The sequence below is a fragment of the Rutidosis leptorrhynchoides genome, chromosome 3 (assembly GCF_046630445.1).
Source record: "Rutidosis leptorrhynchoides isolate AG116_Rl617_1_P2 chromosome 3, CSIRO_AGI_Rlap_v1, whole genome shotgun sequence".
In the NCBI taxonomy this organism is placed as follows: domain Eukaryota; kingdom Viridiplantae; phylum Streptophyta; class Magnoliopsida; order Asterales; family Asteraceae; genus Rutidosis; species Rutidosis leptorrhynchoides.
In genome coordinates this window covers 436571229-436643317 of record NC_092335.1, presented here as the reverse complement: position 1 = coordinate 436643317, position 72089 = coordinate 436571229, and the positions used below count along the sequence as shown (strand labels likewise).

Below are 72089 nucleotides of genomic sequence, written 5' to 3'. Positions count from 1 at the left end.
GCAGCTATGCCAAAGGTGTGAAAAGTATCACTCGGGGTTCTGCACCAAATTTTGCAACAAGTGAAAAAGAAATGGTCATAGCGCGGCAAAGTGTGAGGTCTACGGACCAGGAGTTAATAGAACGAAAGGAACAAATGGTGTCGGAACGAGTAATGGCGGAGCAAGTAGTGTCGGAGCAAGTTATGCCAATGTAGTTTGTTATAAGTGTGGAAAACCGGGCCACATTATTAGAAATTGCCCGAACCAGGAGAACACGAATGGACAAGGCCGCGGAAGAGTTTTCAATATTAATGCGGCAGAGGCACAAGAAGACCCGGAGCTTGTTACGGGTACATTTCTTATTGACAATAAATCTGCTTACGTTTTATTTGATTCGGGTGCGGATAGAAGCTATATGAGTAGAGATTTTTGTGCTAAATTAAATTGTCCATTGACGCCTTTGGATAGTAAATTTTTACTCGAATTAGCAAATGGTAAATTAATTTCAGCAGATAATATATGTCGGAATCGAGAAATTAAACTGGTTAGCGAAACATTTAAGATTGATTTGATACCAGTAGAGTTAGGGAGTTTTGATGTGATAATCGGTATGGACTGGTTGAAAGAAGTGAAAGCAGAGATCGTTTGTTACAAAAATGCAATTCGCATTATACGAGAAAAAGGAAAACCCTTAATGGTGTACGGAGAAAAGGGCAACACGAAGCTACATCTTATTAGTAATTTGAAGGCACAAAAACTAATAAGAAAAGGTTGCTATGCTGTTCTAGCACACGTCGAGAAAGTACAAACTGAAGAAAAGAGCATCAATGATGTTCCCATTGCAAAAGAATTTCCTGATGTATTTCCGAAAGAATTACCGGGATTACCCCCACATCGATCCGTTGAATTTCAAATAGATCTCGTACCAGGAGCTGCACCAATAGCTCGTGCTCCTTACAGACTCGCACCCAGCGAGATGAAAGAACTTCAAAGCCAATTACAAGAACTTTTAGAGCGTGGTTTCATTCGACCAAGCACATCACCGTGGGGAGCTCCTGTTTTATTTGTCAAGAAGAAAGATGGTACATTCAGGTTGTGTATCGACTACCGAGAGTTGAACAAACTTACCATCAAGAACCGCTACCCACTACCGAGAATCAACGACTTATTTGATCAACTACAAGGCTCGTCTGTTTATTCAAAGATTGACTTACGTTCCGGGTATCATCAAATGCGGGTGAAAGAAGATGATATTCCAAAGACTGCTTTCAGAACACGTTACGGTCATTACGAGTTTATGGTCATGCCGTTTGGTTTAACTAATGCACCAGCTGTGTTCATGGACCTTATGAACCGAGTGTGTGGACCATACCTTGACAAGTTTGTCATTGTTTTCATTGATGACATACTTATTTACTCAAAGAATGACCAAGAACACGGTGAATATTTGAGAAAGGTGTTAGAAGTATTGAGGAAGGAAAAACTGTATGCTACGTTTTCAAAGTGTGCATTTTGGTTAGAAGAAGTTCAATTCCTCGGTCACATAGTGAACAAAGAAGGTATTAAGGTGGATCCGGCAAAGATAGAAACTGTTGAAAAGTGGGAAACCCCGAAAACTCCGAAACACATACGCCAGTTTTTAGGACTAGCTGGTTACTACAGAAGGTTCATCCAAGACTTTTCTAGAATAGCAAAACCCTTGACTGCATTAACGCATAAAGGGAAGAAATTTGAATGGAATGATGAACAAGAGAAAGCGTTTCAGTTATTAAAGAAAAAGCTAACTACGGCACCTATATTGTCATTGCCTGAAGGGAATGATGATTTTGTGATTTATTGTGACGCATCAAAGCAAGGTCTCGGTTGTGTATTAATGCAACGAACGAAGGTGATTGCTTATGCGTCTAGACAATTGAAGATTCACGAACAAAATTATACGACGCATGATTTGGAATTAGGCGCGGTTGTTTTTGCATTAAAGACTTGGAGGCACTACTTATATGGGGTCAAAAGTATTATATATACCGACCACAAAAGTCTTCAACACATATTTAATCAGAAACAACTGAATATGAGGCAGCGTAGGTGGATTGAATTATTGAATGATTACGACTTTGAGATTCGTTACCACCCGGGGAAGGCAAATGTGGTAGCCGATGCCTTGAGCAGGAAGGACAGAGAACCCATTCGAGTAAAATCTATGAATATAATGATTCATAATAACCTTACTACTCAAATAAAGGAGGCACAACAAGGAGTTTTAAAAGAGGGAAATTTAAAGGATGAAATACCCAAAGGATCGGAGAAGCATCTTAATATTCGGGAAGACGGAACCCGGTATAGGGCTGAAAGGATTTGGGTACCAAAATTTGGAGATATGAGAGAAATGGTACTTAGAGAAGCTCATAAAACCAGATACTCAATACATCCTGGAACGGGGAAGATGTACAAGGATCTCAAGAAACATTTTTGGTGGCCGGGTATGAAAGCTGATGTTGCTAAATACGTAGGAGAATGTTTGACGTGTTCTAAGGTCAAAGCTGAGCATCAGAAACCATCAGGTCTACTTCAACAACCCGAAATCTCGGAATGGAAATGGGAAAACATTACCATGGATTTCATCACTAAATTGCCAAGGACTGCAAGTGGTTTTGATACTATTTGGGTAATAGTTGATCGTCTCACCAAATCAGCACACTTCCTGCCAATAAGAGAAGATGACAAGATGGAGAAGTTAGCACGACTGTATTTGAAGGAAGTCATCTCCAGACATGGAATACCAATCTCTATTATCTCTGATAGGGATGGCAGATTTATTTCAAGATTCTGGCAGACATTACAGCAAGCATTAGGAACTCGTCTAGACATGAGTACTGCCTATCATCCACAAACTGATGGACAGAGCGAAAGGACGATACAAACGCTTGAATACATGCTACGAGCATGTGTTATTGATTTCGGAAACAGTTGGAATCGACATCTACCGTTAGCAGAATTTTCCTACAACAACAGCTACCATTCAAGCATTGAGATGGCGTTGTTTGAAGCACTTTATGGTAGAAAGTGCAGGTCTCCGATTTGTTGGAGTGAAGTGGGGGATAGACAGATTACGGGTCCGGAGATTATACAAGAAACTACCGAGAAGATCATCCAAATTCAACAACGGTTGAAAACCGCCCAAAGTCGACAAAAGAGCTACGCTGACATTAAAAGAAAAGATATAGAATTTGAAATTGGAGAGATGGTCATGCTTAAAGTTGCACCTTGGAAAGGCGTTGTTCGATTTGGTAAACGAGGGAAATTAAATCCAAGGTATATTGGACCATTCAAGATTATTGATCGTGTCGGACCAGTAGCTTACCGACTTGAGTTACCTCAACAACTCGCGAGTGTACATAACACTTTCCACGTCTTGAATTTGAAGAAATGTTTTGCTAAAGAAGATCTCACTATTCCGTTAGATGAAATCCAAATCAACGAAAAACTTCAATTCATCGAAGAACCCGTCGAAATAATGGATCGTGAGGTTAAAAGACTTAAGCAAAACAAGATACCAATTGTTAAGGTTCAATGGAATGCTCGTAGAGGACCCGAGTTCACCTGGGAGCGTGAAGATCAGATGAAGAAGAAATACCCGCATCTATTTCCAGAAGATTCGTCAACACCTTCAACAGCTTAAAATTTCGGGACGAAATTTATTTAACGGGTAGGTACTGTAGTGACCCGAACTTTTTCATGTTTATATATATTAATTGAGATTGATATTTACATGATTAAATGTTTCCAACATGTTAAGCTATCAAACTTGTTAAGACTTGATTAATTGAAATATGTTTCATATAGACAATTGACCACCCAAGTTGACCGGTGATTCACGAACGTTAAAACTTGTAAAAACTATATGATGACATATATATGGATATATATATAGTTAACATGATACTATGATAAGTAAACATATCATTAAGTATGTTAACAATGAACTACATATGTAAAAACAAGACTACTAACTTAATGATTTTTAAACGAGACATATATGTAACGATTATCGTTGTAAAGACATTTAATGTATATATATCATATTAATAGATATTCATACATGATAATATCATGATAATATAATAATTTAAAATCTCATTTGATATTATAAACATTGGGTTAACAACATTTAACAAGATCGTTAACCTAAAGGTTTCAAAACAACACTTACATGTAACGACTAACGATGACTTAACGACTCAGTTTAAATGTATATACATGTAGTGTTTTAATATGTATTTATACACTTTTGAAAGACTTCAATACACTTATCAAAATACTTATACTTAACAAAAATGCTTACAATTACATCCTCGTTCAGTTTCATCAACAATTCTACTCGTATGCACCCGTATTCGTACTCGTACAATACACAGCTTTTAGATGTCTGTACTATTGGTATATACACTCCAATGATCAGCTCTTAGCAGCCCATGTGAGTCACCTAACACATGTGGGAACCATCATTTGGCAACTAGCATGAAATATCTCATAAAATTACAAAAATATGAGTAATCATTCATGACTTATTTACATGAAAACAAAATTACATATCCTTTATATCTAATCCATACACCAACGACCAAAAACACCTACAAACACTTTCATTCTTCAATTTTCTTCATCTAATTGATCTCTCTCAAGTTCTATCTTCAAGTTCTAAGTGTTCTTCATAAATTCCAAAAGTTCTAGTTTCATAAAATCAAGAATACTTTCAAGTTTGCTAGCTCACTTCCAATCTTGTAAGGTGATCATCCAACCTCAAGAAATATTTGTTTCTTACAGTAGGTTATCATTCTAATACAAGGTAATAATCATATTCAAACTTTGGTTCAATTTCTATAACTATAACAATCTTATTTCAAGTGATGATCTTACTTGAACTTGTTTTCGTGTCATTATTCTGCTTCAAGAACTTCGAGCCATCCAAGGATCCGTTGAAGCTAGATCCATTTTTCTCTTTTCCAGTAGGTTTATCCAAGGAACTTAAGGTAGTAATTATGTTCATAACATCATTCGATTCATACATATAAAGCTATCTTATTCGAAGGTTTAAACTTGTAATCACTAGAACATAGTTTAGTTAATTCTAAACTTGTTCGCAAACAAAAGTTAATCCTTCTAACTTGACTTTTAAAATCAACTAAACACATGTTCTATATCTATATGATATGCTAACTTAATGATTTAAAACCTGAAAACACGAAAAACACCGTAAAACCGGATTTAAGCCGTCGTAGTAACACCGCGGGCTGTTTTGGGTTAGTTAATTAAAAACTATGATAAACTTTGATTTAAAAGTTTTTATTCTGAGAAAATGATTTTTATTATGAACATGAAACTATATCCAAAAATTATGGTTAAACTCAAAGTGGAAGTATGTTTTCTAAAATGGTCATCTAGACGTCGTTCTTTCGACTGAAATGACTACCTTTACAAAAACGACTTGTAACTTATTTCTCCGACTATAAACCTATACTTTTCTGTTTAGATTCATAAAATAGAGTTCAATATGAAACCATAGCAATTTGATTCACTCAAAACGGATTTAAAATGAAGAAGTTATGGGTAAAACAAGATTGGATAATTTTTCTCATTTTAGCTACGTGAAAATTGGTAACAAATCTATTCCAACCATAACTTAATCAACTTGTATTGTATATTATGTAATCTTGAGATACCATAGACACGTATACAATGTTTCGACCTATCATGTCGACACATCTATATATATTTCGGAACAACCATAGACACTCTATATGTGAATGTTGGAGTTAGCTATACAGGGTTGAGGTTGATTCCAAAATATATATAGTTTGAGTTGTGATCAATACTGAGATACGTATACACTGGGTCGTGGATTGATTCAAGATAATATTTATCGATTTATTTCTGTACATCTAACTGTGGACAACTAGTTGTAGGTTACTAACGAGGACAGCTGACTTAATAAACTTAAAACATCAAAATATATTAAAAGTGTTGTAAATATATTTTAAACATACTTTGATATATATGTATATATTGTTATAGGTTCGTGAATCAACCGGTGGTCAAGTCTTACTTCCCGACGAAGTAAAAATCTGTGAAAGTGAGTTATAGTCCCACTTTTAAAATCTAATATTTTTGGGATGAGAATACATGCAGGTTTTATAAATGATTTACAAAGTAGACACAAGTACGTGAAACTACATTCTATGGTTGAATTATCGAAATCGAATATGCCCCTTTTTATTAAGTCTGGTAATCTAAGAATTAGGGAACAGACACCCTAATTGACGCGAATCCTAAAGATAGATCTATTGGGCCTAACAAACCCCATCCAAAGAACCGGATGCTTTAGTACTTCGAAATTTATATCATATCCGAAGGGTGTCCCGGAATGATGGGGATATTCTTATATATGCATCTTGTTAATGTCGGTTACCAGGTGTTCACCATATGAATGATTTTTATCTCTATGTATGGGATGTGTATTGAAATATGAAATCTTGTGGTCTATTATTATGATTTGATATATATAGGTTAAACCTATAAGTCACCAACATTTTTGTTGACGTTTTAAGCATGTTTATTCTCAGGTGATTATTAAGAGCTTCTGCTGTCACATACTTAAATAAGGACGAGATTTGGAGTCCATGCTTGTATGATATTGTGTAAAAACTGCATTCAAGAAACTTATTTTGTTGTAATATATTTGTATTGTAAACCATTATGTAATGGTCGTGTGTAAACAGGATATTTTAGATTATCATTATTTGATAATCTACGTAAAGTTTTTTTTTAAACCTTTATTGATGAAATAAAGGTTATGGTTTGTTTTAAAATGAATGCAGTCTTTGAAAAACGTCTCATATAGAGGTCAAAACCTCGCAACGAAATCAATTAATATGGAACGTTTTTAATCAATAAGAACGGGACATTTCACTATGTATGGGTCCCTGTATTTATATCTATGTGTGTATGGATGTATTTGTATGTGTGTACATGTCAGTATATGATAGGTATCTGTATCTGTATATGTAACTATAGATATACAATTCTCCCATTGTTTTTGCTAAAGTGTATATATCTGTATATGGTTATGGGGATGCCTTAGGTCAGAAGATCACTTGCATACTCGACCATTCAAAGGGTCGACTGCTAAAAACATACACTATAGTCGACCCCATTTTGGGTCGCCTATAGTTGAATAAAACTGTAGTCGACCAGAAAGAAGGTCGACTATAGTGTATTTGCTTTTCAATTGTATGTACCTGTATGTATGTGTTTGTATATTAACATTTATGTATAATGACATTATCATTGTCTGATTACAGGTTTGGTTCGAGGCCAATGTCACCATTCGAAGCAAGATGTCTCTTATAAGGGAGATTAAGAACAAACTCACTCCGGCTCAGACAAAGATTTTCAGAGAGACGTGTTTCGGTCATTGGTTAGATATAAAGTGTGATGACAATGATTCGGGATACATACATTGCTTATTAATGAATCAGACTGACCGTTCGAAAAAGTATGTAATCAACGGACGTGAAATATGTGAGGAGCCAGAAGAGCTATGGTTTCGAGTTACCCGAGACCATGTCATTAGGTGTGGTAGACGTGAGTTTTGCTTGGTTACCGGGATGCGGTTTGGTCCAGTTACATCTTTTATAGATTGGATAGGTCAAGAGAGGTCGGATTTTGACCACTCGGTTTCATCTCGTGTTTTTATTAAACGACATAGTGGTCAACGTCATCTTCCGGAGTTTCACGACGCCTTTTTTAAAGATGAGTTGAAAGGAACTGACAAGGATAAGGTCATAGTCGCCATTGCGTTGATAATTAACTTATGCTTCCTTGGGAAGCAGTTGCGGGATAGCGTAAACGATGACATGCTTCTTTTATTAGAGGACTTTGAGTTGATGAACAAGTAACCGTGGGGTTCTTTCTTATGAACTAAACTTTACAATAGTTTGCATCACGTGTTAGTACCTTATAAAGAGAGGGTAGCAGATAAAACCCGGAAGGGGGTAATGACATACCATTTGAGCGGCTTCACTTGGGCGTTTAAGGTAGTAATCCGTATTTATAAATTTTAAGCAATTAACATGTTTCATATTTAACCAAATTTGGTTTTTGTTTGTAGATGTGGATATGGGAGGCATACAAACACCGAATAGAAGCATATGATTTCAAGCCGGAAAGTGAAGGCATACCTCGTGGAATCCACTGGAAACGGAAGAAGAAAGTCATGGGCTGGAATGAGTACGTTGAGTTGATGCAACTTCCGGTGAGTATAATTATACCAAAATATTTATGTATGTGTTATGTTTATATGTATGTGTATATCTATATGTATATGTAACTGTATATGTATGTATATATGTAACTGTATATGTAAATGTATATGTATCTGTATTTGTATATGTAACTGTATATGTATCTGTATATGTATATGTAACTGTAACTGTAACTGTAACTGTATATGTATATGTATATGTATATGTATATGTATATGTATATGTATATGTATATGTATATGTATATGTATATGTATATGTATATGTATATGTATATGTATATGAATATGTGTATGACAGGATGATATCCCGGACGAAGAACGACCTCTCAATCGTTTGAGGCCCACCAAGACAGAGGTTAAGTGTGAGTGGTGGGTTGCTAGTGTAAACTATTTCAAGAACCCCGATGCTAAAGTACCGTTGAAGAAAGTTGATGATCCGAAGAAAGTTGATGATGAGACGAAGAAGGAGTTGACGGATATGATTAAGAATTTGACAAAGAGATTAGATGACCAAGAAAACAAACATGCCAAGGAGATTAAGGAGATGAGTGATCGGGTTGAGGCTGGCATCCGTGCTACACGTGAGACACTAAAGATAGTGCAGAGTTTATATGTTTCTAGAGGCGTCCACAAGACAATGATTTTAAAACTCCATTCTATGATACAAAACCTACAACAACATATCCGTCAACAAGAGCAAGTTTGAGGTATTGGATATGAAAAAAGGCGGTAAAGTCAATCTACAAGATAAAACTTGCACATGTAAACAATGGCAGTTTTCTGGTATACCCTGTGGACATGTAATGGCAGTAGCAAGGTATTTTGTCCTACGTAACGTTACTACACACATTCAGAAGTATTTCCACACTGAAACGTACAAGTCGGCATACATGGAAGATATTAATCCGCTAGATCATATTTCTAAATGGATAGATCCAGGACACCTACAAACCGTCCTACCGCCATTGGTTACAAAGCGACAATCGGGTAGACCGAAGAGTACTGCTCGTATACCGTCCCAAGGAGAGGACAAAGACAATTTCAAATCTAAAAGAAAATGCAGTCGTTGCTTGGAATATGGACATACTAGATCAACTTACACCGCACATTATGATCTTTCTGAAGGTAAACAAAAGTCCAAGTGTAACTCAAAAACAAAGGCAAAGGGCAAGGGTAAAGGAAAACGTGAAGACTCATGCTCAACACAATTTGGCTCCACTTACAATTTGAGTGATGATTAGCTTCTTCTTTGTGTTTAAAATGTGTTTAACAGTCATGAATGTTAGGTATGTGTGTTCATATGTTTTCTGTTTAACTGTCGTGTATGTTATATGTCTGTAAGTTGTGTTATTTGTTGTGTAATCCATAAATGTAGTATGAGATAATATATAATATTTGTTGTTCAAATTAAAGTTTATTTCACTAAATTGGATGGTAACACAACACAACACAACACATAATGGTAAATAAATCTCCAAGGTACATTGAAGGTACATTGCTAACACAGTAAACTTAAATAAAAACCTTATCTAAATTCGCAATAATCTTATCTGATATATCTTATCCACTAGTAGTATGTTTTTATGATTAGTCGACCAACTTATCGGTTGACTACAAAGCAACTATGGTCGACTATGTTAGTCGACCAAGTTTAGGCCTACAATTCGGTCGACCCTTAGGTCGACCATATAACTGAAGTAATCGACCAACAACAATGAAGAATGGAGGTCGACTACCTTGAAAACTAAAGTGGTCGACCGGGTAAAGGGGTAGTCGACCCACTGAGTGGTCGACCTAACGGGGTAAATAGACAATTTTTTTTCCCGAAAGTGTATTTTGGAATAAAAGTTTAAAAAATAGTGTATTTGGGCGAATTTCCCAAGACTATATGTATATGTATTGTAGTGACCCGAACTTTTCCATGTTTATATATATATTAAATGAAATTGTTATTTACATGATTAAGTGTTTTCAACATGTTAAGCAATCAAATTTGTTAAGACTTGATTAATTGAAATTGGTTTCATATAGACAATTGACCACCCAAGTTGACCGGTGATTCACGAACGTTAAAACTTGTAAAAACTATATGATGACATATATATGGTTATATATATAGTTAAAATGATATTATGATAAGTAAACATATCATTAAGTATATTAACAATGAACTTCATTTGTAAAAACAAGACTACTAACTTAATGATTTTGAAACGAGACATATATGTAACGATTATCGTTGTAACGACATTTAATGTATATATATCATATTAAGAGATATTCGTACATCATAATATCATGATAATATAATAATTTAAAATCTCATTTGATATTATAAACATTGGGTTAACAACATTTAACAAGATCGTTAACCTAAAGGTTTCAAAACAACACTTACATGTAACGACTAATGATGACTTAACGACTCAGTTAAAATGTATATACATGTAGTGTTTTAATATGTATTCATACACTTTTTAAAGACTTCAAGACACTTATCAAAATACTTCTACTTAACAAAAATTCTTACAATTACATCCTCGTTCAGTTTCATCAACAATTCTACTCGTATGCACCAGTATTCGTACTCGTACAATACACAGCTTTTAGATGTATGTACTATTGGTATATACACTCCAATGATCAGCTCTTAGCAGCCCATGTGAGTCACCTAACACATGTGGGAACCATCATTTGGCAACTAGCATGAAATGTCTCATAAAATTACAAAAAATTGAGTAATCATTCATGACTTATTTACATGAAAACAAAATTACATATCCTTTATATCTAATCCATACACCAACGACCAAAAACACCTACAAACACTTTCATTCTTCAATTTTCTTCATCTAATTGATCTCTCTCAAGTTCTATCTTCAAGTTCTAAGTGTTCTTCATAAATTCTACAAGTTCTAGTTTCATAAAATCAAGAATACTTCCAAGTTTGCTAGCTTACTTCCATTCTTGTAGAGTGATTGATAATGCTAAAAACGAACATATATTTCATAGCATTATTCCTCAAGAAAGATAAGCTTTTAGTTGCAATTGTTCTATTTAAAAGTGATATTCGTTTAAATAATAAAAGGTGAAGACAAAAGACAGATTCGACGAATTGAAGACGCAAACGACCAAAAAGCTCAAAAGTACAAAAGACAATCAAAGAGGTTCCAATTATTGATAAGAAACGTCTCGAAATTACAAGAGTACAAGATTCAAAATGCAAAGTACAAGATATTAAATTGTACGCAAGGACGTTCGAAAATCCGGAACCGGGACCAGAATCAACTCTCAACGCTCGACGCAACGGACTAAAAACTACAAGTTAATTATATATATAAATATAATATAATATATAATTAATTATATTAATTATATATATATTATATTTATAAAATAAATCGTCGACAAACAAAGAGCCAAACTTGTGTGAGCTGTGAAAGCAAACTCCGCGACTCGCGGAGTTTGAAGGCCAAAAGGGCCGCGAGTCGCGGAGCCCCAAACTCTGAAAATCCCTATAAAAGCAAACGAATTCTGATCGCAAAAATCATCTTTTTTCCTTCTTCTCTCAATATATACGTAATATATATTTATAATTTATATTTTAATTTTAATTTTAATTTTAAATCCTAATAATAAGGTATGTTAGCGAATATTGTAAGGGTGTAAGTCGAAATTCTGTCCGTGTAACGCTACGCTATTTTTAATCATTGTAAGTTATGTTCAACCTTTTTAATTTAATGTCTCGTAGCTAAGTTATTATTATGCTTATTTAATCCGAAGTAATCATGATGTTGGGCTAATTACTAAAATTGGGTAATTGGGCTTTGTACCATAATTGGGGTTTGGATAAAAGAACGACACTTGTGGAAATTAGACTATGGGCTATTAATGGGTTTTATATTAACTAAACAATACCTTGTTAATTTAATATACAAACTTATAATTCGACGTATTTATATTTAACCACATACGCTTGACTGGGTACGGTGGGCGGGAGATCTATAAATACCAATAATTATTCATTTTACCGGATACGGAACTGGATTAATAGTTAATAGACTTGTTGAAACAGGGGTGAATTACATTCAAGGGTAATTGGTGTAATTGTTAACAAAGTATTAAAATCTTGGTTTACACGCAGTCGATAACCTGGTGTATTCATTAAACAAAGTATTAAAACCTTGTTACAATTCGAATCCCCAATTAGTTGGAATATTTGACTTCGGGAATAAGAATAATTTGACGAAGGCTTTCGCTCTTTATATTTATGACTGATGGACTATTATGGACAAAATCCGTATGGACATATTAAATAATCCAGGACAAAGGACAATTAACCCATGGGCATAAAACTAAAATCAACATGTCAAACATCATGATTACGGAAGTTTAAATAAGCATAATTCTTTTATTTCATATTTAATTTCCTTTATTTTATATTTAATTGCACTTCTAATTATAGCATTTTTATTGTTATTGTATTTAATTGCACTTTTAATTATCGTACTTTTTAATTATCGCAAGTTTATTTTATCGCACTTTTATTATTCACAATTTCATTATCGTTATTTACTTTACGCTTTAAATTAAGTCTTGCATTTATTTATTATTTTACATTTGGTTTTAACTGCGACTAAAGTTTTAAAATCGACAAACCGGTCATTAAACGGTAAAAACCCCCCTTTTATAATAATAATATTACTTATATATATATTTGTATTTTTATAAAAGTAAACTAATATAGCGTTAAGCTTTGTTTAAAAAGATTCCCTGTGGAACGAACCGGACTTACTAAAAACTACACTACTGTACGATTAGGTACACTGCCTATAAGTGTTGTAGCAAGGTTTAAGTATATCCATTCTCTAAATAAATAAATATCTTGTGTAAAATTGTATCGTATTTAATAGTATTTTCTGTAAAAATATAAGCTATTTTATATACTACTCTGCTAAAACATCAAGTATTTTTGGCGCCGCTGCCGGGGAACTCTCTTAAACGCCGGAAGCGCAACGCTAATATATATATAAAAAAAAAGATTTTTAGTTTACTTTTATTAAAATTCGTTTTTATAAAAGTACGTTTTAAATATTCAAAAATATAAAAAGAAAAACAAAAATTTATATATTTTTAAGAGTTTGTTAAAAGTTTTATAAGTTTCTTTATTTTTATTTTAGTTTATAAAAATATAAGTTTTATTTAAATATCTTTTATTTATATAAAAACAGAAAAAAAAACGTCAAATTTAAAACTGTTCCAGAGTTGAAAACTGGAACCCCGCGACTCGCGGGGTTTGTTGCTTGGAATACCGCGACTCGCGGAGTAACTCTGACACCGACAGAAACCCTAACTGCAATTAATTACGGGTAATTAATTATTATTATTATTATTTAACCCTAATTATTATTATTATTATAATTAGTTTTATTTTAAGTTTTACTTTTTATTTAATTTGTTTTATTTAGTTAAATTAGTTTAATTAAATTGTAAAATTAATAGTTTTATAAAATAAATAATATAAAAATAATATTTTTATAAAAATTGTATTTTTTTACAACTTTTAGTGTATTTATATATTTTGTCCCTTTTCAATCGTTTTAGCGTAATATTTGTATTTTTAGCTCATATTTAGTTTTAAACTTAGTTTTTACCATAGTTATTTTTATTTCTAGATTTTTAGTCTTTGCCGTAGAATTCCTTAAGTGCTTTTTCTTTAGACTAAGATTTAAGTGCTTTAGAATTTTGCGACGCCTTTTTAAATTTTAGTTTCTTTTTAAGTTATTTCCATTTGGGATATAGTTTTTCCTGTAAGCTTTAATATTTTTAGACGACTTTTTCCTATGTATCAATTATCATTCCAATTAGTAATCTCAATTTGCGATTATAATTTTAAGTTAGTTGTAGTAATAAGGTTAGGTTAGTCAAGTATTTTTAAGTTTTATAAGTTTCTTTTATTTTTCCGTCACCTTTTATTTTTCAACCATTTTTCTTTTTCGACCTTTTTCGACACGCTCTTTTTCTTTCTTATTTCTCGCTATTCTAGTTTTAGGACATAGATTTTTATTCTACTTCTTATCTAAATTTCTTAAAATTTCGAAAATTTATTTTAAGTGGTTAAATTGATAGACATCAAAATTTTCTGGTTCGTGGTAATAGTTGGATTTGTACGTGGACCGGGTTATTGGAGCCAAACAGTCCTCAATTATATTGAGACCAAACGAATCCTGCCCCTCTGCTGCATCTTTTGGCTATTCGAAACGTGGGAAAAATCAGAAAAGTCTATTAATTGGATAACTTATTATAATTTTTCTTTCCTTTTAAAAACTAATAGGATATTCAGTGAATGCACCGAGCAAGACGTTCACCACCTTTTGTACGTTCACCACCTGTAACTAGATCAAGACATATAGCAAATATTACTTCCGTTGATTTTTCTTTAGAATCGTCATCCAGTCGACCAAGTACTCCAGTTCAAATTTTCGATAATCCATTTTTTGAACCCGACCTCACAATTGAGAATCCGGAGAATATTCAGGAACGATTCGTAGATCCTGAACTACTAAACTTTCCTCCGGAACCACCAATCATTCAAACAGAGATTGTTGAGGAACGAACCATTAAATCAGAATCCTCTAGTGATTCCGATTCAACAAATTCAATTATGGAGAATCTGGAACCTTTAAGTATGGAAGACCGAATGAGAGCTAAACGCACTGGCCAAGGTCACGCAATTACTCATCCAGACATTAATGCACCAGATTATGAAATCAAAGGACAAATTCTACACATAGTGACTAATCAATGCCAATTTAGTGGTGCACCGAAGGAAGATCCAAATGAACATCTACGTACCTTTAATAGGATCTGCACACTATTTAAAATCCGAGAAGTGGAGGATGAACAGATATATCTCATGTTATTTCCCTGGACTTTAAAGGGAGAAGCCAAAGATTGGTTGGAATCGTTACCTGAAGGGGCGATTGATACATGGGATGTTTTAGTTGACAAATTTCTTAAACAATTCTTTCCTGCATCTAAAGCCGTAAGACTTCAAGCAGAAATTGTTACGTTCACACAGAAACCAAATGAAACTCTATATGAGGCGTGGACAAGATATGGAAAGTTATTAAGAGGATGTCCGCAACATGGTTTAGACACCTGTCAAATAGTACAAATATTCTACCAAGGATGCGACATCACTACAAGGAAAGACATAGATATAGCAGCTGGTGGTTCTATTATGAAGAAAACCGAAACTGATGCTTACAAAATTATTGATAACACTGCTTCCCACTCACATGAGTGGCACCAAGAAAAAGATATCGTTAGATCATCTAAAGCAGCTAGAGCCGATTCTAGCCATGACTTAGATTCCATTTCCGCAAAGATAGATGCTGTCGAGAGACGAATGGAAAAGATGACTAAAGATATTCACTCAATACGAATTAGTTGTGAGCAGTGTGGAGGACCACATTTGACAAAAGATTGTCTCAGTATTGAATTAACAATGGAACAAAGAGAGAATATTTCATACATAAACCAAAGGCCTGGAAATAATTATCAGAATAATTATCAACCGCCAAGACCGATTTACAATCAAAACCAGAATTATAACAGAAATATTCCATACAACAACCAACAAGGTCCTAGCAATCAACAAGTATCCAATAATAATTACAATCAGCAAAGACCTAATTTTCAAAACAAACCACCACAACAAACCGATGATAAAAAGCCGAATTTAGAAGATATGATGACGAAGCTAGTTGAAACTCAAACGCAGTTTTTCACATCTCAGAAACAAACTAATGAACAAAATGCTCAAGCATTTAGAAATCAACAAGCTTCTATTCAAAATCTAGAACAAGAAGTAAGTAACCTAGCAAGGTTAATAGGTGAAAGAAAACCGGGAAGTCTACCTAGTGATACAAATGCTAACCTCCGGAATGAAACAGCTAAAGCCATTACCACAAGAAGTGGTACAACACTTAAACCACCTGAAATACCTGTAACTTCTGATGAAGCTATTCCTACTCCACACAAACCACAACCTGATCAAGATAAGGAAAAAGAACCGATAGTTGAAAAGGTTAATGAAGATAACACAGTTAAGGCTAAACCTTATGTTAAACCATACCAACCACCACTTCCTTACCCGAGTAAAATGAAGAAAGAGAAACTTGAAGCCGAGCAATCCAAATTCTTGGATATGTTTAAACAGATAAATGTAAATCTTCCTTTCATTGATGTGATTTCAGGAATGCCTAGATATGCTAAATTCTTGAAAGATCTAATCTCAAATAGAAAGAAAATGGAAGAACTCTCGGCTGTTACTATGAATGCTAATTGTTCAGCAGTGCTGTTGAATAAGATACCAAAAAAACTATCTGATCCAGGAAGTTTCATAATTCCATGTTTTCTGGGTAGTCTTAGTTCAATAGAAGCATTGGCAGACTTAGGTGTTAGTATAAATCTAATGCCGTATTCACTATACGCTAAACTAGACCTTGGAGAATTGAAACCAACCAGAATAAGCATACAACTAGCCGATAGATCAATAAAATATCCTAGAGGGATAATGGAGAACATGCTAGTTAAAGTTGGTACTTTAGTATTTCCAGTAGATTTTATTGTTCTGGACATGGAAGAAGATTCTCAAGTTCCTCTCATATTAGGAAGACCATTCTTAAACACGGCTAAAGCAATGATAGACGTGTTCGGTAAGAAACTGACCCTAAGTATAGAGGATGAGAGTGTTACCTTTTCAGTTGATAGAGCAATGCAACAACCACAATCTGCAGATGATACATGTTATTATATTCAAACTATAGATGCACATGCAGAATTATTAGAAGAATTTCCAGAATTACAAGGAACAGGAGAATGTTCTTTAGGAGAAGGTAATGAACCAATTGATGAAGCTGAAATGTTAGCTACACTTATAGCTAATGGATATGAACCAACAACAGAAGAAATTCAAATGCTAAAAGAAGAAGACAGATATAGATATAAATCATCGATAGAAGAACCTCCGAAATTAGAGTTAAAGCCACTTCCAAACCATTTGGAATACGCTTATTTACATGGTGAATCTGAATTACCTGTAATAATATCGTCTTCTCTTACTGAAAATGAGAAATCACAACTCATTTCTGTGTTGAAAGCTCATAAACCAGCCATTGCATGGAAGATTCATGATATTAAAGGAATAAGTCCTTCGTATTGCACACATAAAATCCTTATGGAAGAAGGTCATAAAACGTATGTGCAACGCCAACGAAGACTAAATCCTAATATGCAAGATGTAGTTAAGAAAGAGATTATTAAACTGCTAGATGCAGGTTTGATATATCCAATTTCTGATAGTCCATGGGTAAGCCCAGTTCAATGCGTGCCTAAGAAGGGTGGCATGACTGTCATTACAAATGAGAAAAATGAGCTTATTCCTACTAGGACTGTAACAGGATGGCGTGTATGTATTGATTATAGAAAATTAAATGACGCCACCAGAAAAGATCACTTTCCCTTACCTTTCATTGATCAAATGTTGGAAAGATTAGCCGGAAATAGTTACTATTGTTTTCTAGATGGATTTTCCGGATATTTTCAAATTCCAATAGCACCCGAAGATCAAGAGAAAACCACGTTCACGTGCCCTTATGGTACTTTTGCTTACAAACGCATGCCATTTGGACTTTGTAACGCCCCTGCAACCTTTCAAAGGTGTATGATGGCGATTTTTCACGACATGATAGAAGAATGCATGGAAGTTTTCATGGATGACTTTTCAGTCTTCGGTGATACATTTGAATCATGTCTAGTTAATCTGGAACGAATGCTTATTAGATGCGAACAATCAAATCTAGTACTTAATTGGGAGAAATGCCATTTCATGGTTAAAGAAGGCATCGTTCTTGGTCATAAAATTTCAAAAGAAGGAATTGAAGTGGATAGAGCTAAAGTAGATGTAATTGGTAAACTTCCACATCTCACCAATGTTAGAGGAGTTAGGAGTTTTCTAGGGCATGCCGGTTTTTACCGACGTTTCATAAAAGATTTTTCTAAAATTGCCACTCCTATGAATAAACTCCTAGAAAAGGATGCTCCATTCATCTTTTCAGATGAGTGTATCAAATCTTTTAATATTCTTAAAGAGAAACTCACTAATGCGCCGATCATGATAACACCAAATTGGAATCTACCATTTGAACTAATGTGCGATGCAAGTGATTTTGCAATGGGAGCCATTTTAGGACAAAGGATTGAAAAACGATTTCAACCTATATATTATGCTAGTAAGACGTTACAAGTAGCACAAACTAACTATACAACTACTGAAAAAGAACTCCTTGCTATTGTCTTTGCTTTTGACAAATTTCGATCATATCTCGTTCTAGCAAAAACGGTGGTCTATACCGACCATTCTGCTCTTAGATACCTATTTTCAAAACAAGTTGCTAAACCAAGATTAATCCGTTGGATCTTACTCTTACAAGAGTTTGATATTGAAATCCGAGATAAAAGAGGAGCAGAAAATCTCGCCGCTGATCATCTTTCTCGTCTTGAAAATTCCGAATTAGAAGTTCTAAATGAATCGGCCATACAAGACAACTTTCCTGATGAATATCTATTGAAGATAGATTATAAAGAAATTCCATGGTTTGCAGACTATGCAAACTACTTAGTTTGTGGATTCCTTGAAAAAGGATTATCGTTCCAAAGACGAAAGAAATTCTTCAGTGATATAAAACACTATTTTTGGGAAGATCCACATCTATTTAAAAGTTGTCCCGATGGAATAATACGCCGATGTGTATTTGGAGATGAAGCTAGTAAAATATTAAACCATTGTCACACAGGACCAACAGGAGGGCATTATGGGCCTCAACTAACAGCAAAAAAAGTTTATGATGCTGGATTCTATTGGCTTACAATTTACAAAGACGCACACCTTCTTTGCAAATCCTGTGATGCTTGTCAAAGGGCCAGAAAAATAAGTCAACGTGATGAAATGCCACAAAATGTCATCCAAGTATGTGAAGTATTTGACATTTGGGGTATTGACTTTATGGGTCCATTTCCAAAATCTCATAATAATCTATATATACTCGTAGCCATTGATTATGTATCTAAATGGGCGGAAGCACAAGCTCTCCCAACTAACGATGCACGAGTTGTAGTCAACTTTTTAAAACGTCTTTTTGCAAGGTTTGGAACACCGAAAGCTTTAATAAGTGATCGGGGAACTCATTTTTGTAATAATCAACTTGAGAAAGTTCTTAAAAGATATGGAGTAACTCATAAAATCTCCACCGCATATCATCCACAAACAAGTGGACAAGTTGAAAATACCAACCGAGCTTTAAAACGTATTCTAGAGAAAACCGTAGGATCAAATCCGAAGGAATGGTCCATTAAATTAGAGGATGCACTCTGGGCTTTTAGAACAGCCTACAAAACTCCAATTGGAAACACACCTTTTAGACTTGTTTATGGAAAAGCATGTCATCTTCCAGTAGAAATTGAACACAAAGCATTTTGGGCTTTGAAGACATGTAATCTTGATTTACATGAAGCCGGACGTCTACGATTAAGTCAACTAAACGAATTAGAAGAATTAAGACATGAAGCATACGAAAAATCGTTAATCTATAAAGAAAGAACGAAGAAATGGCATGATAAAAGAATCAGAACTTCAAAAGAATTTAAAGAAGGAGACAGAGTTCTTCTTTTCAATTCACGATTCAAGCTATTTCCTGGAAAATTGAAATCAAGATGGTCTGGACCATTCATAGTCAAAAGAGTTTTCCCATACGGAATAGTAGAATTGATAAATTCAAATGGAATTGAATTTAAAGTTAATGGTCACAGAGTTAAACATTACATACATGGTCCGATGGAAGTCGACAACGAAGTTAATCACAATTTCGACACCACAGCTAACTAAGTGTGGGGAGAATCAAGTCTTTAAAGGATAATATGTATTTCTGTTAGAGTTAGATTGTCTGTTTTCGTGTAGTTCTCGAAAATGGAACCCGAATGGTCTTTCCCTAGCAGACCCTAAAGAACTAGTCTTCTCCCCCCATTCTGAATTTTTATTTTTTTTAGGTTTTTACAAAATGAAGACTGCCTGTGAACTAAACCATGGTCTAATGCTACACGCTTTGATCACTAAACGTAATAATGACACACTACCGAGTGAAATAGTATCAGTAATCAGAGAAAGAATGGACAGAGTTAGAAAAGAATCCAGATGCGAAGATAATAAGTTACAATTTGGTAAAGGAAAATCAAAATCCGCAGCGAAAAGAAGAGCACGACACCTAGAAAGATGTCACAAATGCGGAAAATGGTCACATGGAGGTAAATGTTCAAATAATCAAACCTATTCAAACACCGAATTTGTTAATTTATGCAGAGACGGACCGTTCATATGTTTAGAAGAAAAGACACTGAATGCTCGAGGTTACGCCTATGTAGCTATAGAAAACCAATTAAACCGACTATCTTATGAATGGGATAGATCATATAACTAAGAAATCTATTTCACAGGTATGTCTGTACAGTTTTTATTTTATTTTTTTTATTTTTAACCTTTTGATAATAAACGCTAATTTGTTCGCTATAAAGTATTAAATTGGTATTGAATAAAATTAGATTTGGCGATCGAAATTGTTGATATCATACAAAAATTTATTACATCACTGCGAAATTTAACGTTTATTCTTAAGGTATAAATATCTTTAATCAATCAACCCAAAATATTTCAAAAATTCGTCATGAGTTAAATTAGGTCTTGGAACCGAATTTACTTTACCGAAAAGAGGGGCGCATATTTTTGATAATATTTGATTGATTAAAGTGGGATAAAAAGCCAAAAAGATTTTTAATTTTATTTTTACCATGTTTTTAAAATTAATATTTAAATCTTAAATTAATATTGTAAACTTTGTAAAATCAATATATTTAAAATTGTGAATATTTGAAAAATTAATATAAGTTTGGTGTGAATTTATAATATGAATTTTTAAATTAAGTTTGGTGTGAATTTTTAATTTTTAAATATGAATTTTTAATTTTATGCATTTCAAATTTTAAGTTTGGTGTGAATTTTTAATATTAATTTTGAATTTTATATTTAAATTGTGTGAATTTAAAAACAAAAATTTACTTTATCTCATTAAGTTAAAAATATAATTTTTAAAATTCGTCGTAAGTTGAAGACTAGGTCTTTAAACCGAAATTGCTTTACCCGAGGGAGGGACGAGAACTTTTATTATCATTATTTTTAATCTTATTGAATTAAAGTATGCCAAAAACATTAAAAAAAAAAAAAACCCAAAAATCTTAGCTTTTAAAACAATCGCTACAAAAAGACAAATTTTAAAATTTTGTCGGAGGACGGACTAGGACATCGATCCGAAACGACCTCGTCCTAAATAACAAGGGAAACAAAATTTTAAAATTAATTACTTAAATGTTTTAATTAGTATAAGATATAAAAAATATATATATATACCAAACTCCGCGAGTCGCGGAGTTTGAAGCTTTAAACACCGCGACTCGCGGAGGGATCGGATTACAGAAAAAAAAAATAGCTGGAATAGCTCAGTTGCACACCACAAACTCAAACAAACTGCGAAAATAACTGTCGAAAAAGTCGAAAAATACACCCCAAAATCACAATTTTTAACCGTTAATCATCAAATCTTTTACTAAAATCATGTTGAGAAGGATGCTATCAAGGAATTACTCAAGAAAAACGGTAAATTTCAACACCTAAACACCATTTAATCCGAAAATTGTGTTCTTGAGCAATTTTTCCCCCAATTTGATTTTGATGCTTTTCAGTGTAATTATGCTTAAATTGTTTATGTATTATGCTTGTATAACCTAGATTGATGCTATTTAACATGATTAGAAGCCTTAAACTTTAAATTTTGAGTAATCTAGGGTTTGTGTTCTTGAGCAAATTTGGGGCTTTTTGATATAAACAGGTTATGGCCGATTTTTATCATGAATTGTTGCTAAATTAAGTAGTGTAACATGTTTAGGTAGTTAAATGATCCAAACTTTGAGCCTAAACATGATTTTGAGAATTAAAGTGGACTTTTTCAAGTCTAAAATTCATGAACTTGATTTTTGAAAGATAATGCCATTTGAAACTTGTTTAATTGCTAGTAATGATTATTTTGACATGTTATTTGAGTTGAATGCTTATGAACTTGGCGAACATTTTCGTATATGCTTATTTGAAAAAGTGTAGATTTGATAAAAATGTGAAAATAAGCTTAAGTTTGATATAAATTGATCATGTCATTGTAATTATTTTGATTGATGATTTTGCTGACACTAATGCATATTTGGATGCACAAAAATTGTGTTTGATGTGTTTTGCAGACTGAAAGGGGTGAATCTTCATCCCAAGCTCGCAATGCTCCTACTGAGAATGCGGAACAACAGGAGGTAGATAACTACTACAAGCAAGATATACCTCATCCAGTCATGACATTTTCTGATATGCACTTGGAAGAGTTGCACCCAAACCTGAGATTTGACAGACTTTGGATAGATTATCCAAAATATCAAAGGGGTTTGCATACTCTTCATTCTAAAGTTGTTGAGGTACCTAGGGTCATAGAATGGGGACCCTTAGAAGCTGTAGAATTGGCCGGGCCAATTAGGGAATTACTTGCACAGAGGTATGGTAATTCTACTTTTAATGACTGGGTATGTTTATTCACCATGCGTAGACCTGTATATAAAGTATGGTGTGAAGAATTGTTATGTAGTATAGAATTAAATGATCGGGTAGCTAGTTTAACCGATCGATCTTTTATTAGATTTTTGTTAGGAGGTTCGATGCACTACATGTCTTTACTAGACATGGCTCAGGCTTTACGTATATATACGCCTGAGGAGTTAGCATCTGCCGATTGTAGAGGGTTGATACTAAATGGTAGAAAGATAGATGAAAATTTTGATACACACGGTGTATGGAGTCAAATGACAAGCCATCACCGATTTAAAGGGGGAAATTACTCTTATTTGGATATAGATAGAGCTGAATTAAGAGTGATTCATAGGTTTTTAGCTAATTCGATTACACAAAGAGGTAAGAACAAGGAAAAGGTAAATGAACAGGATTTGTTTTACCATATGTGTATTCGAGACCCACAAAGCGCTGTAAGTATACCTTATTGTGTGGGTTATTATTTATCAGCTATGGTTAGGGGGATGAGACCGCATAGCATAATAGGAGGTGGTATTTTTATTACTTTGATTGCTGAATATCTCGGTATGGATATAAGTCGGGGGGGATTATTAGTCGAAGAACCAGAACCCCGCGATATTATAGGTTTAAATGTATACCATGGTGCGAAAGTTTTGAAGAGGCGAAATAACACCGCAGTACAATACCATGGTAGACATCCACAGGTTGAGAGAAACCAACAGCAAGGTAATGTAGGAGGGGGAAATGAAATGCAAGAAATGAAAAGGTTTATAGCTTCACAGGAGTACGAAAATGCTAGACAGAGAGCATTTGAAGATTGGCAAGTTCATCAAAACCAAATCATAGCTCATTGCCAACATATAGGTAGAAACTATATTCCTACACCAAAACCCATATTCCCTCCCTGGTCTATAGAGATGCAACCACCGTATCCTACGTATAACCCTGTCGAAGCATTTTATAGCACCTATGGTTATGCTTGGAACCCCTATTGGTACCAGTATCATCCCTAGTCTAGTTAGTTTTATTTATTTTGTAATTTGTAATGTTGATACGTTTAATACTTATGTTAATATTGTAATAGTTTTTATAATTTTCTAACTTTTATTCTTAGATTTTAATAATTTTTGAATGTGGGGTAATATACCAAACTTCAAAAATATGTATATATGTTTGCAGTTTATCTTATGTACACAACAGGGTAAAACAACGCATTTTCAAAGACTGGCATTAAGTTCAGCAAAAGCAACTAATTTTGACGACAAGATGCAAAATATATGTGAAATAACAACAAGACGGAATGAACAAATGATGTGCACCATTTATCATTCAGCAAACAAACGCCAATATATTTGGAAACTTTGGTAAAAATTTAATCATTTTCACACAAATCACCCTCAATAATTTAAATTGTTACTGATTTCTTGCAAATGAGGGCATTGCAAGATCTTAAGTGTGGGAAGGGGTTAAATTCTTTCGAATTTTATAATTTCTATCTTAAACACTTGGTTACCATTAAATATACTAGTAAAGCAGTAGTTGTATTAGAATCTAGTGCTCTCTGATAATAAAGAACAGCCCTAGTCTTATATACTGACTACCCAATTCTAGTAAAATTTTTCAAAATTTTCAATTAAATGAACTCAAAATCATGTTTATACATATTTATGAACGATAAAACTAGGTTTTAACACCGAAATTATTGTAACCTCGGAAAGGACATAAATTGAGAAACAAACCAAAATGTTAAAATTCATTTAAAATGGAATAGAGGACGATAAAAAGGAAAATAAAAGCCAAGTGTGGGAAAATTTACCAAGTTATCTTAAACATATGTCACATATATCTGTAACAAATAACTGAAAATACTTTTGCTTTGGACTAAACTAAACTGTTTTACCCGATGAAAGAAAAGAAGAGATGGATCTACAAGATGAATCAATTACATCATTAAAAGGAAGTAAAGTCTTCCGAAAAAGACACGCGCTTCTTGATTTAGATCAAGAAGTTGTCGTCCAGACCAGCTGTAGGTTGACGAAAAATCTAGAAAAGTCATCACTAAAATCAGCAGGAAATCCACGGACCTCAGCATTAAACAGGGTCGCCAAGTGGTCAGATTTATCCTAACCATGAAAAGGATTTATCTCGTACAATAGGGGGGCACCATGCAAATTAGCTTGATAAGACTAATGAATCAGATCCCCAGAAAGGATAATCTCCTTAAAAGATCAAAAATCAGCTTTTAAGCCTGATATTACTCAATCCTTGAGATTGACCTTAAAGATTGAGAATTACAAACTCATGGAATTCGATGATATCTAAACTCGAGCTTGAACGAGAAAATATTTTGATCAAATTAAAACCGATTTGTTTTCTGAAAACCTATTTTCAATGCGTTCATTACCATTGAACGTAAAATCCTAGGAATTCACCTGGAATTCATTAGGTCACCTGAACCAAATCGGGTGTCAACCGTAAGAACGGTGGTTGCATAGCATGGTCGGAGACAGGACCTTGTGCCAGACCGAAAAATTATAAGGGTGAGCTTTACTATTGCTCCTACCAAGGATAGTAATTGCGACGTTACAGACCATAATTAAAAGCATGTCAGGGGACATTGCCTTAACAATTGCTTGTTCAACGCTTTCCTTTACAATCGGACGGTAGTTTACCGAAAGGTAATATACGGGACAAGTAAACTGGACGTGTTGCTTTCCAAATACAAGGTTAACAAGTGGGTGACACAAAACCGCAAGTTTTGAGCTAAAATTTTCAAATATGAAACCCACCAAACCCACAAAAATAATTTGCAAACACCGGTAAAGGGTTATTCCGGAAAACTTATCTAGGGTAAAAACTAGATTTAATTTTCAAAAGATCAAATGTTTTCATAAAGATCCAATTTCCTTAATGGATCTAAATTTTTATAGTCATGTGGGATTGTAAACCATATCGTTACTACCATTGTTTATACCGCCGTATAGAAATCACTGATGTACAAAGTGTGAAGAATAAAGAAGTGATTCTAGTATTTCAAGACGATATTGCTTGAGGACAAGCAACGCTCAAGTGTGGGAATATTTGATAATGCTAAAAACGAACATATATTTCATAGCATTATTCCTCAAGAAAGACAAGCTTTTAGTTGCAATTGTTCTATTTAAAAGTGATATTCGTTTAAATAATAAAAGGTGAAGACAAAAGACAGATTCGACGAATTGAAGACACAAACGACCAAAAAGCTCAAAAGTAAAAAAGACAATCAAAGAGGTTCCAATTATTGATAAGAAACGTCTCGAAATTACAAGAGTACAAGATTCAAAACGCAAAGTACAAGATATTAAATTGTACGCAAGGACGTTCGAAAATCCGGAACCGGGACCAGAATCAACTCTCAACGCTCGACGCAACGGACTAAAAATTACAAGTTAATTATATATATAAATATAATATAATATATAATTAATTATATTAATTATATATATTATATTTATAAAATAAATCGTCGACAAACAAAGAACCAAAAGCTGGTGAGCTGTATTTACAAACTCCGCGACTCGCGGAGTTTGAAGGCCAAAAGGGCCGCGAGTCGCGGAGCCCCAAACTCTGAAAATCCCTATAAAAGCAAACGAATTTTGATCGCAAAAATCATCTTTTTTTCCTTCTTCTCTCAATATATACGTAATATAGTTTCTAGAGGCATCCACAAGACAATGATTTTAAAACTCCATTCTATGATACAAAACCTACAACAACATATCCGTCAACAAGAGCAAGTTTGAGGTATTGGATATGAAAAAAGGCGGTAAAGTCAATCTACAAGATAAAACTTGCACATGTAAACAATGGCAGTTTTCTGGTATACCCTGTGGACATGTAATGGCAGTAGCAAGGTATTTTGTCCTACGTAACGTTACTACACACATTCAGAAGTATTTCCACACTGAAACGTACAAGTCGGCATACATGGAAGATATTAATCCGCTAGATCATATTTCTAAATGGATAGATCCAGGACACCTACAAACCGTCCTACCGCCATTAGTTACAAAGCGACAATCGGGTAGACCGAAGAGTACTGCTCGTATACCGTCCCAAGGAGAGGACAAAGACAATTTCAAATCTAAAAGAAAATGCAGTCGTTGCTTGGAATATGGACATACTAGATCAACTTGCACCGCACATTATGATCTTTCTGAAGGTAAACAAAAGTCCAAGTGTAACTCAAAAACAAAGGCAAAGGGCAAGGGTAAAGGAAAACGTGAAGACTCATGCTCAACACAATTTGGCTCCACTTACAATTTGAGTGATGATTAGCTTCTTCTTTGTGTTTAAAATGTGTTTAACAGTCATGAATGTTAGGTATGTGTGTTCGTATGTTTTCTGTTTAACTGTCTTGTATGTTATATGTCTGTAAGTTGTGTTATTTGTTGTGTAATCCATAAATGTAGTATGAGATAATATATAATATTTGTTGTTCAAATTAAAGTTTATTTCACTAAATTGGATGGTAACATAACACAACACAACACATAATGGTAAATAAATCTCCAAGGTACATTGAAGGTACATTGCTAACACAGTAAACTTAAATAAAAACCTTATCTAAATTCGCAATAATCTTATCTGATATATCTTATCCACTAGTAGTATGTTTTTATGATTAGTCGACCAACTTATCGGTTGACTACAAAGCAACTATGGTCGACTATGTTAGTCGACCGAGTTTAGGCCTACAATTCGGTCGACCCTTAGGTCGACCATATAACTGAAGTAATCGACCAACAACAATGAAGAATGGAGGTCGACTACCTTGAAAACTAAAGTGGTCGACCGGGTAAAGGGGTAGTCGACCCACTGAGTGGTCGACCTAACGGGGTAAATAGACAATTTTTTTTCCCGAAAGTGTATTTTGGAATAAAAGTTTAAAAAATAGTGTATTTGGGCGAATTTCCCAAGACTATATGTATATGTATTGTAGTGACCCGAACTTTTCCATGTTTATATATATATTAAATGAAATTGTTATTTACATGATTAAGTGTTTTCAACATGTTAAGCAATCAAATTTGTTAAGACTCGATTAATTGAAATTGGTTTCATATAGACAATTGACCACCCAAGTTGACCGGTGATTCACGAACGTTAAAACTTGTAAAAACTATATGATGACATATATATGGTTATATATATAGTTAAAATTATATTATGATAAGTAAACATATCATTAAGTATATTAACAATGAACTTCATTTGTAAAAACAAGACTACTAACTTAATGATTTTGAAACGAGACATATATGTAACGATTATCGTTGTAACGACATTTAATGTATATATATATCATATTAAGAGATATTCGTACATCATAATATCATGATAATATAATAATTTAAAATCTCATTTGATATTATAAACATTGGGTTAACAACATTTAACAAGATCGTTAACCTAAAGGTTTCAAAACAACACTTACATGTAACGACTAACGATGACTTAACGACTCAGTTAAAATGTACATACATGTAGTGTTTTAATATGTATTCATACACTTTTTAAAGACTTCAAGACACTTATCAAAATACTTCTACTTAACAAAAATTCTTACAATTACATCCTCGTTCAGTTTCATCAACAATTCTATTCGTATGCACCAGTATTCGTACTCGTACAATACACAGCTTTTAGATGTATGTACTATTGGTATATACACTCCAATGATCAGCTCTTAGCAGCCCATGTGAGTCACCTAACACATGTGGGAACCATCATTTGGCAACTAGCATGAAATATCTCATAAAATTACAAAAAATTGAGTAATCATTCATGACTTATTTACATGAAAACAAAATTACATATCCTTTATATCTAATCCATACACCAACGACCAAAAACACCTACAAACACTTTCATTCTTCAATTTTCTTCATCTAATTGATCTCTCTCAAGTTCTATCTTCAAGTTCTAAGTGTTCTTCATAAATTCTACAAGTTCTAGTTTCATAAAATCAAGAATACTTCCAAGTTTGCTAGCTTACTTCCAATCTTGTAGAGTGATTGATAATGCTAAAAACGAACATATATTTCATAGAATTATTCCTCAAGAAAGACAAGCTTTTAGTTGCAATTGTTCTATTTAAAAGTGATATTCGTTTAAATAATAAAAGGTGAAGACAAAAGACAAATTCGACGAATTGAAGACGCAAACGACCAAAAAGCTCAAAAGTACAAAAGACAATCAAAGAGGTTCCAATTATTGATAAGAAACGTCTCGAAATTACAAGAGTACAAGATTCAAAATGCAAAGTACAAGATATTAAATTGTACGCAAGGACGTTCGAAAATCCGGAACCGGGACCAGAATCAACTCTCAACGATCGACGCAACGGACTAAAAATTACAAGTTAATTATATATATAAATATAATATAATATATAATTAATTATATTAATTATATATATATTATATTTATAAAATAAATCGTCGACAAACAAAGAGCCAAACTTGTGTGAGCTGTGAAAGCAAACTCCGCGACTCGCGGAGTTTGAAGGCCAAAAGGGCCGCGAGTCGCGGAGCCCCAAACTCTGAAAATCCCTATAAAAGCAAACGAATTCTGATCGCAAAAATCATCTTTTTTTCCTTCTTCTCTCAATATATACGTAATATATATTTATAATTTATATTTTAATTTTAATTTTAATTTTAAATCCTAATAATAAGGTATGTTAGCGAATATTGTAAGGGTGTAAGTCGAAATTCTGTCCGTGTAACGCTACGCTATTTTTAATCATTGTAAGTTATGTTCAACCTTTTTAATTTAATGTCTCGTAGCTAAGTTATTATTATGCTTATTTAATCCGAAGTAATCATGATGTTGGGCTAATTACTAAAATTGGGTAATTGAGCTTTATACCATAATTGGGGCTTGGATAAAAGAACGACACTTGTGGAAATTAGACTATGAGCTATTAATGGGTTTTATATTAACTAAACAATACCTTGTTAATTTAATATACAAACTTATAATTCGACGTATTTATATTTAACCACATACGCTTGACTGGGTACGGTGGGCGGGAGATCTATAAATACCAATAATTATTCATTTTACCGGATACAGAACTGGATTAATAGTTAATAGACTTGTTGAAACAGGGGTGAATTACATTCAAGGGTAATTGGTGTAATTGTTAACAAAGTAGTAAAACCTTGGTTTACACGCAGTCGATAACCTGGTGTATTCATTAAACAAAGTATTAAAACCTTGTTACAATTCGAATCCCCAATTAGTTGGAATATTTGACTTCGGGAATAAGAATAATTTGACGAAGGCTTTCGCTCTTTATATTTATGACTGATGGACTATTATGGACAAAATCCGTATGGACATATTAAATAATCCAGGACAAAGGACAATTAACCCATGGGCATAAAACTAAAATCAACACGTCAAACATCATGATTACGGAAGTTTAAATAAGCATAATTCTTTTATTTCATATTTAATTTCCTTTATTTTATATTTAATTGCACTTCTAATTATCGCATTTTTATTGTTATTGTATTTAATTGCACTTTTAATTATCGTACTTTTTAATTATCGCAAGTTTATTTTATCGCACTTTTATTATTCACAATTTCATTATCGTTATTTACTTTACGCTTTAAATTAAGTCTTGCATTTATTTATTATTTTACATTTGGTTTTAACTGCGACTAAAGTTTTAAAATCGACAAACCGGTCATTAAACGGTAAAAACCCCCCTTTTATAATAATAATATTACTTATATATATATTTGTATTTTTATAAAAGTAAACTAATATAGCGTTAAACTTTGTTTAAAAAGATTCCCTGTGGAACGAACCGGACTTACTAAAAACTACACTACTGTACGATTAGGTATACTGCCTATAAGTGTTGTAGCAAGGTTTAAGTATATCCATTCTCTAAATAAATAAATATCTTGTGTAAAATTGTATCGTATTTAATAGTATTTCCTGTAAAAATATAAGCTATTTTATATACTACTCTGCTAAAACATCAGTGATCATCCAACCTCAAGAAATCTTTCTTATTTACAGTAAGATATCTTTCTAATATAAGGTAATACTCATATTCAAACTTTGATTCAATTTCTATAACTATAACAATCTTATTTCGAGTGGAAATCTTACTTGAACTTGTTTTCGTGTCATGATTCTACTTCAAGAACTTTCAAGTCATCCAAGATCCTTTGAAGCTAGATCCATTTGTCTCTTTTCCAGTAGGTTTATCCACAAAACTTGAGGTAGTAATGATGTTCATAACATCATTCGATTCATACATATAAAGCTATCTTATTCGAAGGTTTAAACTTGAAATCACTAGAACATAGTTTAGTTAATTCTAAACTTGTTCGCAAACAAAAGTTAATCCTTCTAACTTGACTTTTAAAATCAACTAAATACATGTACTATATATATATGATATGCTAACTTAATGATTTAAAACCTGGAAACACGAAAAACACCGTAAAACTGGACATACGCCGTCGTAGTAACACCGCGGGCTGTTTTGGGTTTGATAATTAAAAACTATGATAAACTTTGATTTAAAAGTTGTTCTTCTGGGAAAATGATTTTTCTTATGAACATGAAACTATATCCAAAAATCATGGTTAAACTCAAAGTGGAAGTATGTTTTTTAAAATGGTCATCAAGACGTCGTTCTTTCGACTGAAATGACTACCTCTTACAAAAACGACTTGTAACTTATATTTCCGACTATAAACCTATATTTTTTCTGTTTAGATTCATAAAATAGATTTCAATATGAAACCATAGCAATTTGATTCACTCAAAACGGATTTAAAATGAATAAGTTATGGGTAAAACAAGATTGGATATTTTTTATTTTTGTAGCTACGGGAAATATTAACAATTCTATACAAATCATATCCTAGCTAACTTATATTGTATTACACATGTATTCTAATATATTATGTAATCTTGGGATACCATAGACATGTATGCAAATGTTTTGACATATCATATCGACCCATGTATATATATTATTTGGAACAACCATAGACACTCTATATGCAGTAATGTTGGAGTTAGCTATACAGGGTTGAGGTTGATTCCAAAAATATATATACTTTGAGTTGTGATCTAGCCTGAGACGTGTATACACTGGGTTGTGGATTGATTCAAGATAATATATATCGATTTATTTCTGTACATCTAACTGTGGACAACTAGTTGTAGGTTACTAACGAGGACAGCTGACTTAATAAACTTAAAACATCAAAATGTATTAAAAGTGTTGTAAATATATTTTGAACATACTTTGATATATATGTACATATTTGTTATAGGTTCGTGAATCAATCAGTGGCCAAGTCTTACTTCCCGACGAAGTAAAAATCCGTGAAAGTGAGTTATAGTCCCACTTTTAAAATCTAATATTTTTGGGATGAGAATACATGCAGGTTTTATAAATGATTTACAAAATAGACACAAGTACGTGAAACTACATTCTATGGTTGAATTATCGAAATCGAATATGCCCCTTTTTATTAAGTCTGGTAATCTAAGAATTAGGGAACAGACACCCTAATTGACGCGAATCCTAAAGATAGATCTATTGGGCCTAACAAACCCCATCCAAAGTACCGGATGCTTTAGTACTTCGAAACTTATATCATATCCGAAGGGTGTCCCGGAATGATGGGGATATTCTTATATATGCATCTTGTTAATGTCGGTTACCAGGTGTTCACCATATGAATGATTTTTATCTCTATGTATGGGATGTATATTGAAATATGAAATCTTGTGGTCTATTGTTACAATTTGATATATATAGGTTAAACCTATAAGTCACCAACATTTTTGTTGACGTTTTAAGCATGTTTATTCTCAGGTGATTATTAAGAGCTTCCGCTGTCGCATACTTAAATAAGGACAAGATTTGGAGTCCATGCTTGTATGATATTGTGTAAAAACTGCATTCAAGAAACTTATTTCGTTGTAACATATTTGTATTGTAAACCATTATGTAATAGTCGTGTGTAAACAGGATATTTTAGATTATCATTATTTGATAATCTACGTAAAGCTTTTTAAACCTTTATTGATGGAATAAAGGTTATGATTTGTTTTAAAATGAATGCAGTCTTTGAAAAACGTCTCATATAGAGGTCAAAACCTCGCAACGAAATCAATTAATATGGAACGTTTTTAATCAATAAGAACGGGACATTTCAGTTGGTATCCGAACGTTGGTCTTAGAGAACCAGAATTTTCCATTAGTGTGTCTTATCGAGTTTGTTAGGATGCATTGGTGAGTCTGGACTTCGACCGTGTTTACTTGAAAAATGATTGCTTAACAAATTTTGTTGGAAACTATATATTTTTAACATGTGAATATTATGTGATATATTAATCTCTTAACGTGTTTGATATTATGTGATAGATGTCTACCTCTAGAACAAGTCCCATTGACTCACCTAATAATAATGAAGAGTCAAATGTAAATTGGAATGATTCGTGGACTGATTCACAAGTTCCCGAAGAGGAACCGGAAGAAGAGTCTGAACCGGAAGAAGAGTCGGAACCAGAAGAAGAATCGGAACCGGAAGAAGAAATAGAACCAGTGGGGGAAATAATAAAACGGTTAAGTAGAAGAAAATCCTCAACCAACCGACCAAAGTTAATTATGGTCAATGGTGTTTCCGCCAAGGAAGCAAAGTATTGGGAGGATTACCAATTCTCCGATGAATCGGATCCCGACAAGGATTCCGATGATGTTATAGAAATTACCCCAACACAATTTAATAAGGCAAAAGAGAACAATAAGGGAAAGGGCATAAAAATAGAGAAATTTGATTCCAAACCCGATGAACTTTATATGTATCGTCAACACCCGTATTTCTTAAGTTGTGACAATAACCCGGGAAACTCTAAACCACCAGGTTTTTCTAAACTAATGTGGAAAATGACTGCTCGTATTAGGGGAACATCATATATCCCTAGAAACTTGGCAAAACGAACCAAAACCGAAGAAGAAGAAACGAGCGAGTCGGAATAAGATAGTTGTATTCGTGTGGTGTAATATATGTAATATAGTGTGCTTATGCTTTATGATATATGTAAAAATTGCTTGTATTAATAAGTATTTTTTTATGAATCTAACTCTTGTCTATTTTACAGTATAAAAACACAAAATGGATAGACAACTCAATATTTTAAGAGATCTACCCGGAGACATGATTGATGAAATCTTGTCTAGAGTCGGTCAGAATTCCTCGGCACAAATATTTAAGGCGAGATCAGTTTGTAAGACATTCGAAGAACATTCCAAGAATGCCTTGGTATATAAAAGGCTTTCGTTCAAAAGATAGGGGATATCACATTGGGAAATCCATAGGTTACGATGTGTTTACTTTGACGCATATATTGCGGGGAACCCAAATGCTATTTTACGCAACGGGTTAAGAAATTATTTTGACTCAATATATCCGAATATAGGACTTCGTGATTTAGAAAAAGCGGCTAACATGCAACATAAAGAAGCATGTTATGCTTACGGGTTAGTAATGTTCGCTTCTCACCAAAGTGAGAAAAAGAACATCGGGCTACAACTATTAAACAAAACATTCCCACAAGTGACGGAGTCGGTAATTGGGGTAAGAAATGAGGTTTTTAGGTTATTACGAGACTGTTGGTCATTACGTAACCTTCATTCTTTTGACGACGTTACAACACATTGTCTTACTATCAGTCACAACGGTTATGTTCCACAAAACCAAGGATGGGAAGTGGTATTAGTAAAACCAGAATGTATGACTTGTTTCTGGACGTATGAATTACGTGTCTTTATTGCCTTTGCTGAACGCCTTATTTATTAACTAGAATTATCTTCGCAACTACTTTGTATCAAAGTTTTATGTGCTATATTTCATGCTATATGTAAAATAGCGGTATTGTAAGTTTGCAAGTTATTGTATAAAGGTTTGAATATGATAATTTTTTTTTGGTTGTGATTAGTTTTTCATATAGAATTGTAGTAGTTGAAATGGTATGTTAGCTACTAAATATGAACTTAACGGGTAGGTACTACCCGAATTAAAGAGTATAAAACACTAATATGAAGAAAGAGCTTTTATAAATAAGTTCATATTACGCTACGAAATACTATTGACTACTCTTGATATTCTATATGATTAACTCATTTCATTTGACTATTTTGAAGGAAATGGCACCGACTACTCGACACACCTTGAATATGAGCGAAGAGGAATTTCGTGCCTTTCTTGCTTCAAACATAGCCGCAGTACAGGCCGCGTTACATACCAACAATAACTCTGAATCTAGCAATACAGCCAACGGCGCAAGAAATCGTGTAGGATGCTCCTACAAAGAATTCACTACCTGCAAACCTTCAGAATTTGATGGGACCGAAGGACCAATCGGATTGAAACGGTGGACCGAGAAAGTTGAATCGGTCTTTGCCATAAGTAAGTGTGCTGAAGGAGACAAAGTGAAGTACGCTACGCATACCTTCACAGGTATTGCTTTAACATGGTGGAATATCTATCTAGAGCAAGTGGGACAAGATGCTGCTTACGCGCTACCGTGGTCAGCATTCAAGCACTTGATGAACGAGAAGTACCGTCCTAGAACCAAGGTCAATAAGCTCAAGTCAGAACTTAGAGGGTTACGAACACAGGGATTCGATATTACTTCGTACGAAAGACGATTCACAGAATTGTGCCTATTGTGTTCGAGAGCATTCGAAGATGAGGAAGAGAAGATCGACGCGTTTGTGAAAGGGTTACTGGAGAGAATCCAAGAAGATATAAGTTCACACGAGCATGCCTCCATACAAAAGGCATGTAGAATGGCTCACAAACTAGTGAACCAGATTGAGGGAAGAATTAAAGAACAGGCGGCAGAAGAGGCTAACGTGAAGCTAGTCAAAAGAAAGTGGGAGGAAAACGGTGATAAGAGTCACCAAAACAACAACAACTATCCCAACAATCGCAACATCAATCGCAACTACAACAAACGGCAAAACAACAACAACAACAACAACAACTACAACAATCATTCCAACAACAATAACAACTGCAACAACAACAACAACAATCAGAAGCAGCTATGCCAAAGGTGTGAAAAGTATCACTCGGGGTTCTGCACCAAATTTTGCAACAAGTGTAAAACAAAATGGTCATAGCGCGGCGAAGTGTGAGGTCTACGGACCAGGGGTTAACAGAACGAAAGGAACAAATAGTGTCAGAACGAGTAATGGCGGAGCAAGTAGTGTCGGAGCAAGTTATGCCAATGTAGTTTGTTATAAATGTGGAAAACCGGGCCACATTATTAGAAATTGCCCGAACCAGGAGAATACGAATGGACAAGGCCACGGAAGAGTTTTCAATATTAATGCGATAGAGGCACAGGAAGACCCGGAGCTTGTTACGGGTACGTTTCTTATTGACAATAAATCTGCTTACGTTTTATTTGATTCGGGTGCGGATATAAGCTATATGAGTAGAGATTTTTGTGCTAAATTAAGTTGTCCATTGACGCATTTGGATAGTAAATTTTTACTCGAATTAGCAAATGGTAAATTAATTTCAGCAGATAATATATGTCGGAATCGAGAAATTAAACTGGTTAGTGAAATATTTAAGATTGACTTGATACCAGTAGAGTTAGGGAGTTTTGATGTGATAATCGGTATGGACTGGTTGAAAGAAGTGAAAGCAGAGATCGTTTGTTACAAAAATGCAATTCGCATTATACGAGAAAAAGGAAAACCCTTAATGGTGTACGGAGAAAAGGGCAACACGAAGCTACATCTTATTAGTAATTTGAAGGCACAAAAACTAATAAGAAAAGGTTGCTATGCTGTTCTAGCACACGTCGAGAAAGTACAAACTGAAGAAAAGAGCATCAATGATGTTCCCGTAGCAAAAGAATTTCCCGATGTATTTCCGAAAGAATTACCGGGATTACCCCCACATCGATCCGTTGAATTTCAAATAGATCTTGTACCAGGAGCTGCACCAATAGCTCGTGCTCCTTACAGACTCGCACCCAGCGAGATGAAAGAACTGCAAAGCCAATTACAAGAATTTTTAGAGCGTGGTTTCATTCGACCAAGCACATCACCGTGGGGAGCTCCTGTTTTGTTTGTTAAGAAGAAAGATGGTACATTCAGGTTGTGTATCGACTACCGAGAGTTGAACAAACTTACCATCAAGAACCGCTACCCACTACCGAGAATTGACGACTTATTTGATCAACTACAAGGCTCGTCTGTTTATTCAAAGATTGACTTACGTTCCGGGTATCATCAAATGCGGGTGAAAGAAGATGATATTCCAAAGACTGCTTTCAGAACACGTTACGGTCATTACGAGTTTATGGTCATGCCGTTTGGTTTAACTAATGCACCAGCTGTGTTCATGGACCTTATGAACCGAGTGTGTGGACCATACCTTGACAAGTTTGTCATTGTTTTCATTGATGACATACTTATTTACTCAAAGAATGACCAAGAACACGGTGAACATTTGAGAAAGGTGTTAGAAGTATTGAGGAAGGAAGAATTGTACGCTAAGTTTTCAAAGTGTGCATTTTGGTTGGAAGAAGTTCAATTCCTCGGTCACATAGTGAACAAAGAAGGTATTAAGGTGGATCCGGCAAAGATAGAAACTGTTGAAAAGTGGGAAACCCCGAAAACTCCGAAACACATACGCTAGTTTTTAGGACTAGCTGGTTACTACAGAAGGTTCATCCAAGACTTTTCCAGAATAGCAAAACTCTTGACTGCATTAACGTATAAAGGGAAGAAATTTGAATGGAAGGATGAACAAGAGAAAGCGTTTCAGTTATTGAAGAAAAAGCTAACTACGACACCTATATTGTCATTGCCTGAAGGGAATGATGATTTTGTGATTTATTGTGATGCATCAAAGCAAGGTCTCGGTTGTGTATTAATGCAACGAACGAAGGTGATTGCTTATGCGTCTAGACAATTGAAGATTCAAGAACAAAATTATACGACGCATGATTTGAAATTAGGCGCGGTTGTTTTTGCATTAAAGACTTGGAGGCACTACTTATATGGGGTCAAAAGTATTATATATACCGATCACAAAAGTCTTCAACACATATTTAATCAGAAACAACTGAATATGAGGCAGCGTAGGTGGATTGAATTGTTGAATGATTACGACTTTGAGATTCGTTACCACCCGGGAAAGACAAATGTGGTAGCCAACGCCTTGAGCAGGAAGGACAGAGAACCCATTCGAGTAAAATCTATGAATATAATGATTCACAATAACCTTACTACTCAAATAAAGGAGGCGCAACAAGGAGTTTTAAAAGAGAGAAATTTAAAGGATGAAATACCCAAAGGATCGGAGAAGCATCTTAATATTCGGGAAGACGGAACCCGGTATAGGGCTGAAAGGATTTGGGTACCAAAATTTGGAGATATGAGAGAAATGGTACTTAGAGAAACTCATAAAACCAGATACTCAATACATCCTGGAACGGGGAAGATGTACAAGGATCTCAAGAAACATTTTTGGTGGCCGGGTATGAAAGCCGATGTTGCTAAATACGTAGGAGAATATTTGAGGTGTTCTAAGGTCAAAGCTGAGCATCAGAAACCATCAGGTCTACTTCAACAACCCGAAATCCCGGAATAGAAATGGGTAAACATTACCATGGATTTCATCACTAAATTGCCAAGGACTGCAAGTGGTTTTGATACTATTTGGGTAATAGTTGATCGTCTCACCAAATCAGCACACTTCCTGCCAACAAGAGAAGATGACAAGATGGAGAAGTTAGCACGACTGTATTTGAAGGAAGTCATCTCCAGACATGGAATACCAATCTCTATTATCTCTGATAGGGATGGCAGATTTATTTCAAGATTCTGGCAGACATTACAGCAAGCATTAGGAACTCGTCTAGACATGAGTACTGCCTATCATCCATAAACTGATGGGCAGAGCGAAAGGACGATACAAACGCTTGAAGACATGCTACGAGCATGTGTTATTAATTTCGGAAACAGTTGGGATCGACATCTACCGTTAGCAGAATTTTCCTACAACAACAGCTACCATTCAAGCATTGAGATGGAGCCGTTTGAAGCACTTTATGGTAGAAAGTGCAGGTCTCCGATTTGTTGGAGTGAAGTGGGGGATAGACAGATTAAGGGTCCGGAGATAATACAAGAAACTACCGAGAAGATCATCCAAATTCAACAACGGTTGAAAACCGCCCAAAGTCGACAAAAGAGCTACGCTGACATTAAAAGAAAAGATATAGAATTTGAAATTGGAGAGATGGTCATGCTTAAAGTTTCACCTTGGAAAGGCGTTGTTCGATTTGGTAAACGAGGGAAATTAAATCCAAGGTATATCGGACCATTCAAGATTATTGATCGTGTCGGACCAGTAGCTTACCGACTTGAGTTACCTCAACAACTCGCGGCTGTACATAACACTTTCCACGTCTCGAATTTGAAGAAATGTTTTGCTAAAGAAGATCTCACTATTCCGTTAGATGAAATCCAAATCAACGAAAAACTTCAATTCATCGAAGAACCCGTCGAAATAATGGATCGTGAGGTTAAAAGACTTAAGCAAAACAAGATACCAATTGTTAAGGTTCGATGGAATGTTCGTAGAGGACCCGAGTTCACATGGGAACGAGAAGATCAGATGAAGAAGAAATACCCGAATTTATTTCCAAAAGATACGTCAACACCTCCAACTGCTTAAAATTTCGGGACGAAATTTATTTAACGGGTAGGTACTGTAGTGACCCAAACTTTTCCATGTTTATATATATATTAAATGAAATTGTTATTTACATGATTAAGTGTTTCCAACATGTTAAGCAATCAAACTTGTTAAGACTTGTAAAAACTATATGATGACATATATATGGTTATATATATAGTTAAAATGATATTATGATAAGTAAACATATCATTAAGTATATTAACAATGAACTTCATTTGTAAAAACAAGACTACTAACTTAATGATTTTGAAACGAGACATATATGTAACGATTATCGTTGTAACGACATTTAATGTATATATATCATATTAAGAGATATTCGTACATCATAATATCATGATAATATAATAATTTAAAATCTCATTTGATATTATAAACATTGGGTTAACAACATTTAACAAGATCGTAAACCTAAAGGTTTCAAAACAACACTTACATGTAACGACTAACGATGACTTAACGACTCAGTTAAAATGTATACACATGTAGTGTTTTAATATGTATTCATAAACTTTTGAAAGACTTCAAGACACTTATCAAAATACTTCTACTTAACAAAAATGCTTACAATTACATCCTCGTTCAGTTTCATCAACAATTCTACTCGTATGCACCCGTATTCGTACTCGTACAATACACAGCTTTTAGATGTATGTACTATTAGTATATACACTCCAATGATCAGCTCTTAGCAGCCCATGTGAGTCACCTAACACATGTGGGAACCATCATTTGGAAACTAGCATGAAATATCTCATAAAATTACAAAAAATTGAGTAATCATTCATGACTTATTTACATGAAAACAAAATTACATATCCTTTATATCTAATCCATACACCAACGACCAAAAATACCTAAAAACACTTTCATTCTTCAATTTTCTTCATCTAATTGATCTATCTCAAGTTCTATCTTCAAGTTCTAAGTGTTCTTCATAAATTCTACAAGTTCTAGTTTCATAAAATCAAGAATACTTCCAAGTTTGCTAGCTTACTTCCAATCTTGTAGAGTGATCATCCAACCTCAAGAAATCTTTCTTATTTACAGTAAGATATCTTTCTAATATAAGGTAATACTCATATTCAAACTTTGATTCAATTTCTATAACTATAACAATCTTATTTCGAGTGAAAATCTTACTTGAACTTGTTTTCGTGTCATGATTCTACTTCAAGAACTTTCAAGCCATCCAAGATCCTTTGAAGCTAGATCCATTTGTCTCTTTTCCAGTAAGTTTATCCACAAAACTTGAGGTAGTAATGATGTTCATAACATCATTCGATTCATACATATAAAGCTATCTTATTCGAAGGTTTAAACTTGAAATCACTAGAACATAGTTTAGTTAATTCTAAACTTGTTCGCAAACAAAAGTTAATCCTTCTAACTTGACTTTTAAAATCAACTAAACACATGTTCTATATATATATATATATATATATATATATATATATATGATATGCTAACTAAATGATTTAAAACCTGGAAACACGAAAAATACCGTAAAACTGGACATACGCCGTCGTAGTAACACCGCGGGCTGTTTTGGGTTTGATAATTAAAAACTATGATAAACTTTGATTTAAAAGTTGTTCTTCTGGGAAAATGATTTTTCTTATGAACATGAAACTATATCCAAAAATCATGGTTAAACTCAAAGTGGAAGTATGTTTTTTAAAAATGGTCATCAAGACGTCGTTCTTTCGACTGAAATGACTACCTCTTACAAAAATGACTTGTAACTTATATTTCCGACTATAAACCTATAATTTTTCTGTTTATATTCATAAAATAGAGTTCAATATGAAACCATAGCAATTTGATTCACTCAAAACGGATTTAAAATGAAGAAGTTATGGGTAAAACAAGATTGGATATTTTTTATTTTTGTAGCTACGGAAAATATTAACAATTCTATACAAATCATATCCTAGCTAACTTATATTGTATTATACATGTATTCTAATATATTATGTAATCTTGGGATACCATAGACACGTATGCAAATGTTTTGACATATCATATCGACCCATGTATATATATTATTTGGAACAACCATAGACACTCTATATGCAGTAATGTTGGAGTTAGCTATACATGGTTGAGGTTGATTCCAAAAATATATATACTTTGAGTTGTGATCTAGCCTGAGACGTGTATACACTGGGTCGTGGATTGATTCAAGATAATATATATCGATTTATTTCTGTACATCTAACTGTGGACAACTAGTTGTAGGTTACTAACGAGGACATCTAACTTAATAAACTTAAAACATCAAAATGAATTAAAAGTGTTGTAAATATATTTTGAACATACTTTGATATATATGTACATATTTGTTATAGGTTCGTGAATCGATCAGTGGCCAAGTCTTACTTCCCGACGAAGTAAAAATCTGTGAAAGTGAGTTATAGTCCCACTTTTAAAATCTAATATTTTTGGGATGAGAATACATGCAGGTTTTATAAATGATTTACAAAATAGACACAAGTACGTGAAACTACATTCTATGGTTGAATTATCGAAATCGAATATGCCCCTTTTTATTAAGTCTGGTAATCTAAGAATTAGGGAACAGACACCCTAATTGACGCGAATCCTAAAGATAGATCTATTGGGCCTAACAAACCCCATCCAAAGTACCGGATACTTTAGTACTTCGAAACTTATATCATATCCGAAGGGTGTCCCGGAATGATGGGGATATTCTATATATGCATCTTGTTAATGTCGGTTACCAGGTGTTCACCATATGAATGATTTTTATCTCTATGTATGGGATGTATATTGAAATATGAAATCTTGTGGTCTATTGTTACGATTTGATATATATAGGTTAAACCTATAACTCACCAACATTTTTGTTGACGTTTTAAGCATGTTTATTCTCAGGTGATTATTAAGAGCTTCCGCTGTCGCATACTTAAATAAGGACAAGATTTGGAGTCCATGCTTGTATGATATTGTGTAAAAACTGCATTCAAGAAACTTATTTCGTTGTAACATATTTGTATTGTAAACCATTATGTAATAGTCGTGTGTAAACAGGATATTTTAGATTATCATTATTTGATAATCTACGTAAAGCTTTTTAAACCTTTATTGATGGAATAAAGGTTATGGTTTGTTTTAAAATGAATGTAGTCTTTGAAAAACGTCTCATATAGAGGTCAAAACCTCGCAACGAAATTAATTAATATGGAACGTTTTTAATCAATAAGAACGGGTCATTTCATGTATGAGCCCGTGAAATAAATGGGCCCCCTAAAAGCATGGGCCCCGTTCAAATGAATGGGTTGCACCACCTTTGGGCCGGCCATGCCATTAACCTATCTATAGATTTATTAAATATATTCACTTAGACCATTTGTTATGGTAGATGGTTATGGTAGATGGTGTGGGATGATGGGTAGATGGTTGGTTATGGTAGATGGTGTGGGATGATGGGTAGATGGCGTGAGTTTTCTTTGAACTTTTTTGCTGATTAGGTAGTGTGGATTTTAAATGTGAAGTAATGGTGATTAGGTAGTGTGGATTTTAAATGTGAAGTAATGGTGGTGTGAGTTTTGGTGTAGTGCTATGTGGATTTTAAATGTGAAGTAATGGTGGTGTGAGGTTTGGTGTAGTGCTGATGTGACAGTTAATTTGATTTTTTGTTTATAAATAATATGTTTAATATTATTTTTGTTAATCAAATAAGAGGTATAAAAATTACAGTAAAATTTAACAATGGCCTTAAAGGACTCGTGTTCTGATTTAAAGAACATTAAATTAAAAGGTGACCCCAAAACTGCAATATCCTATACAGAGGCGATTCTATGTTATAACCCGTGGGGTCACGGGACACCGCTAGTTTGAAAATTTTAAAATACTCGGTAAATTGTATAGAACACCACTAAATTTAAATGTATGACCCCATATATTTTTTAAATATGTAGTTTTTCCTTTAAATTGTATAAGACACAACTAAATTATACTACTCGGATCCCATATATTTTTTGAATTTATAATTTTTTTTAAGGTAAACTATCACTAAAATATCAATCTAATATAATTGGTACTGAAAAATATTTCGGGACTCCATTGAGTTATGATCCTAGAATCGGCACTGATCCTATAGTGCAATATTGAGAGACCGCATTAGGCATCAGGTTGTTGCAAATATATCTTAAATACGAAAACATTCTTCCACTATCAACATGATCCGAACTTTGACAGATCATCAGATGTAGTAGAAACATTTAAGATCAAGTAATGAAGGTTACATATATTGTGTAAATACGAAATTCATGTTATCTGATTAATTGCTGATTCTTTTAGTTAAATTATTCATAATCCAGGTGCTTGTAACCAGACATAAAGCAACTGTCCATGAATATCTTCACAACAACTATGATTGGCTGATTCTTATGGCAGGTATGCTTAACTAAGAGGTTCGGTTGCAGTTTTCCGTTGAGTATAACGCGTTGCTGCAATCTTTAAACATCATCATTAAACGAAATGCTATTTTGGTCTATTTTCTTTCAGTTCACATCTTCATCTGCATTTGACTCGTGCACTTATGTATAGGTTGACTTGGTTTTTTTTTTTTTTTTTGGTCCAATTATAAATGCTTAAAAAATTATTTAATATCTATTTATTAATTACATAAAATAAACCAGATATTGAATGAGTTGATATGAAGTTCCTGGATTCGTAAGAATCGGAGTAGATCATACAAACAACCTGGAAGTTTCGATGTAATTTACAGTGTACATACTATTGTCTCATTTCCACTTAGATACTTAATCGAGTCGGGATATCGTGAATTTACTAGTAGCAAATAGAAGCACACTCTTTCGGGTCTTGACTCACTTCACCTTTGAAAAAGGTACTAAAACATAAGGATAGCTTTTAAAAAAACCTGTTCTGTTTTGGTGACAAAAAACAACTCATGTGTCATATTCATTTTGTATTTTTGCATTTGAATCAGATTAGTGTGTTAGTAATTAACATACTCTTTATTGAGTACTTATTCATATGGATCAAGATTCTGTTTTGGTTCTGTGGTAGTAATATAATGTAAGATACACATAATTGCATATAACAATACAAACAAGTATAGATCAATATATATAACAAAAAATATTACAACCCATGTCTAAGTGTAAATGACAAAAGAATATATATAACTCCTAAAATGATAAACCAACCTCAATAATAACATAAACTATAAACATCACTCTACTAAAATATTAGATCATATAACCTCAAAAAACTCTATGCTACCTGACTGTGACCATGGCCGTGACCATGACCGTTGCCTGTGTACGCACCGTTTCCAACGGGCCCCGTTTGTTTGTCTTCCTTCTTTCTCTTTAAAACCACGAACCAAGTAAACGATTCCAATGAACCTGCAATGGCTGCCAATGCTATGAGTACACCAATGTACGCATTTTTCCATTTCTTCTCGGGGTCCAAGATATCGAGTCCTTTGAACACATTAACGATGCCAAGGACGATCACTGTGTATCCTACACCCCCGTGGTAGATGTTCCAGTACTTCCTATATTTGTTATCGGGCTTCGGCCTCAACAGAAGTGCAAATACCTGTACACATTCACAATCACATTCATGTTTAGTTGATTCACATTCAGGGGCGGTGCTAAGAAGGGGCAGCCGGGGTCAGCCACCCTCGAGGATCCAATTTTTTTTTAGTGTAACTATATGTTAACGTTCTATGTTTAATGTATTTATATGTTAAAATTTGACGTTTTACGTCCGTTTTCTTGTTTTTAAATTTTTTTTTTTTTTTTTAGATTTTACACCCGTCGAAAAAAATTCCTGGTTATCTTGTTCACATTAGAGGTGGCAATTTTGACCAAGGAGGGTCAATTTGGGTTATGACTCATACAAATTGGTCAACCCAAACCGGCGTAACTTAAAAAAAATTGGCATGGTTTGTCCCGGTCGATGTGACCCGCCCATATTGTTACATCCAAATTTTACGTCCAGTCAATACCGAAAAGGATGGTGGTGGGGTTTAGTACCTGTAGGGTTCCAAGGGCGAAAAGGGCAATTCCAAGGTTTCGGTGAGTAGTGTATTTGATACCTACTGAGTCACTACCGAGTTTGAGTCCGGTCCCCCATCCTGCAACACCGACTCCGTAGGCTGTAATTTGGCAGGCAACATGGATGTAAAACCAGGCAGGATGAGCCACCTTGAATACTTTCAAGTATCTTGCAATCATGGCTCCCATTGGCATCAATATTCCCCAACTAACGGCGTTTAATACTCCATGAGTCTGTCAAATTAACAGAACACTGATTAATTAATTGAAATACAGAGGTGGTATAACCTACTTAAGTACTCTAGATCATTTGATTTACTTGAACTATTATTTCATTAAGGCCCCGTTTGTTTTTTTTCCTATTAAGTTCTCTTGTCTGAATATTAATAAGACGTCTGTGATAAATAAGTGACAAATAAATAACTAGTGTTTGTTTTATGTGCTGAATAACCGTCTGAATAATTGAATTTACCAAATTAACCATCTACATGAGCGGTTACTATAGCAGTTACTAAAAATTCGGGACCTATATGGAAATTCACATTTATTTGAATATTTTGTATTAAGACACGTCTTATTTAATAAGTTCAAAACAAACACTCCTTTATTACTCTCCATCTTAAGTTTCAATCTATTAAGTTCATTAAGTCAAAAACAAACATGGCGTCAAAATAGTTAACTATATTATAGTGAACAGTTCCAATTTAAGAATGGGGATGATTCTCACACACACTTTTTTTGATCCTCACACACCTATTTTAACCTTTTACTCTTCTAATAATACTCAATTGGTGTGTGCGGATCAAAAAAGTGTATGTGAGCCAAGAATATATATATTATTTTAAATAATACTCATATGCAAATTACCAATTACCAAATCTTCACTATATCAGAATGATAATTTCAACCTAACAGGCCTTAGCCTTGACATTAGCAGGATGTCACACTTCTAGAAATTTTGAAAAAGATTTCCAATCAAGACAAATGTTTAAACATGAGTCATTATTGATAAGATAAAAAAATATACTAATGTCATTATCAAGATTTATTAATCTTTAAGCCAAAGTATGACTTATTTATGGCATGTATATATCAACCACTAGTACCTTCTCAAAACCAGTATCTACACCAATAAATCCAAAACTTTTACCATAAGCAAATACCCTATATTCAAACTTGCCAGAATATTTTTTATATAAGATGAGACTAAGTACAAAAACCGGCCAACTAACTTAATCTTCTAAAAGTCATGCTCTACTTTTATAAAGAATACAATTTAAATTAAGAAGAAGTGTACAAATTTGAATTAATCAACTTGTATCTTAAAGCATCACTTGCACTATCTTATAAAGCTTCCTACCACTTTGTAAAAAAAAAAAAAAAAATCCATATTAAAATTTAATATAACATAAACTTAAACAGTATCACTCTTTTCTTCATTATTTGTTCATTAAATATTTTTTTTCAACTAAATTTTTTTAACAATTTTTTCTATTGTTTTTTTTTTTTTTTTTTTTTTTTTTTACGAGGAACCCACTATGGGCCAGAGCACATTGGCCCCCCCACCGCAGGTAAACCCCGGGTAAACGGCAAGCCAGCCCTCCACCGCTACCAGGTAAGTCATTCTCCAGTTTGGTCATTAAATGCGGGCACCCCTTAGGATTGAACCCGAGACCTCCCCTTCACTGAAAGTGCTGGTGGCCACCCAGGCTAGGCCTGGATGGTTTTTTTTAACAATTTTTTCTATTGTTTTTTTTTTTTTTTTTTTTTTTTTTTTTTTAAACTACATAAACAATAGAAAAAATTGTTAAAAAAAAACCTTTAACAGGTGAGGTTTTTCTATTGTTTGTTTTTCAATGAAATAGGTGAGGTTTTAAAGAACCTAAGCCTTTTATCAATTATATATATATATATATATATATATATATATATATATATATATATGTGTGTGTGTGTGTGTGTATATATATGTGTGTGTGTGTGAACTTGAAACCGAATACTGATGAAAGAAAAAAAAAATTTATAAATTTTTATTGATAGCGAGGATAAACAATAATAAAAAACTTTTTTTAGTGTTATTTTTTTTTTTTTTTTGGACATCCGGATGCCCCTATCTGTCTCCACTATGTACCGCCCATGAATATATGTAATTATTTATTACTCCTATTTATTTAAAAATATGGCTTACGTTTCTCCGGTGACGTACTGACCCACCAACCCCACCGCCGGCACCAACCTGACCGGTGACAAAATTCACCGTTCCAACTGCATTAGTGTTCTCCGAAGCCATATTATGAGCACCCGGTACCCCGTTTGAAACCGGACCATTTTGCCAAACTTGAGTAAAACTAGTTCTTCCACTAGGCAATACCAAAGTAGCAAAAATAACCACATCACCATTAACACTATCAGCGCTGATCACCGGCACGTTAAAACTTAACGGACTTTGTTGTAACGATGTAGTGTAACTATTTATGGACGAAGTATAAGCTTGAACCGACCCGTTTGCATTTGGTATAGCAACAAGTGCTTGTGTACCAACCATACCTGACCCACCAACGTTCAAACCCCATGCAACCCATGTTGACGTGGAAACTCCGGTGTGTCGGTATGCCACGTCGACAGTTCCGTTGTTAGCATGGTAGTTCCAATGAAGATGGGCGTTTTGTACGGGTAAAGTTACACATGATGCATATATTGCGTTATTTGTGAACGTGAAAGTATCGCAATTTTGAGCACTTGAAATGATCGAATTCGATATCAAAATACAAAAAAGTATGGTTAAGATTTTACCCATTTGGAAGATTTTTATGGGTTTTGAAGATCAAGTGATGAAGTTGATTAAAGTTGTGTGTTTTTTTTTTTCTATGAATAATAATTGTTCAAGGTTTATATAAAGGGAAAAATGTGTGTTGACTGAGTCTTTATTGGTACGAATTGGAAGATAGCAGGAAGGGGTTGATGTGGTGTGATCTATGAATAATTTATTATGTGATTTAAACATAATAAAAATCATGACTTTGAAAATCACTTTTAAACGCCTACAATAATTAACTTTATTTTTTGTTTTTAGTATATTGCTATGCTATGTATGTATTCTCTTAATTCTTATATTTGTCAATTTGTCTTACTATTTTTATTTTGTTTTTTTTTTCACTTGTTAAATTATTTAATCTGTAAAGACCAATAAATAATAAATGTTGTTTTATGTAATGGAAAAACACGGTTCATTCATATCATGTTACTAGTTTTATGAGCTCGTGCGTTGCACGACATTTATATAAATTAGTAGTCGATAATGTTAATATTGATACTTATTAAATGTATAATAAAATTACAATAAAAAATTCTTTATTACTGATAACATTTATATCGAAAACATTAGTATTAAATACTAATGCATAGATTATGAGTTCGTCTGTTGGTATCATTTTAACTTCAATTAACAAATAATCTATAAAACACCTAACATGAGCATCTAAAAAGCTATTTTAACACCGATCGTTAAGAATAATATTTATGTACGTTTCTAATTGTATATATTTTTAGTACAAACTAATTCCATTATATCACAATTTCAAACGAAGCAAAGCAGACATACATTTGAAGATTATCAAATAACCATTTAACTTCGATTGACAACATGAGCTCGTGCATATACATAATATTATATTAACGTAATTTGTTAAATTTATGCACAAACTGCAAATTAATTTTATATCATATAAAATATCATTCATAAATAATTTAATAATGTTAATAAAGAAATATCTATTTATAAATTTTATTACAATAAAAACATTGTAAATGATTTTCAATATATGACCATTTATATAAATAAATATTATAAATATTTATATTAATTCAATGTATCGTTTCAAAAAGGGGGATGATTCTCACACACACTTTTTTGATCCTCACACACCTATTTTAACTTTTTACTCTTCTAATAATACTCAATTGGTGTGTGAGGATCAAAAAAGTGTGTGTGAGAATCATCCCCCTTTCAAAAAATATTTTTTATCATTATTTAAAGCAATTTTATAATAATAATAATATAATATATAATATATGATATTAATATAATATAATAGTATATGGTAATATAATATAATATTTTAGGTAATAAAATATGTATATCAAATTAAATTAGAAAATCTAATAATTCGATTAATATATGAAAATAATTGATATAGTGACACGTGGCATGAATAAAGGATGAGTTGACACGTGTCATGAATTAACCAGAAGTTTACACGTAGAATTATCATCGCGCGCTTTATATAATGTATACACATTCGGTGCATAAAACATCATTTTTTGATTGTTATGTCACGTCACAGTGTTAAATTTTTATAGGATAATTAAAGCTATTATCTGGAAAAAAAGCTAATAAAGTAAGTGAAGATATTAGCATAGTAATATTAACATTATGCCATGTTTGTTAGGATTTAGGACCCAATAATAATAGTGATTTCCAGAAAAATCACCCTCCACAATAGACAAACGAAGACAATAACAAAGAAAATAAGAACGTAATAATTTAACGTGGTTATATGTAATCAAAGATTGATTACTTTAATTCACGGACAAAACTAGAGAAATTTTATTGATAGAATTCGTGATACATGGTATGTGTTACATTAGGGGGTTTATATAGGCATAACATAACAAGGAAACAACTTAGGGATCAAGAAAACTCGGTTTTGGAAACTTTGGCCCGTCAGACCCACTTTCGCGATCGCGAGGCACTCCTTGCCTATATTCTCGCGATCGTGAGATCTGTCCCAAGCATAACCTCCAGCCACGAATCCATCATTCCACTTCGCGTGCTCCTGTTTCTGAAGCACTCGCGATCGCGACATTCATGCCCGCGGTCGCGAGCTTCTTGTTTCTTCGATTTTTGTTCAAGCAACTTCACTTCAACAATCTCCCACTTGATGGTGACTTTAACAAAACCTAGTCTTCGTCAACCCAACATACATACCACCAAAATTCCATTTGGGACACGCACACTCATCACATATGTTGAATGAGTAAACTTTCGATACAAGGTCTTCAACACTTCTTGTTAGACTCGAACAACCATCTCTCTATCTCTCTATCTCTCTAGTAGGTCATCTTCTCTCATCAATTCATGAGAAGACCGGTTGAGGCAATGCAAAATCTTAACTTGTCCGTCGTCACCACCTTAGTAAGCATATCCGCGGGATTCTTCGAACCAAGAACTTTCTTCAAAATTAAAGTACCATATTTTATATGTTGTCGAAGAAAGTGATACCTCAACTTGATGTGTTTCGTACGACTATGAAACACCAGATTCTTTCCAAGATGAATCGCATTTTGATTATCAGAATACAAGACGCAATAGTCTTATCTTTTCCCCAACTCACACAAGAAGTCTTTCAACCATACAAGCTCTTTAGTAGCTTCCGCAATAGCCATGTATTCGGCTTCCGTTGTTGATAAAGCAACACTTCTTTGTAGTCGAGACATTCAAATAATCGCCGTCTTCCCTAATGTGAAAACATAACCCGTAGTGCTTTTCCCTGAATCATCACATCCACCCAAATTAGCATCCGCATAACCTCTAAGTATGACATTATTGTTAGTGAAACACAATCCCATATTAGAAGTATCTTTCAAGTAACAAAGCAACCATTTGACCGCTTTACAATGCTCTTTCCCCGGTTTAGACATATCGCAGCTTACTACTCCCACTGAATGAGCAATATCCGGTCTCGTACAAACCATGACATATATAACACTACCCACGGTCGATGCATACGGAACCTTCTCCATATTCGCCTTGTCTTCTTCCATTTTAGGTGGTTGATTATTCGATAACCTTAACGAGCTACCCAAAGGCATAGAACGAGCCTTTAAATTCTCCATGTTAAATCTCTCTACTACTTTCTCAATGTTTTTAGTTTGAGACAAATATAGAGTACCTTTCACATGGTCACGCACAATACTCACCCCCAGTATTTGCCTAGTACCACTAAGGTATTTCATCTCGAAATCATGAGAAAGTAATCTTTTCAACTTGTTGATTTCAGGCATGTTAGAACCCGCAAGTAACATATCATATCATCAACATAAAATAACAAGATGATATAAGAAGACTTGAATTTCTTCAACTCACAACAATGATCTGCTTCACATCTTAAGAAATCAATTTTCTTCATAAACTCATCAAACTTCAAGTACCATTGCCGAGGTGCTTGCTTCAATCTATACAAACTTTTCTTTAGCTTACAAACCCACTTCTCTTTACCATTTACCTCAAAGCCCTCGGGTTTCTTCATATAGATCTCTTCATGAAGATCTTTGTGTAAGAATGTGGTCTTCACATCTAATTATTCTAGATGTAAGTCTTCGGATGCAACTATAGAAAGTATCAACAAAATAGTAGTCATTTTAACTACCGATGAAAATATCTTGTTGTAATCAACTCCTTCCTTTTGTTGAAAGCCTTTGACCACCAACCGAGCCTTGTACCTTTTCTTGCCATCCAATTCATTCTTGATCCGTTACACCCATTTGTTTTGCAATTCCCTTTTATCATGAAGTAATTTCACTAGTGACCAAGTTTTATTCTTCTCAAGTAACCCCATCTCTTATTTCATGGCAATCTTCCATTGTATGGATTCTTTAGATTGTATTGCCTCAAAGTAACTCTCGGGTTCACCATTCTCGGTATAGATCAAGTAGTTTGTTGATGAAGAATACCTAGGATTAGGCTTGGGCACTCTAGTAGAACGTCTTAGTGTAGGAGCAACAGGTATGGTTGGGCCGGTTTCATTATCATCATTCTCATCACTAGAACTCTCACTATGTTCGGAACTATCACTGCTTTCCGAACTATCTTCATCATTAGCACTTTGTGACGCCTCACCATTATTTGGCAATTCACCGAACTCCCACTAGAATCTGCTAGATCATCAATAGAAACGTCATCAAAAGTAACATAATCCGGTTAGGACTCCCCGTTTTCGGTTTGCCATAAACCGAATCCTCATCAAAGATAACAGCACGAGAACGAATCACTTTTCTAGCCTCGTTATCCCAACATTGATAACCCATCTCATCCGAACCGTAACCAATGAAAGTACACCTCTTTGACTTAGCCTCAAGCTTTTCTCTATCCGCATCCTTGGCGTCACATATGCATTACACCCAAAGATTAACGACTATAACTCACCTTTTTACCTTGCCATTCTTCCTCGTGAATTCGAAAACTCAATGGTGTTGAGGGTCCCCTATTAATCAAATAAGCTGCCGTATTAACCGCATCCGCCCAAAACGTCTTAGGCAAACTGGCATGTAGTCTCATACTCTTAGCCCTTTCATTCAACGTACGATTCATACGTTCGGCGACCCCATTGTGTTGCGGTGTCTTCGGTACCGTCTTTAACATCTTAATACCGAGCTTTGCACAATGGTCTTTAAACTCAAGACTACCATATTCCCCTTCATTATCCGACTTAAATACTTCACCTTTAAGTTACTTTCATTCTCTACCATAGCTTTCCACTTCACAAAAGTATCAAATACATCGGATTTAGCTTTAAGAAAATAAAATCATACCTTTCGAGTGGAGTCGTCAATGAAAGTGATATAATAGCGAGAACCTCCGTGTGATTTTTACATTCGTTGACCAAACACATCCGTATTAACTAGCTCCAATTTCTCCAACTTTGGCGCATTCCCCAATTTCCCGAAAGTCACCTTCTTTTGCTTCCCATATGTACATGGTTCGCAAAACCCAAGCTCCACTTTCTTCAAATTCGGAATTCTCCCACTCGAAAAAAGCATCTTCATACCTTTTTACTCATATGCCCGAGCCTTCGGTGCCATAGAGTGGAATTGCTTCCAATATCAACTATAGCAACCACTGTGTCTTCACCAAACACCTCAACCATATAAAGAGTTCCCCCATTATGTCCACGAGCCACAACCCTACTACCCTTAACCACCTTCAATTGTCGATTTTCAAAAGTAACCGCATTATCTTCCTCATCTAATTTACCTACCGAGATAAGCTTCCTTTTCAACTTAGAAATAAACCTCACGTCTTTCAAAGTCCAATTGAAACCAAGAGTAGTTTTCAATACAACATCTCTTATACCTTCAATTTCAAGCTTTTTATTATTCGCCAATCTAACCTTATCTTGATACGATCGAAAAATCTTCATCAAACTCCTAGTGGGTGAGGCATGAAACAAAACTCCCGAATCCAAGATCCAAGACTCCACCGAATCTTCAACACTACATAAAAGTGCATCATCCGTATCTTCCGTGGTAAAGTTAACACCTTTCGTCGGAGAATTCTTGCAATTCCTTTGAAAGTGCCCCTTTTGATTGCAACCCCAACAAATATCTTCACTTCGGTCTTTTGATGGATACCTCTTCTTAGACTTCTTCTTACCATTCTTCTCTCCACGATCAATCTTCCTACTACGATTGTCGGCACTTGCCTAGGATTCGGATGATGATTCCCCCGAGTTTCTCCTACGAGTGTCTTCATCGAGAATCAAATCCCTATTACTTTCGAACGCTAGCTTGATAGTTCCCGTAGAGATACTAACCGCGGTAACCGTACACGACCAACTTTCTGGTAACGATGAAAGCAAGATTAGTGCTTTTAGTTCATCATCAAACTTGAGATCTACCGATTCAAGCCTTGATATAATATTATTGAATTCGTTGATGTGATCCGTTGCACTCGAACCTTCCATCATCTTCGTATTAAACAATTGTCGCATAAGAAAAACCTTATTCACCGCCGTAGGGTTTTCATACAAGTTAGAGAGAGACTTCAAACATGCAAAATTCGTCTTCTCATTCACAATGTTATACGCAACGTTCTTAGAAAGAGAAAGATGAATCGCACCCAAAGCTTGGTGATCCAAAAGAGACCAATCGGCATCATCCATGCCTTCGGGTTTGATCTCCAACAAGGGTTGATGTAGCTTCTTTTGATACAAGTAATCTTCAATGTGCATCTTCCAAAAGCCGAAGTCTTTTCCACAAATCTATCGATTCTAAATTTCCCGTCTTCCGCCATATTCCCAAACTCAAAACTTTGTGCTCTAGATACCAATTATTAGGATTTAGGACCCAACAATAAGAGTGATTTCCATAAAAATCACCCTCCCACAATAGACAAACGAAGATAATAAACAAGAAAATAAGAACACGATAATTTAACGTGGTTATATGTAATCAAAGGTTGATTACTTTAATCAACGGACCAAACTAGAGAGATTTTATTGATAGAATACGTGATACATGGTATGGATTACATTAGGAGGTTTATATAGGCATAACATAACAAGGAAATAACTTAGGAATCAAGAAAACTGTTGAGTCCCCAAAATAATTAAGGATTCAATTATGACAAAACTGTAATTTATTTGCACTAAAATGTTATGTGCAGCCATCACAAGTTTGTTTATGTATAGACAGCAGATATTGTTGTGTCGAGTGTTTAGTTTGCTGCCTAGTCTACTAGCACAAGGTAGACAGTATTCTTCAATTAAGCACAAGATGTGTACTCAGCAATTTAAGAATATCAAGTGACTCAATAATGAAGAACCAGTATAGCTGGAATGCAGCTTACTACACAAGACAACTATGCTTCATTACAAACATAGTGGTTTCCTGAGTGGTCTACATCAATCGTACTATTCAATAGAAGTCAAAGACAAAGTTGAACAGAAAAGGACACGCGTCAGCGGCTGACAAGTGACCTTACAAGACCACGTGGCAATGCAGAAGTTTAACGCATGTGCAGACATGTGTTATACTTTGTCAATGCCTAGGGAAAACAACATTCTATATGTTTAAACAAATAGTGGTACCAAACCGAATTGGGGTGTTCCTATAAATAGCTACCAAAGAGCAAGGAGGAGAGCACGCTCCCTGATGCAGTTGTCCCCACAAGTACAGACATCCTATGTACCAGTGGACAATAGAACAATTACACGGATAATAGGACTAGTATAAATTGATGTATCCACTATTGTAACAACTAGTGGTGTGGGTTTGTTTATTTAGAGTCCAAAACGTGTAATAGCTTAGAACACACTCTGTAGCTATACTTAGGTAAATCTGTATCAACCAACTATCATTCCGCCAAGGATAGTTGTAATTCTTTGTGATTTAATCAATAAAGAATAACCGTTGAAAATTTACCTTTAACTCTATTTAATTTACTTGCTTGAATACTAAATTGTGTTTAACTGTTAAGTTAATTAAAAAGAATTGTATTCACCCCCCTCTACAATACTCATGTTGTTTATCAAGGGACCAACAACTGGTATCAGGGCTTCAGTCTTGATAATTTAATATCTTGGATCTGAATTCTCTCATGGCTACATACTCAAATACAGCTTACCTTGAAAATGGCTCATCCAATAGACCACCCAAATTTGATGAAGATGAGTATGAAACTTGGAAGGCAAGGTTCATGCTTCACCTGGAGTCTATTGACCCACTCATGTCTAGTATTGCCACAGATGGTCCATTTGTCCCAACTGAGACTATTGATAGCATTCTAGCTACTGCTGACACTCCTGTCATTCCTGGCTGAGAGGTTGTTCTCACTTCAGCCAAATGGGATGCTGAGGATAAATGTCGTGTTGGACTTGACCCTAAGATCAGAACTCTGTTAGCTATAACTTTACCTAACCACCTGTTCAAACTGATTAAGGGAAAACTGAATGCTAAGCTTATGTTAGACTATCTAGATGTTACTTATGAAGGCATGGATGAGGTTAGGCAGAACAAGATTATTTCTTTGAAAAGAGAGTATGATATGTTCTTTGCCTATAAGAATGAGACCCTTAAGCAAACCTTCATTAGGTTTAACTCCTTAGTTACTGACCTGCTTACTTTGAAAATCACATATACTGATTTTGAACAAGTAAACAAATTCATTGACTCATTGTCTGCTAAATGAAAACCAGTGACTGACCCTCTAAAAACTACCCAGACCTTAAAGAACTTTAACATGTCTTCTCTCTATGGTACACTTTGGAACCATGAGAAGGCAGAAGTTAAACTTGAACTAAACTTGAAAGAAAACTTTAAGTCTGCCCCCACCACTTCAAAATCTTCTAAAATAGATGATACTGCTCTTATTGCTGCTGCTAAAAAGAAAGCTCAAAAGGCTTTACTGGGTCAAAAGTTGACAGCAGAAGAAGAGTCAACTGAAGATGACGTGGAGAGTGGTACTGGGTTTGAAGAGAGCAGTAATGATGAAAATGATGTAGAAGGGTTTGCTGAAGGTATGGCTTTGCTGGCTAGGCAGTTTAAAATGTTCAATTGTAATAGAACCAGCAAGCCATACAAAGGGAGTAAGAAGCCGAGTTCTAGGTATAAATAGCAAATCAGTCAAAGGTCCTAAATCTGAGTGTTACAATTGTGGGAAGGTTGAACATTTTGCTACTGAATGCTTGTCCAGGAAACCTTCAATCTCACATGCTAACTCTTTCTCAAAAGCTGATAAGTACAAGAAAAAGTACAAAGCTATGAAAGCTCAGATGAAGGAAAATGCAAAGACTGATAAGAAGGGAAAGAAGCCAGAAAAGGTTCTAGTTGCTGAGCATCATGACTGGGATGATGCCAGCTCTTCTTCATCTTCTGACAGTGATACTGATGATGATGATGCTGGTTATGCTTCTGGTAAAAAGCTGTGTTTGATGGCCAAGGAGGTCGAGGAGTCTGATCAGGATGATAATGGTAGTACATTTGTGTCTGATATGAGGGAAGCTGCCCTGAAAAAGGATTCACCTCAATGGAAAGCTAAAATGTTGTATAAGGTTGATAATTTTCGAACTTATACTGATGATGAAAAAGTTGAAATGTTTGACTACCTAAGAGTTGATCTATGCAGAGGCAGTAAACGTGAAGAAATTTTGAAAAATGATAATAAATCTTTAAATGATAAACTTAAAAGCAAAACTGATGAAATTAAGATCTTTAAGGATGAAGTTTCAAAACTTAAAAAACAAAATTTTGCTTTAAAGTCTCTTCACGTTGAGGCAACAGATGTTAAGAACCAGCTAAACGACCTCAAGAAGGTTGTTGCTTCATGGTGTACATCTGCTCAATGCACAGCTAAGTGTGTAAATGAGCAGGTGCCTGTCCAAGTTGAAGCCTTCTTTGCTGGTGACTATGCTGCTGCTGCTGCTCTTGCAGAAGTTACTTACATGGACCTCATTCTTAAAACTGATCCTGAAGCTGTCTTGCCAAATAATTTTGCCAAGATAGTTAAGGGTAAAAAGGTCTTAACAAATAAGTTTGTCAGACCTACAGAGACCCCACCACCGTCCATGAAAGAAATTTTGGAGGATGAAGTAAAAGCCAAGGAAACTAGTACTTCAATTGATGAAACTACTGATCCCTCAAACATTTACTATATGACACCAAAGGAAAGACGCATTAAAAAGGAAATCACTGAAAACAATCAAAGAAAGTCAAAAATAATTGATTCCCATTCGTGTTCCAATTCCACCAATGCTGAGCCAGCTGATGAAAATTGTACAGGTCAACCAGTAGCTACTGACAAGCCAGCAAAACGCAATACTGGCAAGTCAAAGGCAGTAATCAAGATTCACACGAATCGACCAGTATCAACTGACGAGTCAGTAACTTCCCACACTGGCTCATCGAACAACAAAGGCAAAGCAGTATACCATGATTATAGTACTGGTTCTAAAAGGAAAGCTGTCCTTAAGGGAAAAGCTAAAGTGAACCAAATTGTGAAATCATTTGTTGAGTCATCTATCACTGAGATAATGACTGTCAAGCTTGACCATCTCATAGCTGCCATATCTGAAAGCAGACCCGATCTTACTGCACCCATTTACTCAGTGTATGACCAGTCACCGATACCAAATGTGAGAAAATGCTACAAGTGTGGCAACAAGTTTCACTTAGCTAACCGATGTACTCTAACCCTAACCCCATCTATTGCAGCCTCTTCAAGCAAACCAGCAGACAGGAAGAGATCATCAAAGATGACCCTTCCAGAACCCATCCTTGGATGGGTTCCGAAAAAGAACTAATCTCTTAGTTACTATGCAGGGCATTCAAAACAAGCAAATCTGGTATCTCGATAGTGGTTGTTCGACGCATATGACCGGAAGTAAGTCCCTGCTAATGGACTATCAAGAAAAGGATGGTCCAGTTGTTTCATATGGAGATAATTCGTTGGGTTACACAAAGAGTTTTGGTACTTTAACAAATGAGAATGTTACATTCTCAAATGTAGCATATGTCATTAGGCTTAAACACAATTTACTCAGCATAAGACAACTGACAAGCAAAAATAAGATAGTTCAATTCAGAAGGAAAATTGGCACTATTTTTGATAAGACAAGGAAGCCACTGCTGACAGACAAAAGACATGAGAACATGTATCAAATTGACATGAACACAGCAGTCACAACAACTGATACTTGTTTTTTATTCAAAGGCAGCAGACAATCTCAAATAGTTATGACACAAGAGACTCTCATATCTCAACTTTAAAGATATTCACAAATTATCTAGTAAAAGTTTGGTGCCTGGGCTACCCACAATGTCTTATGTGAAGGACAGATTGTATACTGGATGTGAAAAAGGGAAGCATCACCATGCCTCATTTAAGTCGAAGCAGATTTCATCTGTTGAGAAACCATTTCACCTACTTCATATGAATCTTTTTGGTCCTGTTAATATAGCCAGCTGTAGTGGGAAGAAGTATACACTGGTGATTGTTGATGAATATTTCAGATACACTTGGGTATTCTTTTTGAAGCAAAAGAGTGAAGCTGCTGATGAAATTATCAATTTTATCAAAAGAATGGAACTACTGAATGGGCAACTGGTGAAGCATCGTAGAAGTGATGAAACAACCCAACCCGTACTCCGTACGATAAATTTTTTTTTTTATAAATATAATGCACATTTACGCGCCAATTAAATATGTAACCCATTCCACACGATTCGTCAAAACACACTACGAGTTTAATGTCTACAAAAAGGCACAAAGGCCATTAACGAATGTGATACAAGTTTGACCAACAACAAATGATAGTTTATAACCCAAATGACACTCGAGCATGGTTTGGGGCTAAACTACCCAAAACGTTCGGCCACTTCAAAAGCTATCCCAAAAGCACCCCCTGTCAACATAAAAGGGAGACAACTAATCCAACCGTATGCCCTTACCCTTGTCCAAGCCGGAACCTATAAAATGGTAAACAACGAGAGGGTAAGCAAGGCTTAGTGAGTGCAACAATTATACATACATATATATAACCTACTTACTTGCAAACACTTACCAAGTCCGCATACATACTAGTTACACAATTAGCATACCCTTCACATGTATAACGCTAAGTACCCCGATAACAAGACTAGTATAACAATAGCATATAACACAACAATACAATATGCTAAACACAAATATAACGATGATGTTCACAACATCCATAGTACTCGAGATCTCAAGGCTAGCCCAACGAATGGTATCGTCAACATCGAACTTAAACCCCATTCGCCTACATTAATGTGGTATCGTCAACACCGAACTTTAAACCCACATATGAGGTATCGTCAACATCGAACTTTAAACCCTCATCAAGTCACTACAATAGTCGTATGGCATCGTCAACATCGAACTTTAATTCCATACGTGAAGTATCATCAACAATGAACTTTAAACCCTCATCACTGAAGGATTTTCTTGTGCCCGAGAGATATAATAAATTAATGTGGCTTACATGTTGTGATCCAAGTCGGGTCATACCCAATAACAAGCTATCAACACTTTATGTATTTGTTTTGACAATCGGATCATTAAAGCAAATACACGACACTTGAATTTTAGAAATTGGTTTTCTAAAATAAATGCTAGATATAATTATTTGGATAATTATAAGTTACTACATGTTGTATATTATTTATATAGGTTATAAATAATATAAAGTGTATGTAACATATGTGTGTTGCATTTTATTTTATAAAAGGCTTATAAAATAAAATACTTACAACTAAATGCATGTATGTTTTATAAATATGTAATAAAATATAAAATAAATGGAAGGGGTGGGGGGCCATTTTTTTGAAGGCTCCTAGGTGCCAACCACCCTTCCTTGATTACTCCATATAATTATGACTAATACACATGCATTGGTGCAACTTTTAACACACTCTTTGACTCTAGCATTTTGAAAATAATACTTGCAATTTCCTCTCCTTTCTCCTCCCCTTTTTGGCCGAAATTTTGGAGCTTCTTCAAGGGATTCTTGGTTGATTTTTTGCAAGTAATTAAGTGTCTAAAATCCTAACCAAGTCTTGGGTGTTGATTATTGCTTGTGGGTATCAAAGATTTGAGGCTTCAAGTTAGAAGTTTTCTTCATCTACATCATCTTCTTCATCCTAGTTCTTCACCTCCATTTTGGAGTAGGTATAAACATCTAACTAGCTCTATTTACATTTAAGTGTATTTTCAAGACTAGATCTTTAATGGATTTCATATAAAAGGGTTAAACTTTACATGCATAAACTTGAAATTGCTTCCGCTTTATATATACATATACACACGAATTTATATGTAACAAAATGGGTTTGTGACTTTGTTTATGTATTGAAATCCATCAATGGTATCTAGAGCCAAAGTCTTGTTAATATGCTTCTTGTTTTTGGCTAGTAAACTCACTTTCTTTACAATCTACCAACATGCATGAAAGTAGAATGTAAAAATATTGAGTTTTGGTGGGTGTATGGTGATGGCCGAAATATTTGGTCCCAAAAATGGGTTTGGGATTTCAAGTTTTGGCCATGTTTGATGTTATGTTGTTGTTCACAATCGAGCCTAGGCCATGTGTTTGTTTGGTTGATTGATTTGGTGATTATTCATGGGTGTAATATTCATTCATATGGCTTGTAATTATTTTGTAATTTTGGTTTGTAAAAGTTGTAATTAATCTTGTATTTTGTATGTAATTTGTTCTATTTTGGTTTGTAAAATAGAATAGGTTGTTATTTCATTTTCTAGAAAAATTGTATTAGGATATGATTTTGTAAAATGAAAGTGAAGATTCATGAAGTTTTGAAGATTACAAGATTAAGTGGGAGATTTTGGTAAAATCTCTTACTTTGGTTTAACCCCTTAGGTGACATTTGTTTATTGGCTAAACAAATGTCTACCAAAATGGCTCTTGATTGTGAACACTTTGCTATGCATGTTTGTGTATGTTTGTATGTTTGGTTGCTACAAGATCATCACATGATTACACTTGCATAATACATTATAAAATGGTTATAATAAAACATAACAAAATGACACTAATAATTGGTTATTAGACTTGAATAAAATGGTTTATTTAAAAAGGTAATGAAATGGTTAAAACTAGTAATTGGTTACTAAAAGGCACATGAAAATGGGTTTTTCATAAACATACTACACACCAAATGCATGTTGGTGTATAGCACTTTGTTTTCTAAACTAGAATGTAGAAAACCTAAAATCCCTTTACTAATACAAGATAAACAAGTTAAACGCCATCCTTTTGTGAAAACACTTAGACATATTAGGAATCTCATGATGGGATAAAGGTCACCTAACCGTCATGAGTGAACTAATATGAATAAAGTACACTTTGCATGCTTGTGGGATAAAGGTCACCTAACCACTTGTATGTTAAGTCTACATGTCTACACAAGTAGGACGACTTGATTTGGGAATCATGAACTTAGGGTCACCGAAGCATGAGGAACAAATAGGCGTTGATGGGATTAATATGTCATGCAAAAGGATTGCATGATCCCATAACTTAGAAGTTGCAAAAGGATTGCAATTGTCATTATGACTACCTAGCTAAATCAAATGACGGGATAAAGGTCACCTAACCGAAATTTGATTTACCGTTGGATTCTAATATTTAATAAAACAAATTAAAAGGGTATTGTTTATTAAATCCAAATCGATACTTAAAAGAACTTTGTTGAATTTTGTAGATGGCCGCTAATAACAACAACAACATGAACAACGCACCACTTAACTTTAACAACCTATCGTTACGGTCTCTCCTCGAGAAAGACAAACTCAACCATACAAATTTTATGGATTGGTTCCGCAATCTTCGGATTGTCCTCAAACAAGAGGATAAAATGTATGTGCTTGAGGACCCCATTCCCGACCAACCGGATGAGAGTGATGTGGAGGCAATGGCCTCTTACGATAAGTATTGCCACGACTCCCTTCAAGTCTCATGCTTAATGCTTGGGACTATGATACCCGAACTCCAAAAGGATTTCGAGCATCATAGCGCTTACGACATGATAACACAATTGAAGGAGATGTTTCTCCAACAAGCACGTGTTGAGCGTTTCGAAACGGTTCGGGCGCTTCATGCTTGTCGTATGGACGAATCCCAATCGGTTTCATCTTATGTACTTAAGATGAAAAGCCTTATCGATCGTGCTAACCGTCTCAACCTTAACATATCTAATGAGTTAGCCACCGATCTTATCCTTAACTCCCTATCAAAGAGGTTTGATCAATTTGTAATTAATTACAACATGAATGGGATGGATAAGAGCATAGGTGAGCTTCATGGTATGCTTAGGACGGCGGAAACAAGCATGGGTAAAAGAGCTTTACCCGTGTTAGCAATCGATCAAGGTGGGTCTAAAGGTAACACCTCTAAGCCAAAGGTGGCTAAGAGAAAAGGACCCGTCCATCAAGGCAAAGGGAAGGGGAAGATGGTTACCCCAACCATCAACAAGGCCAAGAAGCAAAAGGTAGCCGAGAAGGCAAACCCCAAGGAAGACCCATGTTTCGGTTGCGGTGAGATGGGTCATTGGAAACGAAACTGTCCGGTCTATCTTAAAGAGTTGAAGGACAAGAGGGATGCAGGGCAAACCTCAGGTAATATATATATGGTATATATAGAGCTTAGTATTACTTCTTCTAATACATGGGTATTAGACACGGGATGTGGAACTCATATTTGCAATTCTTTGCAGGGGTTCAAAAGAAGTGATCATAAAGCGGGAACATCAAGTCTCTATATGGGCAATGGTGCAAAGGTGCATGTTAAAGCTCAAGGAGAATTTGTTTTGAAGCTTCCAAGTGGATTGGAGCTTATTTTAGAAAATGTTTTGTATGCACCGGATTTATGTCGAAACATTATTTCTATTTCTCGCTTAAGACAATGTGGTTTCAATGTTAATTTTATTGATAATGATATCCATTTTTCTAAAGATGATATATTCTATTTCAAGGCTACGCCTTCAAATGGAATTTATGAATTGGTTCATGATGATGCATCATCTAATAGCTCAATATACCATACTAGCACCAAGAAACTCAAAAGGGATTTGAGTGATTCCTATTTATGGCATTGTCGCCTTGGACATATAAACAAGAACCGAATGCATACACTTCAAAGGAATGGACTTTTGAAATCAAATGAAATGGATTCGTTTGATGTATGTGAATCTTGTTTACAAGGCAAGATGACTAAAGCACCTTTCAAAGGCACTCATGAAAGGGCTAAAGATTTATTGGGTTTAATACATTCGGATGTATGTGGACCCTTTAAACCCATAACTAGGAATGGTGAAAGATACTTTGTTACTTTCATTGATGACTTTAGTCGTTTCGGATATGTCTATTTACTAAGACACAAGGACGAAAAGTTTAAAGCATTCAAAGAATATCAAAACGAAGTACAAAATCAACTCAATAGGATAATCAAGGTACTTCGTACCGATAGAGGAGGTGAATACCTAAGCGATGCCTTCCAAGATCATCTTAGGAGTTGTGGGATCATCTCACAACTTACTCCACCCGGAACACCCCAACTTAATGGAGTATCCGAAAGGAGGAACCGAACCCTAATGGATATGGTTCGATCTATGATGGCTAGAAGCTCGTTACCTCTATCATTTTGGGGTTATTGTCTAAGCTCCGCGGCTCGTATTTTAAATATGGCCCCAACCAAGAAAGTGGAACGAACTCCTCATGAGATGTGGTTTGGAAAACCTCCTTCTCTTTCATACTTGAAAGTATGGGGATGTGAAGCTTATCCTAAGCGTTATGTAGCAAATAAGCTACATGCTCGATCCACAAAGTGTATCTTCATAGGATATCCCAAAGATGACATGGGATATTACTTCTATGATCCATCCGAGCAAACGGTATTTGTAGCTCGGAAAGCGGAATTCCTTGAAACCAAGTTCCTTATGGAAGGTGATGGTGAAAGAAAAATAGATCTTGTAGAGGTACAAGATCAAGCCGATGATACACAATTGGTTGACACTAGCACTCAACATGAGGATGCTGAAAATGATCAAGTGGATGATCAAGGTACACAAGACGTTCGAAGATCTAGTAGGATTAGTAATCCTCCCGAGAGATATGGGTTTCTCGTGGATGGTTGCTATACGGTTGATTTGGATGAACCGACAAACTACAAAGATGCTTTATCAAGGATAGATAAAGATAAATGGCAGGAAGCCATGAACGCCGAGATGCAATCCATGTATGAAAACCAAGTTTGGGAACTTGTTGAGCAACCTCCTAGCTCTAAGCTAGTTGATTGCAAGTGGATTTTCAAGATGAAAACCGACATACATGGAAACTTGGATACATACAAAGCTAGACTTGTAGCAAAGGGTTTCACTCAAACTCAAGGGGTTGACTATGATGAGACCTTCTCGCCTGTGGCAATGCTAAAGTCTATTAGGATATTATTTGCCATCGCTGCTCATTATGATTACGAAATTTGGCAAATGGATGTCAAAACCGCTTTCCTAAATGGATATCTTGAGGAAGATGTCTATATGGCACAGCCCGAAGGTTTTGTCGATCCGAAAAATCCTAAAAAAGTATGCAAGTTAAAGAAATCAATCTATGGGTTGAAACAAGCATCGAGAATGTGGAATCATCGTTTTAATGAAGAGGCAAAGAAATTTGGCTTTATTAAAAATGGTGATGAAGCTTGTGTATACAAGAAGGCTAGTGGGAGCTCCATAATGTTCCTTGTGCTATATGTGGATGACGTATTATTATTTGGGAATGATATAACCACAATGCAAGAGGTCAAAACTTGGTTAAAAAGTTGCTTCTCCATTAAGGATCTTGGAGAAGCACAATATATATTGGGGATTGGAATCTATAGGAATAGATCCAAGAGATTGATAGGCTTAAGTCAAAGTACATACATTGATAAGGTCTTGAAAAGGTTCAAGATGGAAAACTCTAAGAAAGGTTTGGTACCTATTCAAAGAGGAACCGTTCTCAGTTCATCTCAGTGTCCTATCACGAAAGATGAACAAGAGAGAATGAAGAAAGTCCCATACGCATCTGCTATTGGGTCTATCATGTATGCAATGATATGTACTAGACCGGATGTGTCATGCGCTCTAAGCTTGACAAGTAGATACCAGAATAACCCAGGAAATAGTCATTGGACTGCGGTTAAATGTATATTGAAATACCTTAGAAGGACTAAGGATATGTTTCTAATATATGGGTCTGGTGAGGAGGAACTCGTTGTAAAAGGTTACGTGGACGCGAGTTTCCAAACTGATCGAGATGACTCTCGGTCACAATCCGGTTATGTATTCATGTTAAATGGTGGTGCGGTCTCTTGGAAGAGTGCGAAACAGGAAGTTGTTGCGTTATCCACTACAGAGTCGGAGTACATTGCCGCCTCATTGGCAGCTCAGGAAGCTGCATGGATGAAGAAATTCATCGACGACTTAGGAGTGGTCCCTTCCATTCAGGACCCTCTTGAGATCTTTTGTGACAACGAGGGTGCGATTGCTCAAATCAAGGAACCTCGTGCTCATCAAAAGACTCGTCACATTGAGCGGAGATTCAACTACATTAGGGATGAGGTTGAAAAGGGAAAGATATGTATTCACAAAGTTCACACAGATCAAAATGTTGCGGATCCACTCACGAAGCTTTTACATGGGCCAAAACATGAGGGACATGTTTGTGCATTAGGGCTTCGACATTCTAGTGATTGGAATTGATCTACTTTATGTATTGTAACGGAACGAATTAGTTCAAACTCATTAATATAATTATGGTATTAATTTAAATTATGAGTCATGTTCCAATTTAGCATATTTTATCCATGAATAAATTATTATTCTAAATTCCGTAGTTGATCACATTTGTGGGAACAAGTGTGAGGTCTAGACTATTATGAACTTGGATTGGTTAACATTCAAATGGTGAATGTAGGGCAAGGTTGCAACCAAGGTTCATAGATATTTGTGGGACACAAATATTGGAAGACCCGCTCTCAAGATTACTATATGGAACCTTTGTGGTTGATCACATGTAATCTTGAGTAAAGGAGAATATCATTATATCCTCTGACCTGAGACACATATTGGGTTCAGATATTCACCGAATATTGTGCCTTGATTCTTTCCTTCGCTATTCTGAAACATGGTAGTACATAAGGGAGGTTTCAGGTATGGTACGAAGTGTAATGTCTAGGACGTATGTAGTCAAGATGGAATTTGTCCCTCTTATTCGTTGAGAGTCAGATGTCTAAGGCCTGACAAAGTTAAATCTATAAGAGAGTGATCATTCTATGTCTCTTGGATTTAACATGACATCTAGGGCAAAAGGATATATTGAAAGATTCACCTAAATCATATTCGAAATGGAAACTCGAAAGGGATGATGTTATTGAATGGCACTAAGTCATAACATGTTGGGGGTGATGGACGGTCGTTAGGTGGTATCTGTCACTTGCATTAATTCCTTATGTTTCTCGTGCAAGTGGGAGATTGAAGGATTTTCTTGTGCCCGAGAGACATAATAAATTAATGTGGCTTACATGTTGTGATCCAAGTCGGGTCATACCCAATAACAAGCTATCAACACTTTATGTATTTGTTTTGACAATCGGATCATTAAAGCAAATACACGACACTTGAATTTTAGAAATTGGTTTTCTAAAATAAATGCTAGATATAATTATTTGGATAATTATAAGTTACTACATGTTGTATATTATTTATATAGGTTATAAATAATATAAAGTGTATGTAACATATGTGTGTTGCATTTTATTTTATAAAAGGCTTATAAAATAAAATACTTACAACTAAATGCATGTATGTTTTATAAATATGTAATAAAATATAAAATAAATGGAAGGGGTGGGGGGCCATTTTTTTGAAGGCTCCTAGGTGCCAACCACCCTTCCTTGATTACTCCATATAATTATGACTAATACACATGCATTGGTGCAACTTTTAACACACTCTTTGACTCTAGCATTTTGAAAATAATACTTGCAATTTCCTCTCCTTTCTCCTCCCCTTTTTGGCCGAAATTTTGGAGCTTCTTCAAGGGATTCTTGGTTGATTTTTTGCAAGTAATTAAGTGTCTAAAATCCTAACCAAGTCTTGGGTGTTGATTATTGCTTGTGGGTATCAAAGATTTGAGGCTTCAAGTTAGAAGTTTTCTTCATCTACATCATCTTCTTCATCCTAGTTCTTCACCTCCATTTTGGAGTAGGTATAAACATCTAACTAGCTCTATTTACATTTAAGTGTATTTTCAAGACTAGATCTTTAATGGATTTCATATAAAAGGGTTAAACTTTACATGCATAAACTTGAAATTGCTTCCGCTTTATATATACATATACACACGAATTTATATGTAACAAAATGGGTTTGTGACTTTGTTTATGTATTGAAATCCATCAATCACAACACAATATACTCTAGTGTATGGTATCGTCAACAATGAACTTTAAACCCACACCCCACAAGTAAATAAATTATATACATACACATATAATTATTCCACTCACTTTGTCACAAGGATGATGATTTAGCACTTCCGAGCTTCAACGCAATGTACCTAAATCATTAAGTGCACATTCAATTTCACAACTAGTGGGATTAACCACAATACTCCCACTTGAGCATTTAATGTCCCAATTTGCATTAAATGACTCCACTACTCACAACCGCCCATAAATGGCCAAGACTCGACTTTAATTACTAAGACTAGTGAATTAAAGTCTATTAACTTCAATTAACACAAAACTTAGGGTAATCCATACCCATTTCATCCCATTAGGTCAACTAGTACATTTTGACCCATTTTAACTCACTTAAACTCACAATCAAGTCAAACTTACCCATTAACCCTTCTTTCATAAATCTTAAAGTGCATTAGTGACTAACAACACCAATTGACACTTACAACCTCAAATCACAAGGCCAAAACCCTAGATTATGGCTATTAGGGTTTAATTACAACAACATAACCCAAACTCACCTATTTTACCCTCAAATGGGTCATACAAATCACTAGTACCCAAAACCCTAGTCATTAACCAATAAAAACTAAAACTTAGAGTTAGAACTTACCGAGACTATCAACGCGTAGCTAGAGACACAAGGAACAACTTTAAATCTCGCTCCTAGGTTTGATTCACAAATCTCCAACTTCAAATCTCAAGATCAAGCTAGGTGGGTTTTGTGTTTTGGGAGAGAAATAGGAAATAAAATGGAAATGAAAATGAAATAAATGGATGTGTGGTGGAGAGTTAATGCTCCCACCAGATTTACATGTCAAATTACCATTTTGTCCCTCAAAGTCATTTAATTTAAGCTAAAACCGAAATCAAAACTGCAGGACTGTCGCAGTGCGACCTTAATCGTCACGGCGCGACACATAAAGGGAAAATATACCCTTCTTAAGCCAACTTCTGATCCCAATTTGCTTGTTATGCCGCGGTGCGGACCCAATTGTCGCGGCGCGGCCCAAGACTAGAACTGGACATCTCGGCCAACTTATACACTTTTCGATTTTATTTGATTCGCACACTTAAAACCCGCTTCCTACATTCGCCTAAACTTCAACAATAGTCTCATAAGACTTAACGCTATCAAAGCCCATGTATACACTTGTAGGCGCACACATTATCAAGTATATATATATATATATATATATATATATATATATATATAGATATAGATATATATATATATATATATATATATATATATATATATATATATATACATATCTACTCATATATCTATAATATTACGCATAATCTAGTGAGTTACAACGTACAAATGATTAAGTATGTACCTTTCGATACGTATGGGAAAATGGGTGTTACAACTCTCCCCCACTTGAATCGGAGCGCGTCCTCGCGATCCAAGCCGCATGACAAGAAGGGAGATAAACCAACACAAACTCTTCGGGCTCCCAAGTAAACTCGGAACCCTTACTACGGCGCCATTGAACTTTAAAAGTCCTAACCTCTTTATGTCTCAACCTTTTGACCTTTTCATCAAGTATGGCAATCGATTCCTCGATATACTCTAACTTATTATTTAGCTCAATCTCGTCTAATGGCACCCAAGACGAATCATCCGCAAGACACTTACGGAGATGAGAAACATGAAATGTATTATGGATCCCCGCAAGCTCTTCGGGTAATTCCAAACGATACGCGACTTCACCAACACGAGCTAAAACCTTGAGTGGTCCAATAAACCGAGGAGCTAACTTTCCTCGTTTCCGGAATCGAATAATACCTTTCCATGGCGAAACCTTAAGCATCACCATGTCACCTTCTTGAAATTCGATCGTTCGTCTACGTTTGTCGGCATAAGACTTTTGCCTATCTTGAGCCTTCTTCAAATGATCTCGAATCACATAAATCTTGCTATTCGTCTCTAAAACCAAATAGGTACTCCTGATTTCCTTTTGTCCCACTTCACCTCAACAAATCAGGGTTCGACATCTACGCCCATAAAGCATCTCATACGGTGGCATCCCAATACTAGTATGATAACTATTATTGTACGAGAATTCCACCAAAGGTAAGTGCTCATCCCAACTACCACCAAAATCAATAATACACGCTCGTAACATATCTTCCAAAGTTTGATTCGTACGTTTGGGTTGACCGTCCGTTTGAGGATGATACGCCGTGCTCAACTTCAGTTGCGTACCCATATCTTCGTGAAACTTTTCCCAAAACCGAGATGTAAAACGGGTATCCCGATCCGAAATAATAGATATAGGAACACCGTGTCGTGAGATGAGTTCCTTGATAAACAACTTAGCCAAGGTCTCTGACGATATCGCTTCCTTAATGGGAAGAAACAAAGCACTTTTCGTCAATCGATCAACTATAACCCAAATAGAATCAAATTGGGTTCTCGCTGTTTTAGGTAACTTTGTGATGAAATCCATGGTAATGTGCTCCCATTTCCATTTCGGGATTTCTAACGGTTGTAACTTACCATACGGCTTTTGGTGCTCGGCCTTAACTTGCAAACACGTGATGCATAGCTCAACATACTTCACAACATCACGTTTCATGCCCGGCCACCAATAATCTTTCCTTAAATCAAGATACATTTTCGTTGCGCCCGGATGAATGGAATACTTTGACTTATGTGCTTCATCAAGTAGCACTTGTCGATAATCACCCATCTTAGGCACCCACACTCTTCCTTTAAAAGACAACAAACCCCGCGAGCCCATAGTAATGAACTCCGATTGTCCCACAATTCGCTCTGCATGCTTGTTGTGAACGTAAGCCTCTATTTGAATCACACCAAGTTTTTCAAGAAAATCGTTAGTAATAATCATACGTAACAATCCCAATCGTAACGCTAGGTGATGACTCTTTCGACTTAACGCATCCGCGACCACATTCGCCTTGCCCGGATGATAAAGTATCTCACAATCATAGTCTTTTACCACATCCATCCACCTACGTTGATGATAATTCAAATCTCGTTGATTAAAGAGATATTTCAAACTCTTATGATCCGAATAAATCGTACACTTGACACCATACAAGTAATGGCGCCAAATTTTCAACGCATGCACAACCGCCGCCAACTCAAGATCATGAGTCGGGTATCTCGTCTCGTGTTCCTTTAATTGTCGAGAGGCATAAGCGATGACTTTACCTCTTTGAATTAGAACACACCCGAGTCCATTTAACGAGGCATCACAATAAACCGTCATGTCTTCCACCCCTTCCGACAAAACTAACACCGGAGCTTGACATAACTTTTCTTTTAACAAATTAAAAGCAATTTCTTGCTCGTTCTCCCAAACAAAACTCACGTTCTTCCTTGTCAATTTA

The 72089-nt window shown here is 34.9% G+C and overlaps 1 protein-coding gene across 1 annotated transcript; it reads right to left on the bottom strand.

Moving 5' to 3' along the window:
• Positions 1-44941: 44941 nt before the first annotated feature.
• On the bottom strand, positions 44942-48785 carry LOC139897900 (cytochrome b561 and DOMON domain-containing protein At5g35735-like). The gene is made up of 3 exons (XM_071880612.1): positions 48104-48785; positions 45895-46149; positions 44942-45454 (listed from the first exon to the last, which is right to left on the bottom strand). Exons 1-3 carry the CDS (start codon positions 48710-48712, stop codon positions 45125-45127), a joined length of 1194 nt encoding a protein of 397 aa, XP_071736713.1. The 5' UTR covers positions 48713-48785; the 3' UTR covers positions 44942-45124.
• Between the last annotated feature and the right edge of the window lie 23304 nt (positions 48786-72089).

Bases quoted from the DNA above. Each gene is read 5' to 3' on its own strand.
- LOC139897900 (XM_071880612.1), bottom strand. From the start codon at position 48,712: ATGGGTAAAATCTTAACCATACTTTTTTGTATTTTGATATCGAATTCG. The intron at 46,150-48,103 runs GTAAGCCATATT...TTAATTTGACAG, and splicing joins CAGTACGTCACCGGAGAAAC to ACTCATGGAGTATTAAACGC. The intron at 45,455-45,894 runs GTACTAAACCCC...GAATGTGTACAG, and splicing joins TCGCCCTTGGAACCCTACAG to GTATTTGCACTTCTGTTGAG.